We start from the raw sequence: 72,089 nt of genomic DNA on the forward strand, positions 1-72,089 counted from the left end.
AGACTTTTGGGACCTGTGGCTCCCACCTCGGAGTCATTTTAGCATTTTATATCCCAGCTCTCTTCTCCTTCCTCACACACAGGTTTGGTCACAATGTGCCCCCGCATTTCCACATTCTCATGGCCAACATGTACATTCTACTGCCCTCCATGCTAAACCCCATCATCTACGGGGTGAGGACCAAACAGATCCGGGACAGGCTGATCTGGCATGTTACTCATATTGAATAAAGTTTACTTCTGGTGCTCTGGCTCTCAGACCAAGCTCTGTGGAGATCCAATGGTTGACATGGTGCTGTGTTCTCTTTCCTGAATCAGTGACTATTGACATTAAATCCTTTCTTTACCTTACAGTGCTGTATCAACCTGACAGTCCGGGGAATCCATCGATGTACAACTCACAGGGTTCCCACATTTCTTATTGCCTGTAACTGGACACTTGAAGCCCCACACTTTGCCCCACCTCCTCCCCCGTTTGTCCTGCCCCTGTCACTCACTCCTCTCCTGCACTATCCCTATTACTCGCTGGATTGTCTCCATTCCCCTCTCTATCCCAGCTGCATCCTCTATGTGCGGGGCTGGAACGGGAGTTTCAGAAGCCTGATGAGGATCCTTCCTGCCTGTAGGACGCAGCCCCAGTTGAGCAGGGGCTGATATGAGTTAATGACACGGTTGTGCCCCCCTCACACACTCTGCTGTAACTGGACACTGCCAGATCCCCTTTTCGACTCGATGTTCCAACTGAAAATCAGGGGGAAGGGGTGGTTAGTGGTGTGGAACCCTAGCATCCTGGGGTGGAGGTGATGGGAGAGCAGGGTGGAGGGTTTAGAATGGATATTAGCGTGGGGCTGACGGAGTGGGTGGTCTGTGAATGGATATTAGCGTGGGGATGACGGAGTGGGTGGTCTGTGAATGGATATTAGCGTGGGGATGACGGAGTGGGTGGTCTGTGAATGGATATTAGCGTGGTGCTGATGGGGAAGAGGGGTCTGAGAATTGATATTATCCATGCAGGTGATAGGGGGTGGGACCTGTCTGGGAATGGATATTTGTGTGGGGTTGACGTGCGTCTGGTGTGTGTCTGGGAATGGATATTAGCATGGGACTGATGGGGGAGGACCTTGTACTGTGTAATGACATGGAGGACACACCTCTCTCTCCCCTAGCTCCTGGGGAGTTGGGTGAGGGGAAGTCCTTTTATCCCAACTAGAGAACAGCTTGTTAATCACTTCACATCATTTCTTATGATTTTCTTTTTCAGGGGGCTTTGTAGCCTGTTCAGTTAAAACGGACACAGCCCCTTTATATCGTTTTGCCTCCAATTGATACTTTTGTTTTTCCTGCATTTGTGCATTCATATCACATTCCAATTCCTGACAAGTCTGAGTTAATGCAACCATAGCTGGGAATTGGCTATATTTTGCATCAGAGAAGTTTGTAAATCTCTTTGCATCCCCTCATTTTGCAATCTCAGCTTCTGCAGCTCCTGTTGCAAATTTTCCTTTTCATCTTTCCAGATCTCATGCTCCTCTGCAAACTTATTCACGCCCTGTTTCATAATCCAAACAGCAGCATTTCTCATTTGTTCCTTTTTTAGGACTGAGAGTGCCACAAGTCTGATATTTTAATAATATGTCATTCAAACACCCTTCCCTGAACAGGACAGGAACAGCGTTTGGCAGCCGGAGAACAGAGCCCAGATCCTCACATGCCTATCTCAGTAAACACCCCTCCACCATAACCGGAGGGTTCTGGGCATCCCCTTCAGCCTTGGTACGATGACCCCTCACTGTCTGCATTTGCAAACCCCGAGCCACAAATAATAGGTCAGAACTGATTCAGCCCAATATTTACATTAGTTGCTCAACCCCAGTGATCCAGGATAGCAACCTCTTACCAAGAAGCCAGTCCAGAAACAGCATTCATTCAGTGGAAAAACCGATTCACATAGACATGACAGTAAACCGTCCTGTGCTATCAAATATTAACACTAGGGGGGTGCTACTACCCCTGAAATGGGTCTTGCATGGCTCCCAGTGGAGAGGATGACTGTCCGACCAGTGAAAACGTCCACAAGAATTATCCGCAATACACAGGATTTCATTGAGAAGGAATTACACAAGCGGTGATGGGTTATATCAAGCACATAACTCCTGTGTTAGACAAAGCTATATATGAAGAGCTTTACAGTCCCCTAAATGAGCCTCTGTTTCACAGAGATACGCAAGCAGTTCCTGTACGGGCCCCACTCAGTGCTGCTTGGCACACAGAGAAGGGGGTTGCCAATTTTATATACGGCTTCTTTTCTCTTTGTCTGTTCTTCTCAACCCTCTGGTCTGTCTCGGATGCCCTCGAGGCAAGGATTTGACTGTGTTGAGAACTGCTGGGCTCTGTGCTGAGGCAGAGAGGAATTGGAAAGAAAGAAAAAGTAAAAGAAGCACCTCTGTAAAATCAGGATGGAAGGTAATCATACAGGACAATCAGATTCAAACCACAGAGGATTTCCCTCTAGACCAAACTCTAAAGTTACAAAAAGAAATCCAGGAACACACCTTCTTCTCAGCACAGAGAAAATCACAAGCCAAAACAAAAATAAGGTAACGTATTCCCTTGCTGGTACTTAGCGATTCGAATGGAGTTGGATTGCTTGCTTCCTTGATCTGTGTCCAGCAAGCACTCGGAACAGACAGACCAAAACTTTTCCCCAACCCTGCCGCTCCCGGCTCTGCCCCCGGATTTGAAAGTATCTTGTCCCCTTATTGGTCCTTTGGGTCAGGTGCCAGACAGGTTACATGAGCTTCTTAACCCTTTACAGGTAAAAGGATTTTGGGCCTCTGGTCAGGAGGGAGTTTATAGTACTGTATACAGGAAGGTTGTTACCCTTCCCTTTATATTTAGGTCACCAGTAGTAAGGGACCTTCCAAAGGGAGATGAGAACTCCTGGGCTCTGTGCTGAGGCAGAGAGGAATTGGCTGTGTGACGTTGCACTCCATATGCTTTATGGAAATATACTTATGAATATGAATCGGACCTTAATGGCATATGCTTTCTGTGAAATGCCTCTTGTCATGTGTTATTGGAAAAGGTACAATCGACTGAATGCGTTCACCCTATTTGTATGCATGTATTATTTTTATGACTGAAGGTAGGAATATGAAGTATAAACTTGTATTACTGATGTAGTCACGCTAAGTGAGGGCCATGAATGGTATTTCAGGGAAACGATGGCTCCACTTAAGTCGAGCAATTGGCTGTGAATGGGTTTTGTCCTGTATGTTTGCGGGACACCTGCAAGCAGGAGGGGCAATGGGGGCTGTCAAGGTTCCTCCCCCACTCTGAACTCTAGGGTACAGATGTGGGGACCTGCATGAAAAACCTCCTAAGCTTATCTTTACCAGCTTAGGTCAAAACTTCCCCAAGGTACAAAATATTCCACCCGTTGTCCTTGGACTGGCCGCTACCACCACCAAACTAATACTGGTTACTGGGGAAGAGCTGTTTGGACGCGTCCTTCCCCCCAAAATACTTCCCAAAACCTTGCACCCCACTTCCTGGACAAGGTTTGGTAAAAAGCCTCACCAATTTGCCTAGGTGACTACAGACCCAGACCCTTGGATCTTAAGAACAATGAACAATCCTCCCAACACTTGCACCCCCCTTTCCTGGGAAATTTTGGATAAAAAGCCTCACCAATTTGCATAGGTGACCACAGACCCAAACCCTTGGATCTGAGAACAATGAAAAAGCATTCAGTTTTTTTACAAGAAGACTTTTAATAAAAAATAGAAGTAAATAGAAATAAAGAAATCCCCCCTGTAAAATCAGGATGGTAGATATCTTACAGGGTAATTAGATTCAAAAACATAGAGAACCCCTCTAGGCAAAACCTTAAGTTACAAAAAAGGTACACAGACAGAAATAGTTATTCTATTCAGCACAATTCTTTTCTCAGCCATTTAAAGAAATCATAATCTAACACATACCTAGCTAGATTACTTACTAAAAGTTCTAAGACTCCATTCCTGGTCTATCCCCGGCAAAGACCCAGCATACAGACAGACACAGACCCTTTGTTTCTCTCCCTCCTCCCAGCTTTTGAAAGTATCTTGTCTCCTCATTGGTCATTTTGGTCAGGTGCCAGCGAGGTTACCTTTAGCTTCTTAACCCTTTACAGGTGAGAGGAGCTTTCCCCTGGCCAGGAGGCATTTCAAAGGGATTTACCCTTCCCTTTATTTTAATGACAGGGGCCCTGCAAAGAGAGGTGGCTGATACTGGAATCCATCTTAAACCATGTACTTCTCCATCAGGAACTGGAAGAGGGTCAAACCGAAACAAAGGACTTCCACCTTTGGCTAAATCCATAACTATCCTCACTGTGTGCAGCATGTTTTATTGAAGGATCTTCAAAACACCTAGGAAAGAAAAGTTACTAAGAACATATCCCCATTACACAGATAGGCAAATTGAGGCACCAGGAGGCATAAATTTGCCGAGGTCACACAGAGATTGTGTGGAAGGAAAACGGATAGGACCCAGGAGGACAGATAGGACCCCGGAGTCCTGAGTTCCCTGCCGTAACCACAGTTTCTCGTCATGGCAGAGCCACGGTTTCCATCATGCAATTCAAACCAAATGCGGTGGGTGGGTGGGAGTGCACGAAGAAGATGACTGAGGCAGGGAAGGGGGGCTGATCACCAGTGCGAGGTTGGTATACTGGCTCTCCAGCCGCAATATCATTGGGATGTGGTGCAGTGAACAAGGGGTGCAATTTAAAAGGGAGAAGGGGCAAAAGCCCTTTGGGAGGTGACATGGGTGCATGGAGCAAGATGTAATCAAGGGGGTGGCAAGTTAAGGTTAGGGGAAAAGCAGGCCAGAGTGGGGAGGAAGAGCAGAAGAAGGAACTGCTGAGGTGAGGGCGGGACAGGCAAACTAACAAATACAAAAAGAAAAGGAGGACTTGTGGCACCTTAGAGACTAACCAATTTATTTGAGCATAAGCTTTCGTGAGCTACAGCTCACTTCATCGGATGCATACTGTGGAAATTGTAGAAGATCTTTTTATACACACAAAGCATGAATAAATACCTCCCCCCCACCCCACTCTCCTGCTGGTAATAGCTTATCTAAAGTGATCATTCTCCTTACAATGTGTATGATAATCAAGGTGGGCCATTTCCAGCACAAATCCAGGGTTTAACAAGAACATCTGGGGGAGGAGTGGGGTAGGAAAAAACAAGGGGAAATAGGTTACCTTGCATAATGACTTAGCCACTCCCAGTCTCTATTCAAGCCTAAGTTAGTTGTATCCAATTTGCAAATGAATTCCAATTCAACAGTTTCTCGCTGGAGTCTGGATTTGAAGTTTTTTTGTTGTAATATCACGACTTTCATGTCTGTAATCGCATGATCAGAGAGATTGAAGTGTTCTCCGACTGGTTTATGAACGTTATAAATCTTGACATCTGATTTGCGTCCATTTATTCTTTTACGTAGAGACTGTCCAGTTTGACCAATGTACATGGCAGAGGGGTGTTGCTGGCACATGATGGCGTAGATCACATTGGTGGATGTGCAGGTGAACGAGCCTCTGATAGTGTGGCTGATGTGATTAGGCCCTGTGATGGTGTCCCCTGAATAGATATGTGGGCACAGTTGGCAACGGGCTTTGTTGCAAGGATAGGTTCCTGGGTTAGTGGTTCTGTTGTGTGGTATGTGGTTGGTGGTGAGTATTTGCTTCAGGTTGGGGGGCTGTCTATAGGCAAGGACTGGCCTGTCTCCCAAGATTTGTGAGAGTGTTGGGTTATCCTTCAGGATAGGTTGTAGATCCTTGATGATGCATTGGAGAGGTTTTAGTTGGGGGCTGAAAGTGACGGCTAGTGGCGTTCTGTTATTTTCTTTGTTAGGCCTGTCCTGTAGAAGGTGACTTCTGGGAACTTTTCTGGCTCTGTCAATCAGTTTCTTCACTTCCGCAGGTGGGTATTGTAGTTGTAAGAACGCTTGATCCAGCTTCTGGAATCAGACGTCTCAGGTAATTATTATTTTTTGTGCTTTAACCAGTTTGAGGACTGTCTTGTCTTTGTGTCTATCCGTCTTCCCCGTGGTGTGTGTGTGAATCTGGGAGCCATCTCTGTCCGGAGACTGGCTGACCAAGGGGTCCCCGTCCCCACGGTCTGAATAAGTGGAATCTGCACAGCTGCAGCCACACCACACTTTGGGTATAACCCCTGGTGTGAAAGCAAGGGCAGTTGAGGCAGTAGCCTGTGGGCTCCTTTCTGTGTGTTGCACCGGGCACCGCTCTGCTGAGCCCGAATTTCCTTCTTGTGTGAGTGCTGTGTGAAGTCCTCCTGGATGGGTAATCAGAAGTCTAAGGTAGAACAGTTCCCTAAGGGAACTCCAGCTTATTTTGTGTATTTTAGGAGGGGTCCGGACTCTTGTAGGTTTCTTGAAAAATGGTCCAAATTAGCTCTAGAGAACCCCAAATTACAGTAGCCACTGTTAGGTTCTTGGGACAAGGATTGAGTGGACGCTTTAAAAAGCAAACTCGACCTCCCAAAAACCAAATTGGAGAGAGGAGAAGTAGACTGCTCCATGCAGTGGTGGGAAGAGGCAAATCGTAGATGGACTGAGTCAAAACTCACCTCTCTTAAAAATTCTATCAAAAAACTAACAGTTCAATTGGATGCAGTCCCTCCCACCACTAGTCCGAGCGCTCCCCTTTGCCCAGTCCTGTGCAATGATCCGGATCAAACCCGACCCCCACCATACTCCTGCGCAAATAAGAAATCAGAAAAGGAAAAATCTTACTCAGGAGCACGGTGACAGAAATCGCCCGGTGGCTTATTTTTCTGCAACCTTGGACCCTGTAGCCCAGGGTTTACCCCCTTGCCTACGCACTGTAGCTGCTGCAGTTCGCCCGGTCGGGGTGTCTGAGTCCCTTGTCCTCCGCTCTCCTCTCACTCTCATGGTTCCCCATTCTGTGGAAACTCTCCTTCTGCAACGCAACACGGCTCACCTCTCCTCTGCTCGCCTCACTAGGTATGAACTTTTGCTGCTTTCAGCCTCACATATCACTACTAAGCGCTGCTCCCGGTTAAACCCTGCTACCCTCCTTCCTTTACCTAGTGATGGTGAACCCCATGACTGCCTTGCAACTGTCTCCGCTATCACTGTCCCGCACCCCGACCTTTCAGATGTACCTCTCCCTAACTCTGACCTGGTATTATTCACTGATGGGTCCTGTTATAGAAATGACCAAGGCCACCTTCTTGCAGGATACGCTGTGGTCTCTCTCTCTGAGACCATAGAAGCTGCGCCCTTACCCTCTGTGACCACTGCCCAGGTGGCTGAACTGATTGCTCTAACCCGTGCCTGCTTTCTAGCTGAGGGGCTCTCTGCCACTATTTTTACTGATTCTCGGTATGCCTTTGGGGGTGTGCATGACTTTGGCACCCCCTGGCAGGCTCGAGGTTTTCTTACCTCTACTGGTACCCCTAACAAGAATGGCCCCCACATTGCCGCCCTCCTGTATGCAGTTTTACTACCGTCTGCCTTGGCAATTGTTAAGTGTACTGGCCACTCAGCGGCAGACACCGAGGTGGCAAAAGGTAATGCCCTTGCTGATGCTGCTGCAAAACATGCCGCCACTATAAAACCTTCACCAGAAGCGTTTCTTGGTCCCCTCTCTGTCTCTGTAACGCCACCATCCCTGTCTCATCTCGCTCAGCTTCAGGATTCTGCCCCAGAAACAGAGAAAGACTCCTGGAGTGCTTTGGGTTGCTCTTTGCATTCTGATTTCCTTTGGCGATCGCCCACTGGTACCTTTGTAGCCCCCCTCTCACTCTACCCGTCCCTAGCCACCCTGCTACATGGTGTTTCGCATGTCGGCAAGGAGGGGATGGTCTCTGCTATGAGGAAGGTGGGGTGGTGGGCTCCCCATTTCAGCTCCTATGCAACCCGCCACTGTGCCGCTTGTGTTACTTGTCAAAGCCACAATGTAGGCAAATCTGTAAAAGTAACACAAGGGTTCCGGGATTTGCCTCAAGCACCTTTCCTACACTGGCAACTTGATTTTGTACAAATGCCAAAATGTCAGAAATATTAATTCATTTTAGTTATAATATGTCTGTTTTCGGGTTGGATTGAAGCCTTTCCCTGTCGCAAAGCTGATTCATCATTGCAAAATGTCTGTTAAACCACATTACCCCTACCAAGGGAATTCCTGCCACTTTGTCTAGTGACTGGGGAACACATTTTACTGGAAAAATTGTTCAACATCTAAACCAGGTATTACATGTCACCCACCTGTTGCACTGCCCTTACCATCCACAGAGTGCAGGGGCAGTTGAAAAGCGAAATGGTGTGCTTAAAAATAAGCTGGCAAAAATCTGTAGTTCCACAGGGCTAAACTGGCCAGCTGCTTTACCACTGGCCCTTATGGAAATTCGGTCATCTCCATCCCAGAGACACAAACTGAGTCCATTTGAAATCATCATGGGACGTCCTATGGGAACAATGGCTACTATTACCCCAGCCCCAGACCTAAACCCAACTCACAGCACGCTCCTCCAATACTGCAAAGGGTTAATGCAAGCTGTGAGCTCCTTCCTTTGGCAGGTGCGAGCAGCTTGGCCGAGGGAACCCACCTCTGCTGCAATGTCACACCCCTGAGCCTGGTGATTGGGTCTGCCTGCAGCACCACCTTTGGAAGCCCGCCTTGGAACCCTGGTAGAAGGATCTGTACCAGGTACTGCTCACCACCCAGACAGCAGTGAAATTATCCGGCATCGCTGCATGGATCCACGCCTCACAGTGTAAGCCAGCGCCACCTCACGGGGACCAAGCACCTCTGCAAGACCACGCCGAACCAGCTTCAACCCCAGAAGACAAAGAGGAACAGCCTGCAACCCCTTACAATCTGCGCTCTCGTAACGGTTGCCAGAAGCAGAGGGTAAGCAGACAGCAGGACCCAACAAACAAGAAGCAGTAGTGAGCCTAGCGCCTGCTGCCTGGTGGACGTAAAACCGTGACTGCGGTTCCCTCGAAAGAGGTTGTCGGAACCAGAAAGGGTCCTGCTTCCAACATGTGTCCTTTGAGAAGCTTAATCCTCAGCTACTGTGTCCTGAGGGTCTGGGGAATCCAGAGTGACAGTGACAATTCTTTCATCCAACAACAGGTGCAGATAGCCCAGATCCTGAATATTTCTAATTGCTGGGTCTGCAGCCACATCCCAGCTCACTCACAAGCTAGTATCCCCACCATGGCAATCCCTGTGAATTCCTCAGAGCTTGCTGGAGAACCCTATCCACTTAAAAGGACATGGAAGGAAAATGACACTTGGGGGCTGGGAAAAACATGTGTTCCTAAACTTATAAGTGTGGTGAAAGGAAAGGGCCACTGGTGCTGGGTGTGTAATGGGACAGGGCTGAATGTAGGGAGGAGCAGCTGTCTCCAATACATCGTGTCCCATCGTGTATGGGACTATTCAAACAAGGTTGGAGAATGGTGAACCGGGTATGGAAAGATAAACTTCCTCTCAACCTGAGACCAAACCAAAGATTCAATCTCTTGCTCCCCCTACAGCCTCCCTGAGAAAAACAGCACCATCTACAAATGTCCTGTGAATGCTACCTCTTCTCCCAGTGAAAATCATCCTGTGCCCTTTGGGGGATACTATGCCTCCTTCATAAATTCTTACATGTCAAAGGGTTACAGTCAACCCTTCCCAGCTTTAATGGGACATCCCTGGGTTTGTGGGGAAAATGCTTACACTGTGTTACCAGCAAATTGGTCAGGTATCTGTTATCTTGCTCAGCTTTTCCCACAATTCCGGGTGCTTCAATCCCTCCCACGAAATCGCCTCCGTAATTTCAGGCAAAAAAGGAGGGACTTGCCAGATGCTAAATGGTATGTGGATAACACAAGCCCCCTAACTTGGGAAGAAGCTGTTGGTGTTTCTTTAGTCCCAGTAGGGGGGGTAATCCATCATGCAAAAAGGCTTTTAAGGTTACAAGCAGTGGTTGAGATCATGGCCAATGAAACAGGAGAGAGCTTAAAAGCTCTAGCCAAAGAAGCAGGAGCGGTCCGACAAGTGGCCCTCCAAAACCGTCGGGCATTAGATATAATACTGGCAGCCAAAGGAGGGACCTGTGCTCTAATTGGAACAGAATGCTGTGTTTACATACCTGATAATACTAATGAGGTAATAAATCGTGCTAGCCATCTGGAGCAAATTGCATACCTTCCCCACGAAGAACCAAGTTCCTTGTGGAAATAGATAAGTAACTTATTCAATTTCTCTAGTCTGGGAAATTGGTTGTTACAAGGAATCCTGACTATCCTATTTAGAATTCTAATAATCTTTGTGTGTTTTCAATTGATTTCTTGGTGTATCCAAAACTGCACAAGACACACCATCCATCAGGTTACCCCTAACCAGAGTGCTAATCTAATGTTGTTAAATGTCACCAGTGAAAGTAATGAAAAAGAACGATTGATGTATGGAATCCAGTAAATCATCAGTCATGGGCGTAGCCTTGACCAAAAGGGGGGATTGAGGAAGGATAACATTGTATAAGTATAACATTGTATAAGGGGGCATGCTGGATACATTGTATATGAGAGGGCATGCCAAAACATGTTACAAAGTATTTGAGGGAGCACACGTAGGGACAGTTAGCTTTTGAATGGAGAAGCAATTAAGATAGAGCCAGCACGTCTAAGAAGCAGGCATCAGAATGGAAGGTGTGAAGGGCAATTAGTTAAGTTAACTGGAAGCTCTTAAAGGAGTTTGTTAAGGGTTCAGGTAATTGAAGATACGTGACTGGTCTCAGGGATCTCGAAGGGTGGTGACTAAAATCTTTTTCTTCTTTTGTCTGTAACTTCTCTGTAACTTGTTCTCCAAAAAACTATATAAATTAAGAGACACAAGCCCCACTCGGGGGGCTCACTTCTAAATGTATTAGCAGAACAGCTTTGTTAATAAAACAGAGTGGTCTGATAAATTGTGAGTCTGAGTCAAACATTGACACTACAGCGCTAATAAACAATGGTCACATAAACACCACTCTATACCGGAAACCTACTGACCGCTATTCCTACCTACATGCCTCCAGCTTTCACCCTGACCACGCCACACGATCCATTGTCTACAGCCAAGCTCTGCGATACAACCGCATTTGCTCCAACCTCAGACAGAGACAAACACCTACAAGATCTCTATCAAACATACAATACCCACCTGCGGAAGTGAAGAAAAGAGATTGATAGAGCCAGAAGAGTTCCCAGAAGTCACCTACTACAGGACAGGCCTAACAAAGAAAATAACAGAACGCCACTAGCCGTCACCTTCAGCCCCCAACTAAAACCTCTCCAATGCATTATTAAGGATCTACAACCTATCCTGAAGGATAACCCAACACTCTCACAAATCTTGGGAGACAGGCCAGTACTTGCCTACAGACAGCCCGCCAACCTGAAGCAAATACTCACCAGCAACCACATACCACACAACAGAACCACTAACCCAGGAACCTATCCTTGCAACAAAGCCCGTTGCCAACTGTGTCCACATATCTATTCAGGGGACACCATCACAGGGCCTAATCACATCAGCCACACTATCAGAGGCTCGTTCACCTGCACATCCTCCAATGTGATATATGCCATCATGTGCCAGCAATGCCCCTCTGCCATGTACATTGGTCAAGCTGGACAGTCTCTACGTAAAAGAATAAATGGACACAAATCAGATGTCAAGAATTATAACATTCATAAACCAGTCGGAGAACACTTCAATCTCTCTGATCACGGGATTACAGACATGAAAGTTGTGATATTACAACAAAAAAACTTCAAATCCAGACTCCAGCGAGAAACTGTTGAATTGGAATTCATTTGCAAATTGGATACAACTAACTTAGGCTTGAATAGAGACTGGGAGTGGCTAAGTCATTATGCAAGGTAACCTATTTCCCCTCGTTTTTTCCTACCCCACTCCCCCCCCAGACGTTCTTGTTAAACCCTGAATTTGTGCTGGAAATGGCCCACCTTGATTATCATACACATTGTAAGGAGAATGATCACTTTAGATAAGCTATTACCAGCAGGAGAGTGAGGTGGGAGGAGGTATTGTTGCATTGTCTCTGTGTATATAATGTCTTCTGCAGTTTCCACAGTATGCATCCAATGAAGTGAGCGGTAGCTCATGAAAGCTTATGCTCAAATAAATTGGTTAGTCTCTAAGGTGCCACAAGTCCTCCTTTTCTTTTTGCAAATACAGATTAACACGGCTGTTACTCTGAAACCTAACAAACACAGAACTTCCAAGGGGGCCTGGGCAGGGGGGAATAAAATGGGGAACAAGGGTTGGGCAGGGTGGGCAGCAAGGGAAAGGGGGGCAAAGTGCTGCAGGCAGGTCAGTGGGCAAAGCATTTTGTATGGGGGGAGCCCACCAGCCAAATGCACCTGGGAGGGGGGCACTTGTACAACTCAGTCTTTGACAAGGATCTTGAGAAAGGTGAAGCAAGCAGCTGTATTGAGGGGTGACAAACAGGTTGACGTGGTGGTCGGTGGAGGGGGCAGAGACAGTGGTGGGGGGGTAGATGGGCTAGTGGGAGGACTCCACGCCACTCCCCCAGCTCCCCAAAAGGGGGATATCTACCACCACCACAGGAGCAAAGATGGAAAGTCACTCAGTCCAGCCAGAAACCCCCTCCACAGCGTCCCACACCAGTCCTCCTCTTCCTACTCCTTGACGACAGCAGCAGCAGCCTCCAGTGCAGCTGCAGTGAGCTCAGCTATCACCAAGGAGAGACCCCAGGGATGGTGCTGGGGTCCCTCACTTCCCTCGGGAGAGCAGGCAGGCAGGGGCCCCAGATAAGAGACGCAGCAGCCAGGAAGACCTCCAGCCAGCAGGGAGTCAAAGAAAACTGGCTAGCCATTGCAGTGAGGCCTTACTGAATTCCAGGATGCAGGCGGGCTCATCCTCCCCCAGCCTTGTAGGAGGAGCCATGAGATCCAAGATCCAGGTGAGTGCAGGGGACGAGAAAGCAAGAATAACTGGTTCTGGAGTGGAGCTCATAGGGTCCAAACTAGGGATCCAGAGGGGGACACTGAGGCCAGAACCCTTTTTAGCACCCACTCCTCCTCAAAGCTCCCTAGAAAACCAGTGGTCATCACCCATCCCTCCTGTGTCTGGATGCTTGAGACAAGGGAGGAGCAGATATATTTCCCACATTTGCAGAGCACCTCACTGTCCAGCATCCTCCTGAGGCTGTGGATTGTCATTTGGCCAGTGCCAGGAGGAGGCTGATGAGGAGGTCTTGTCACTCAATGGGGCCCTGGAAAAGGTGTGCATATAAGAAGAGGTGTGGGGGAAAGTGCAGCCAGAACCTCCACAGGTCTCCTTCACACAGAAAAAGGGCAAGCATTGGGGATTGGAGTGAACCATTCCAAGTACACAACCATGCTCACAGCTTCATGAAGGAACCACCAACCGATATCCCCAGCAGGCTGCGGGACCAGCATGGAGTCTAGGCTGGCCCACCAAGATTCCTCATCCTCCCCCGCTCTGCAGACCAAGGAGCCTGTGATTGTTGGCCATCCCCAGAAGCTGGGATGTCCAACCATCTTACTGCTCGGCCCTGAATTCAGTCCTGAGCTTGACTTTTTGCTGCCACTCCCTGACTGAGGAACTGGGGCTCATAAATGACTGTCTGCTGCTTGGCCCTCAACACAGGCCCAAAGCATAGACTCGTTGCTGCCCTGCCCCGATGGAGGGCTTGGACTCGTAACTGTTTGCTCCTGAAGGCAGTCTTGTCATGTGCTCAGTACTGATGGAGAGACCATGGAGAGAGCAGGGAAGCACAAGGACTCCTGTGTTCTGTCTGCCATTCTATGTGTGTCCTTGGCCAAGTCACATCTCCCTGTACCTCAGTTTAGCTATATGTAAAATGGGGATATGTTCATCGTGACTTTCCCTTGCAAGGTGTTTTGAAGATCCTCCAATGAAAGATGCTACATGGCATTATGACAGTTACTAATGAGAATGACTGATCTCTGATCCCTTAGCAACAGCCCCATGTGCCTGCAGAAAGTGTTTGTATCAACTCTCAATCATCTGTCTTCACATCTCTGTCTACTCCCTATCCATCCATCCTGGGCATTTACAGGGTATCAGACCCTATGGGGATCAAGTCATTATCCCTAATTTTCTTGCTAATCAACTATAATTTTTAAATATACACAACTACACAGAGTAGCCAATTATGCTGTGACTCAGCACAGAGCCCAAGAGTTCTCATCTCCCTTTGGGAAGGTCCCTTAATTACTGTTTACTCCGAAAACTGTATAAATAGCGCAGAAGTGCAGACAGGCTTGTCTCCACCCTCTTTGCACTCAGATGCTCTTTTCTCCATTAAAGGCTGAGTGAACCCAACTGGGATTGCACAGAGCTCCATTATAAACGGTGCACAGCTCTTTGTCGTCTGTCGGCGTGGGATGCTGCTGCAGCTGCTGGGGTGAGTGGGGTGTGGGACACGGTGACCTGAGGGGGATTCCCAGGGAAGATATTTCTCTCTCAGAATTCACAGGTACCCAGCAATTGGTGCTTGAGAAACCCCGTGCAACTTGGGTGTGATGGAAAAGAGAATAGGTCTGTTATCCTTTCTGCTTTGCACAGACATTAAACATTCCAGGGCCTTGCCACACGAGATGAGTTTCCTCCCATATCATGGGCCAAAATGTCCCTGTATGTTGTGCCCCTGAAGCTGATGGCCTCCAGCCCCAAGGAGGCTGCATTTCAGTGGCACAGTGGATCCTCAGTATTATTTATTCCAGAAGTTGCCTGATCTGTTCTGTCTGAACTTTTTTTTAAAAAAGGTTAAGCCAGAAGCAGATGCCCACCATGATACATTTCAGGCCAAACAGTTAATGTTCGGCAAACTTATAAGCAACTGAAAATGAGGATCTCTGATTCCACGTGTCAGACACCCTACACTCAAGGCGGTGCCACCAGCACCACCTACAATGCCCAATCCATTTGTGAAACCCATTCAGCGACACTGAAACGGTCATTGTAATTCAGTGTTCCCTTATACTTGTGTTATGAGACACAGTAAATATACATTCCTGATATATTTTATTTATGGATAGATTCATAGTGTTTAAAGATGGAAGGGACCATATGATCATCCATTCTGACCTCCTGAATAACACAGGTCATTAAATTTCACCCAGTTACCCATTTACTGAGATCCACAATTTGTGTTTGACAAAGGCCCTGTCTACACTAGAATTTCATATCATAAAATCACAGAGCCAAATGGTGAGAAGGGATCGCAAGGGTCGTGTAATCTAACCCTCTGCTAAAATTCAGTATTTGTTGCATGTAAACCATTCAGGACAGATGGCTATCCTGCCTCCTTTGGAAAACCTACAGAGAAGGAGCTTCTACAACCTCCCAAGGCATGTATTCCGGTGTCATAGAATCATAGAATCATAGAATATCAGGGTTGGAAGGGACCCCAGAAGGTCCTCTAGTCCAACCCCCTGCTCAAAGCAGGACCAATTCCCAGTTAAATCATCCCAGCCAGGGCTTTGTCAAGCCTGACCTTAAAAACCTCTAAGGAAGGAGATTCTACCACCTCCCTAGGTAACGCATTCCAGTGTTTCACCACCCTCTTAGTGAAAAAGTTTTTCCTAATATCCAATCTAAACCTCCCCCACTGCAACTTGAGACCATTACTCCTCGTTCTGTCATCTGCTACCATTGAGAACAGTCTAGAGCCATCCTCTTTGGAACCCCCTTTCAGGTAGTTGAAAGCAGCTATCAAATCCCCCCTCATTCTTCTCTTCTGCAGGCTAAACAATCCCAGCTCCCTCAGCCTCTCCTCATAACTCATGTGTTCCAGTCCCCTAATCATTTTTGTTGCCCTTCGCTGGACTCTCTCCAATTTATCCACATCCTTCTTGAAGTGTGGGGCCCAAAACTGGACACAGTACTCCGGATGAGGCCTCACCAATGTCGAATAGAGGGGAACGATCACGTCCCTCGATCTGCTCGCTATGCCCCTACATATACATCCCAAAATGCCATTGGCCTTCTTGGCAACAAGGGCACACTGCTGACTCATATCCAGCTTCTCATCCACTGTCACCCCTAGGTCCTTTTCCGCAGAACTGCTGCCTAGCCATTCGGTCCCTACTCTGTAGCTGTGCATTGGGTTCTTCCGTCCTAAGTGCAGGACCCTGCACTTATCCTTATTGAACCTCATCAGATTTCTTTTGGCCCAATCCTCCAATTTGTCTAGGTCTTTCTGTATCCTATCCCTCCCCTCCAGCGTATCTACCACTCCTCCCAGTTTAGTATCATCCGCAAATTTGCTGAGAGTGCAATCCACACCATCCTCCAGATCATTTATGAAGATATTGAACAAAACCGGCCCCAGGACCGACCCTTGGGGTACTCCACTTGATACCGGCTGCCAACTAGATATGGAGCCATTGATCACTACCCGTTGAGCCCGACAATCTAGCCAGCTTTCTACCCACCTTATAGTGCATTCATCCAGCCCATACTTCCTTAACTTGCTGACAAAAATACTGTGGGAGACCGTGTCAAAAGCTTTGTTAAAGTCAAGAAACAATACATCCACTGCTTTCCCTTCATCCACAGAACCAGTAATCTCACCATAAAAGGCGATTAGATTAGTCAGGCATGACCTTCCCTTGGTGAATCCATGCTGGCTGTTCCTGATCACTTTCCTCTCATGCAAGTGCTTCAGGATTGATTCTTTGAGGACCTGCTCCATGATTTTTCCAGGGACTGAAGTGAGGCTGACTGGCCTGTAGTTCCCAGGATCCTCCTTCTTCCCTTTTTTAAAGATTGGCACTACATTAGCCTTTTTCCAGTCATCCAGGACTTCCCCGCTTCGCCACAAGTTTTCAAAGATAATGGCCAATGGCTCTGCAATCACAGCCGCCAATTCCTTCAGCACTCTCGGATGCAACTCGTCCGGCCCCATGGACTTGTGCACGTCCAGCTTTTCTAAATAGTCCCTAACCACCTCTATCTCCACAGAGGGCTGGCCATCTACTCCCCATTTTGTGATGCCCAGCGCAGCAGTCTGGGAGCTGACCTTGTTAGTGAAAACAGAGGCAAAAAAAGCATTGAGTACATTAGCTTTTTCCACATCCTCTGTCACTAGGTTGCCTCCCTCATTCAGTAAGAGGCCCATACATTCCTTGGCTTTCTTCTTGTTGCCAACATACCTGAAGAAACCCTTCTTGTTACTCTTGACATCTCTGGCTCGCTGCAGCTCCAGGTGCGATTTGGCCCTCCTGATAACATTCCTACATGCCCGAGCAATATTTTTATACTCTTCCCTGGTCATATGTCCAACCTTCCACTTCTTGTAAGCTTCTTTTTTATTTTTAAGATCCGCTAGGATTTCACCATTAAGCCAAGCTGGTCGCCTGCCATATTTACTATTCTTTCGACTCATTGGGATGGTTTGTCCCTGTAACCTCAAGAGGGATTCCTTGAAATACAGCCAGCTCTCCTGGACTCCTTTCCCCTTCAAGTTAGTCCCCCAGGGGATCCTGGCCATCCGTTCCCTGAGGGAGTCGAAGTCTGCTTTCCTGAAGTCCAGGGTCCGTATCCTGCTGCTTACCTTTCTTCCCTGCATCAGGATCCTGAACTCAACCAACTCATGGTCACTGCCTCCCAGATTCCCATCCACTTTTGCTTCCCGCACTAATTCTACCCGGTTTGTGAGCAGCAGGTCAAGAAAAGCGCCCCCCTAGTTGGCTCCTCTAGCACTTGCACCAGGAAATTGTCCCCTACGCTTTCCAAAAACTTCCTGGATTGTCTATGCACCGCTGTATTGCTCTCCCAGCAGATATCAGGAAAATTAAAGTCACACATGAGAATCAGGGCATGCGATCTAGTAGCTTCCGTGAGCTGCCGGAAGAAAGCCTCATCTACCTCATCCCCCTGGTCCGGTGGTCTATAGCAGACTCCCACCACTACATCACTCTTGTTGCACACACTTCTAAACTTAATCCAGAGACACTCAGGTTTTTCTGCAGTTTTGTACCGGAGCTCTGAGCAGTCATACTGCTCCCTTACATACAGTGCTACTCCCCCACCTTTTCTGCCCTGCCTGTCCTTCCTGAACAGTTTATAACCATCCATGACAGTACTCCAGTCATGTGAGTTATCCCACCAAGTCTCTGTTATTCCGATCACGTCATAGTTCCTTGACATCACCAGGACCTCCAGTTCTCCCTGCTTGTTTCCAAGGCTTTGTGCATTTGTATATAAGCACTTGAGATAACCTGTTGATCGCCCCTCATTCCCAGTATGAGGCAGGAGCCCTCCCCTCACAGACATTCCTGCCTGAGCTTCCTCCCGGTATCCCGCTTTCCCACTTACCTCAGGGCTTTGGTCTCCTTCCCCCGGTGAACCTAGTTTAAAGCCCTCCTCACTAGGTTAGCCAGCCTGCTGGCAAAGATGCTCTTCCCTCTCTTCGTAAGATGGAGTCCGTCTCTGCCCAGCACTCCTCCTTCATGGAACACCATCCCATGGTCAAAGAAACCAAAGCCTTCTCTCCGACACCACCTGCGTAGCCATTCGTTGACTTCCACGATTCGACGCTCCCTACCTAGGCCTTTTCCTTCCACGGGGAGGATGGACGAGAACACCACTTGCGCCTCCAACTCCTTTATCCTTCTTCCAAGAGCCACATAGTCCGCAGTGATCCGCTCAAGGTCATTCTTGGCAGTATCATTGGTGCCCACGTGGAGAAGCAGGAAGGGGTAGCGATCCGAGGGCTTGATGAGTCTCGGCAGTCTCTCCGTCACATCGCGAATCTTAGCCCCTGGCAAGCAGTGGACTTCTCTGTTTTCCCGGTCAGGGCGGCAGATAGATGACTCAGTCCCCCGGAGGAGAGAGTCCCCGACCACCACCACCCGCCTTCTCCTCTTGGGAGTGGTGGTCGTGGAACTCCCAACCTCAGGACATAGCATCTCATGCCTTCCAACCAGCGGAGTCTCCTTCTGCTTTCTCGCCCCAGACATATCATCTGGTCCACTCTCTGCAACGGTACCTGTGGAGAGAACATGAAAGCGGTTAGTTACCTGTGTCTGTGTTACTGGAACCCGGACATTCCGCTTACCTCTTCTGGAGGTCACATGTTGCCAAGCTTCTTCACTGGCCTCTTGGCTCCTCTGTGCAACCTGCTCTATATCTGTAGAGCTTTGTGCCCCAAGTTGTGTCCTACTGTTCTCAGAGTTAGGAAGTTCCTCCTGATATTTAATCTAATTCTGCTGTGCTGTAGTTTGAACGCATTGCCCTCTGCAGGAAGAGAGAACAACTTTTCTCCTTTTTTATGGCAGCCTTTCAGGTATTACATAAGAAGATAAGAACATAAGAATGGCCATACGGGGTGAGAGCAAAGGTCCATCTAGCCCAGTATTCTGTCTTCTGACAGTGATCACTGCCAGGTGCCCGAGAGGGAATGAACCAAACAGGGAATCATCAAGTGATCCATACCCTGTCGCCCGTTCCCAGCTTCTGGAAAACGGAGGCTAGGGACACCATCATGGGTAATAGCCATTGATGGACCTATTTGAAGACTGCTATCATATCCATCCTTAACCTCCTATATTCCAAAATAAAACATACCAAGTTCCTTCAGCCTTTGCTTGTATGCCTTACATTCCGTCCCTTGGGTCATCTTTGTCACTCGCCTTTGGACCTTTTCTAGTTTCTCTACATCCTTCTTGTACATTGGTGACCAAAATTGGACACAGTATCCAGCTCAGGCCTCCAGTTGAGATCTAACCAGTGCCAAGTTGAGTTGTACTATCACCCACAATGACTTGCATGCTACGTCTCCACTAATGCAACCTAATATTGTATTTTCTTTTTTTGCAATAGCAAAAAAATCCACACCCATAAAAGATACAGTTATATCAGCCTAACCCCAGTGTAGACAGCATGAGGTTGATGGAAGAATTCTTCCATTGATCTAGCTACCACCTCTCAGGGAGATGAATTACCTGCACTGACGAGAGAACCCCTTCTGTCAGTGTAAGTAGTGTCTACACTGAAGTGCTTCAGCAGCCCCACTGTAGCAGTTTAAGTGTAGACAAGCCCTCAAGCAGATCTTCCAGAAAAGCATCAAACCAGGACCTGCAGACATGTGGAGTTGGAGAATCCACCATTTCCTTTTGCAGCATGTTCCAATGGTTAACCACCATTAGTGCTAAATATTTGGCCTTTATTTCCAACTGGAATTTGTCTGGCTTCAGCTTCCAGCCATTAGACCTTGATCTGCATTTTCTCCTAAATAACAGAGCCTGTTATTACCAACCGCTTTCTCCCCATGAAAATCTCCACTTGTCTTTTTGATAAGATAAATAGATGGAGCTCTTTATGTCTCTCCCTGTCTGACATTTTCTCCAAACTTCAATCTTTTTTGTGGCTCCTTTCTGAACCCTCTCCAATTTCTCAATAGCCTTTTTGAAGTGTGGATCCCAGGACTGGACACAGACGGTTTCACCAATGCCATGTGCAGAAGTAAAATCCTTCCCCTTCTCCAACTCACCACTCCCCTGTTTATGCATCTAAGGGTCGCATCATTCCCTTTGGCCACGGTATCACACTGGGAACACACGATGAGGTGGTTGTCCACAATAACCCCTACATGCTTTTCAGGGTCACATCTTTCAATAACATAGTACCCTAGTCTTTGGGTCGGGCCTGCGTACCTTGTTTCAAGAGGATAACTTTGCATTTGACTTTGTTAGAACCTTCCACTCACATTTTGAGTAAACAGGTGAATGGGAAACTCCCCAGAGCATGGAATCTCTAGCTTGGCTTTGTTTGCATTAATGCTATGTCTAGACTGGCTGAGATTTTCTGCTGAAAGGTTAGTGGAAGCTCTGGATGGCTTTGCAGAAATGGGTTTCCCCAATTGCGAAGGTGCATTAGAGGTTACACATATTCCAGTTTTGGCACTGGGCCATCTTGTGATTCATTTTTCTCCGTGGTGTTGCAGGAGCTCTTGGCCATTGTTGTGGGGTCACCACCGAGGATAGCATTCAAGTTCTTATAAAAATGGCAAGTCTCGGGATCATCATCAGAGGGACCATTTGCCTCCCCTGCCTTCTGGCCCATGTGCCTCAGCTCCTTCCCCTTTGCTCTGCACTGCGGTGTGTCCACATCACAGCTCTTTTCCCACAAGCTGCGTGAAATCTGCCCATAGGTATCAAACTTCCTGCAGCTGGAGTGCAGCTGGCACTACACAACCTCCTCTCCCAAAATACTTAGGAGATCCAGCAGCTCTGCAGTGGTCCAAGTGGGAGAGTGTTTCCTGGGTGGAGCAGCCATGGCCACCTGGGAAAACGTGATGTAAATTCTCCATACCGAGCAAACAGGAAGGGGAATTTCTAAATTCCTGGGCCTTTAAAGGAGGAGTTCAAACCTCTGACAAGAGTGGTCAGGATGGGCATTGTGGGACACCTTCCAAAGGCCTATTGCTTTGAAAAAATCAATTGCAAGTGTCTACACTGGCACGTCACTGACAAAACTTTTGTGTAAAAAGCCTTACAACTCTTGTCAAGGTAGTTTTACTGAGTCACTGAAACAGCTGAGTTCCGCCATCAAAAGTGGCTTTGCAGAGTGTCCTCCTCCACTGTTGCTGCCTTTTGGTGAAAAAAATTGGCAGTGTAGAAAAGGCCCAAGGAACAAGGATTGATAACCAGTATCCATACTCATGTTTCCAGCTGGTGTCTATTAAGGTTTCCCACACCATGATGTGTGGGAATTATTGTAGCACAGAGCACCATAAAATATGCAATTGACATTAGTGAGGTTATTTCTTCATAATTCTTATCTCTGAATAAGGAAAATGTCATTTTTCAATGTGTGAAGATCAGTCAGTTTGCTTCATCCATCAGAATATCCCCCAGTAGTGCATGTAGTGTCTCATATTAACACTGTCTCTCCATCCAGGCATTTGTAATGAGACCATCACCCTAGGCCTGGACACATAGAGGAAGCTGGGGGTACATACGGTATATGCAGAAGATATCGGTCTGCCTTCTTCCCTAATCCATGCCAGATTCCAACACAACTGACTTCACCAACCCCTCCACCTTCCTTCTGCTGGGCATTCCTGGCCTGGAGGCGGCCCACGTCTGGATCTCCATCCCTTTCTGCACCATGTATGCCATAGCCGTCATGGGGAACTTCACCATTCTATTCATTGTGAAAAGCGAGCCGAGCCTGCATGGACCCATGTACTATTTCCTCTGCATGCTAGCTGTCACCGACCTGGTCCTGTCTACGTCCATCCTTCCCAAAACCCTGAGCATCTTCTGGTTCAATTCGGGGGAAATAGATTTCAATGCCTGCCTCACCCAGCTGTACTTCATTTACTGCTTCTCATGGATGGAGTCTGGGATCTTTGTGGCCATGGCTTTCGATCGCTACGTGGCCATCTGCAATCCCTTGAGATATTCCACTATCCTGACAAACCCCGTGGTGGCCAAGATTGGCCTGGCCATGGTGCTGCGTGGTGGCATGCTCATACTGCCCTATCCCTTACTGGCGAGGCGGTGGCCATATTGCAAAACCAACATCATCCCCCACTCGTACTGTGAGCACATAGCCGTGGTGAAATTGGCCTGCGCAGACATCCGCATCAGCAGTTACTACAGCCTCTCTGTGGGATTCTTTTTTTTTGGTCTGGATGTCTTTTTTATCATCATGTCCTATATCCAGATCCTCAGAACCATCTTAAGCCTCCCCACAAAGGATGCCCGGCTCAAGACTTTTGGCACTTGCGGCTCGCACCTCTGTGTCATCTTAGCTTTTTACATCCCAACTCTCTTCTCTGCCCTCATGCACCGGTTTGGCCACAATGTGCCCCTGCATTTACACATTCTCACTGCCAACATGTACCTCCTTGTGCCCCCCATGCTAAACCCCATCATCTACGGGGTGAGGACTAAACAGATCCGGGACAGGCTGCTCCGGCTCATTACTCATAAAGGGGCCTAAAGTTTTCTCCTGGTGCTCTGGCTCTCTCACAAAGGAACGAGCAGAGCTGGCTGCTCACATGGTGCTGGGCCCTCTTCCCTGAATCACTGACTGCACAGTCAAAGTGACATTAATCCTTTCCTGGCCTTACTGTGCTGTTTCAGTGGGACAAACTGGGGCATCCGTCTACATAGAACTCATAAAATTAGAAAGGAGGAAACCCCATGATTTAAAGTAACAGGATCCGTTGGCCCTGCCCACTTCTTTCACCAAGGTCCCGCCCCTGTTGCTCACTCCTCTCCTCCCCTCTGCATATCACTCACTGGATCATTACCGCCTCACACCCACCTTGATGCATGTGCACTTCCAGGGGCTAGTTAGGCTCTTGAAATCTTATGTTTTTAACAGATAACTTAGCAATTAGCTGACAGGAATACAGTATCACATTCCTATATACAAGTAATACAATTAAATTAATAATCCACTCACTCAAGTCTCATACTAAGATGTTCTGACATCTTTTGGCTCTGGTTCGGTTTAAACATTTCATGTATCTCCTTACTTTGTTACTAACTCTGCAGAGAGAGATAGAGACCCCATCAGGCCTTCTGGGAGGGGAGTGGGGTCTGGGAGGGAAGTGGGGTACAGTGGGTTAAGGCAGGGGTGCAGACACATCTGGGGTCCATATAACATCAGATTGGCCATACTGGGTAAGATGAATGGTCTATCTAGCCCTGTATCCTAGCTCACAACAGCGCCCAATACCAGATGCTTCAGAGGGAATGAACAGAACTGGAAAATTCTGAGTGATCCATCCCCTATTGTCTCAGCTTCTGGCAAACAGAGGCCAGGGGCACACAGAACATGGCGTTGGCTTCCTGGCTAATAACTACTGATGGACCTATCTTTCATTCAGTTCTCTAGTTCTTATTGGAACCCTGTTATAGTTTTGACCTTCACAACATCTCCTGGAAAAGAGTTCTGTTAGGATATAGATATTCAGGCCTGTCTGTAAAGGCCTATACTCTAAGAATTTAGGTGTATTCTTATCACTTGGCTAGTGATAGAGGTATAAAAGAAAGAATCAAAACCACTGTCTGCCAGTGTAAGGGCCTTCTCTCACTGTGACAGTTTGTGGCCCTGTGCTTAGGCTCAGGCCTTTGGCTAAGCAGCAGAGGCAGCCATAAGCTGGGAAGCGACCGGTCACCTCCTCACATTCCAAACTAGTCACATTGAAATAAGGTGCTATTGGGCTGTCAGGCACTATCAGGACAGGATTGTATTCCTATCACCTCCAGAGAAAGGGAAGTGCCTAGAAAATGTAAAAGGAAACGTAGTTTGATAGCATCCTGTCTGGCAAGAACTCACTTATCAATAGCTGGAATGTGAAATCCTCACTTCTGTATTGTTTTGTCATTATAGTTCCCACTTTGCTGTTGTTTGTCTGTATAATCTCTGTCTGGTTCTGTGATTGTTCCTGTCTGCTGTATAATTAATTTTGCTGGGTGTAAACTAATTGAGGTGGTGGGATATAATTGGTTACATAATCATGTTACAATATGTTAGGATTGTTTAGTTAAATTTCAGGAAAATGATTGGTTAAGGTATAGCTAAGCAGAACTCAAGTTTTACTATATAATCTGTAGTCAATGAGGAAGTGACTGGGTGTGGGTGGGGGTGGGCATGTGGGTGTGTGAGATGGGAACAGGGAATGGGGGTAAGAAAACTGGAATCATGTTTTGCTAAAGGGGGAAATGGGAACAGGGAATGGGAGTAAGGAAGATGGAATCATGTTTGGCTAAGGGTAGGAATGGGATCAGGGACACAGGTGAAAGGCTCTGTGGTGTCAGAGCTGGGAAGGAGGATACTAAGGAAGGAAACTGGAATCATGCTTGCTGGAAGTTCACCCCAATAAACATCAAATTGTTTCACCTTTGGACTTCGGGTATTGTTGCTCTCTGTTCATGCGAGAAGGACCAGGGAAGTAAGTGGGTGAAGGAATAAGCCCCCTAACAAGTTCCACAGGTCAACTGTGAAGAAATACTTCCTTTGTTTGCTTTAAATCTGCTGCCTATTAATTCATTTGGCTGACCCCTAGTTCTTGTGTTAGTTGAAGGAATAAATAACACTTCCTAACTGAACTTTTCCAAACCATTCATGGTTTTATTTACACTCTCATGTCCCCCCTTAGTCATCTCTTTTCAAAACCAAAAAGTCCCAGTCATTTTAATCTCTCCTCAGACGGAATATCAATTTGGGTCTATTGGCCAGCAGTTGCATAGACCTTTCTGATGCGGTGTCATAACTAATAACTCATGTTTGATGAGATGAATCATCTGTATCCTTATATCTTTTGGCTTTTCCTCTACTCTTTGCTCACACTGCTTGTGCTAGAGGTACTGAAGGGAAGCTGCACCCTGAGAGTGGGCCTGGAAACCCAGAGCCAGAGACAGGGCCTCAGCATGGCTCCTAATCAGGAAATCATAAAAACACGCAGGGATCCAGCACGTGGAACCCAAACAAAGTCACTCGTTGGGCTTCCAGCAGCTGGAGCTTGAGCAGGGTTGTGACAGCAAACCTTGAGCTGCTACAGGGATGCTCGGGGACTGCGACGGGAAGGGGCATGGGGCTGGGCAGGGAGGTGTTCGAGAAAGAGGGCAAATAATATGAACTCACACTGAATAAAATGTTATACGGTGTGAGATGAATTTATCTGGGGTTCAGGCTCCCAGAAAGGCTGTATACTGAGTGCTGGGGCAAGTCCCTTTGAACAGAGAAGCCCCAGGGCTGAGTGAATCTCGGTACCTGTGTTCTGCAGCGGGGTGTGGACCTAACTCTGGGTCTGTGCTGGATGAGACCTGGAGGGCCTGGCTCAAGAAGAAGACAGAGGTGAGGGTGCCCATTCTGGCAGAGGGGTTATTCTCAGTGGTATCCCAACACATCCAGTGACAGTCTCAAGATGCTCTCTGTGACCAAACCTGTCACAGTATTGACAAAAGAGTGCTCCTTGTTTACCCTCTCATCAATGATTCCCTCAAGGTCCTAGAGTGATGTTCTTTGACAGGGTTCATCTTTCCCCAGCTCACTGAATGTATGTTTACTACATTTTTTTTTTGCTTTGCAAGCTGGCATATTACCTGACAAAGGTCGGTATTAGGACATACATGCAGAATAGAGCCAGCCAGTGAATTTCCACATCAATTGCCTGATGCTAAGAGAACGTGTTCCCAGAAGCCTCGAGCAAATTCAGACATGTCAAGCGATACCAACTTCAGGCTCACTGCATTCATTCATAACAACTCTAGTAATTCATAATAATTCAGCACCATACCAGCAGAAGCCATGCCCCTCAACTCTACTGGGCATGCTTCAAAAACACGAGGATAAAAGGGAGCAGCTCAGCTTAATTTGGGGCTGATTGCCAGGGTGAAAGGACATAGGCCAGTGGCTCCAGCCAAGGCTCAAGCGAAGCTTGACACTGGGGGAATCGGAGACACATCGACCCAGGCAGATGCTAAGGCAATCACAGAGGCCTTGCAGAGTTGCCAGAAACAGCCCAAACTGGAGAGCACAGACCCACCCTGGATGCCCAGACAACGGCAGCAGGAACTGCAGCAGGAAGCAGCCCAGGGGGATTAGATAGTGGCTTAGTAAGAGAACTGGACTTTTGAGTCAGTGTGTTTCAGCCAGAACTCCTCCACTGACCCGCCGGCATACGCTCCAGCCACTACCAGGGCCCTGGGCTGGGGTCCAATGGAGAAGGAGGGCTGAGACTCCCCTACCCGGGCTGCCAACCCTGTTTTTTTTACATGGTGGCCCCCTTCCTGACTGACACCACTGAAAGAAATATTGTGGCACCCCCCATATTTAAGATGGTGATTGATTATGAGGCGTTTTTTACAAAGTATATTATGTAATATATCAATGGAACTGGTATGATTTGCTGAATATCATGACCCTATGTGTATGCATGTATCATTTTTGTACCTAAAGTTATGAACATTTAGCTTATGTACCAGTATTTCAAATGTGATTTCTCCTGGGTAACACCCACAAGGTAATTTACATCCAGTCTAAGCTGCACATTGTGGATGAACCATTCAAGGTTATGGCCCATTAAGAAACAAAATAGGCCAAAGATGATCCCCATCTGATGGACGTTCCTGTGAACATTCTAGCCAGGATGTTCATGAATTATCAAAGAATACAAGGGTATGTGACCAGTTCACCTTGTGTCTGTACTTTTCCACTAACTGTGCTGAGGGCTTTTGCTTGGAAAAATGAGGTTCCCTTCACATGATAAAAGCTATGACAAGTGGAAGAGACGTCATCACTTGGTCTCACTCCCCCTACATGTCAACACCTTTAAACACCAAAGGAACAAAGGACTAAACTGATTGTGCCTTCCCACAGCCTCACAATGTGAGAGGGGGGCACAGATTGACAGACAAGAGGGCTCAGTGGTTGGTTGCACCCTGGGGAAGTCTGTCACACCCACCAATGACTAAATCCTTCTAGACCATTTCCCTCTTATCATGCGCTCAATTACTGACAGAGAGACCGTGATGATGACAGGGAAGTCAGGACTCTTTGGTTCTGTCTGTCATTCTCTCAGTGACCTTGGCCAAGTCATGTGTCCCTTTGCCTCTGTTTTCCTATCTGCATATCGGGGATATGTTCATGGTGACTTTCCTTTCCGAAGAGTTCTGAAGATCCTTAAATGAAAGGTGCTGCACAACATGATGACAGTGACTGATGAGAATTACTGATCTCTGATCACTTAGCATAAGGCCCGTGTGCCTGCAGATTTATGGGATATCAGACCCTATGGAGACATAGACATTGTCCCTCGTTTTCTTACTAATCTACTATAATTGTTCAATATACACAAATACACAGAGCAGATGTTTCCTCTCTGACTCAGCACAGAGCCCAAGAGCTCTCATCTCCCTTTGGGAAGGTCCCTTATTTACTGTTTATAAAGAAGTGCAGTCATGGAAAGAGAGAGATTGGTAAGGGTATCTCTGGTCTCTGGCCTGTTTTCATTCAGATGCCACTTCTCCCCTAGAGGCTGAGCAAATCCCCTGGGGTTACACAGAGCCATATTATAAACAGTGCAGATGCCTGTGTCTTCTCTTCTTGTCTGATGTTGTTGCAGATCCTGGGGTGAGAAAGGTGTGGGACACGGCTACCTGAGGGGGATTCCCAGGAAAGACACTTCCATCTCAGGATCCACAGGTACTGCATCTCTTGATGAGGAGCTCACCAGCTCGACAAACCTAATGGAATGTGTGTGTGGTGGGATGGAGTGTTAGTCTGTGGTCCTTTCTGCTGTGCACACCCATGAAACATCTCAAAGACCTTGCTAAGGGTGATGAATTTCCTCCAGTACCACAGGACAAAATATCACTTTTTGCTGTGGCTCCCCAGCTGGTTGATGGCCTCTGCTCCAAGGCAGCTGCAGAGTGGATCCTTCAGGATGAAAGGTGTTAGTAGATGTATAAGATAAGCTGAAATTCTGAGGCCATGGGCCATAGTTTACTCAGACCCCACTGAGACAAAACTGACCTTGGAGTAAGAACTGACTAAAGACCTCAGGAGCCCGCCATGTGTGAATGCAAAAACACTGTCACCACCTCCTCTTGCATCTCAGGGCCCTGGCTGTTGATGGGGGAGGGGGTCTGTTAGCTGACTTTTATCTGCTGCAAAGTGCTAGGGCTCCTCACCGAAGAATAATAACAATTTTTCAACATGTCCCAGACATGTTCTAGAATGCTACAACTTCTACAATGTTAGAAGTCTAAATAATAAAATGGGTGAACTAGAGTGCCTCATATTAAATGAGGATATTGACATCATAGTCATCACAGAATCTGAGTGGAATGAAGATAATCATTGGGATACAGTAATACCAGGGTACAAAATATATCAAAAGCAGAGAAGAGGTCATGCTGGTCGGGGAGTGAGATTACATGTGAAGAAAAACATAGAATCAAATGAAGTAAAAATCATAAATGAATCAAACTGTATCATAGAATCTATATGGATGGAAATTCCATGCTCTAATTATAAGAATGTGGGGGTAGGCATATATTACTGACCACCTGATCAGGATGGTGATCGTAAAGGTGAAATGCTGAGGGATATTACAGAGGATATTGAAATTTTAAAAAAAATCAATAATAATGGGGATTTCAATTATCCCCATATTGACTGGGTTCATCTCACCTCAGGAGGGGATGCAGTTGACACCATAAATGACAGCTTCTGTAACAGATGACTGGGGGATATTATATTTGATGCCAATTTTTAAAAAGGGCTCCAGAGGTGATCCGGGCAATTACAGGCCTGTAAGCCTGACTTCAGTAGCGAGCAAACTGGTTGAAACTATAATAAAGAAGAATATTGTCAGACATATAGAGGAACATAATTTGTTGAGGAAGATACAACACGGTTTTGGGAAAGGGAAATCATGCTTACCAATCAAGTAGAATTCTTTGAGGTGTGCAACAAACATGTGGACCAATGGGATCCAGTGGATATAGTCTACTTAGATTTTCAGAAAGCCTTTGACAAGGTCCCTCATCAAAGGCTCTTAATATAGAATGATGGGATCTATATTAGCTGTTACCACTCAAGTAGGAGAGCTCGGAGTCATTGTGAATAGTTCTCTAAAAACATCTACTGAATTTGCAGAGGCAATCAAAAAAGCAAACAGAATGCTGGGAATAATTAAGAATGGGATAGATAATAGGACTGAAAATACCATCTTCCCTCTGTATAAATCCATGGTACGCCCACTTCTTGAATACTGAGTGCAGATGTGATTGCTCCATCTCAAAAAAGTTGTATTGGAATTGGAAAAGGTTCAGTAAAGGACAAAAAAAATGAATTGGGGTATGGAACGGATTCTGAATGAGGAGAGATTAATAAGACTGGGACTTTTCAGCTTGGAAAAGTGATGGCTAAGGGGAGATGTGATTGAGGTCCATAAAATCATGACTGGTGTAGAGAATGTAGATATGGAAGTGTTGTTTACTCCTTCTCATAACACAAGAACTAGGGGTTACCACATGAAAATAATAAGCAGTGGTGTCATAAATATAAAGGGAAGGGTAAACCCCTTTGAAATCCCTCCTGGCCAGGGGAAAGCTCCTCTCACCTGTAAAGGGTTAAGAAGCTAAAGGTAACCTCGCTGGCACCTGACCAAAATGACCAATGAGGAGACAAGATACTTTCAAAAGCTGGGAGGAGGGAGAGAAACAAAGGGTCTGTGTCTGTCTGTAGTCATCTTGGCCAGGGACAGAACAGGAATGGAGTCTTAGAACTTTTAGTAAGTAATCTAGCTAGGTATGTGTTAGATTATGATTTCTTTAAATGGCTGAGAAAAGAATTGTGCTGAATAGAATAACTATTTCTGTCTGTGTATCTTTTTTTGTAACTTAAGGTTTTGCCTAGAGGGGTTCTCTATGTTTTTGAATCTAATTACCCTGTAAGATATCTACCATCCTGATTTTACAGGGGGGATTTCTTTATTTCTATTTACTTCTATTTTTTATTAAAAGTCTTCTTGTAAAACACTGAATGCTTTTTCATTGTTCTCAGATCCAAGGGTTTGGGTCTGTGGTCACCTATGCAAATTGGTGAGGCTTTTTATCCAACATTTCCCAGGAAAGGGGGGGTGCAAGTGTTGGGAGGATTGTTCATTGTTCTTGAGATCCAAGGGTCTGGGTCTGTGGTCACCTATGCAAATTGGTGAGGCTTTTTATCCAACATTTCCCAGGAAAGGGGGGGTGCAAGTGTTGGGAGGATTGTTCATTGTTCTTGAGATCCAAGGGTCTGGATCTGTAGTCACCTAAGCAAATTGGTGAGGCTTTTTACCAAACCTTGTCCAGGAAGTGGGGTGCAAGGTTTTGGGAAGTATTTTGGGGGGAAGGACGCGTCCAAACAGCTCTTCCCCAGTAACCAGTATTAGTTTGGTGGTGGTAGCGGCCAGTCCAAGGTGTAATATTTTGTACCTTGGGGAAGTTTTGACCTAAGCTGGTAAAGATAAGCTTAGGAAGTTTTTCATGCAGGTCCCCACATCTGTACCCTAGAGTTCAGAGTGGGGGAGGAACCGTGACAAGTGGGTTTAAAACAAATAAAAGAAAGTATTTATTCACAGAACGCACAGTCAGCTTGTGGACCTTCTTGCCAGAGGATGTTGTGAAGGCCAAGACCATAACAGCGTTCAAAAAGAACTCATTAATTTCATGGAGGATAGGTCCATCAAAGGCTGTTAGCCCGGATGGGCTGAGAGGGTAACGCTCGCCTCTGTTTGCCAGAGTCTGGGAATGGGGGACAGGGGATGAATCACTTAGAGATTGCCTGTTTTGTTCATTCCCTCCGGGATACCTGGCACTGGCCACTGTCATAAGGCAGGATACAGAGCTAGATGGACCTTTGGTCTGACCCTGTATGGCCATTCTTATGACTTATGTTCCCTTATTCATGTGTTGTGAGAAAGAGTAAATATAAATTCCTGATCTACATTCTTCATTGATAGATTCATAGGGTTTAAAGTCAAAGGGGACCATTAGATCATCCAGTCTGACCTTCTGTATAACACAGACCATTACATTTTACCCAATTACCCTTGTATTAAGCTCCTTGACTTGTGTTTGCCTAAGGCCTGGTCGAAACTAGGAGTTTACATCACAGAATCATAGAGCCACGGGGTGAGAAGGGACCTCAAGGGTCAGCTAGCCTGATTCCCTGCCAAGAGACAGGACTTGTTGTATCTAACCAGGTGGCTATCCACCCTCCTTTGGAAAACCTCCAGTGAAAGAGCTTTCATTATTTTCTGAGGCACCCCTTCCATTGTCCTACTGTGCTTAAAGTTCGGAGTTTTGACCTGAGAGTTAATCTAAATCTGCTCTGTTGTAGTTTGAACTCATTGCCTCTTGTCATGTGCTCTGTATTTGAGGAGCGTTATCACGTACCCTCTTAACCTCCTTTTCTCCAAAGTAAACCGAACCAGTTCCTTTGGCCTTTGTTGATATGACTTGCATTCCATCCTTTTGATCATCTTTTTTCACTCTCCTCTGGATCGTCTCCACTTTCTTCACATCTTTCTATATAGCAGTGAAGAAAATTGGACACGGTGTTCCTTCTGAGACATAGCCAGCACCGAGTAGACTGGTAGTATCACACACCCATCACTTGCTCTCTATGCCTCTCCTAATACAACAAACCATAGAATCATAGAATATCAGGGTTGGAAGGGACCTCAGGAGGTCATCTAGTCCAGCCCCCTGCTCAAAGCAGGACCAATCCCCAAGTAAATCATCCCAGCCAGGGCTTTGTCAAGCCTGACCTTAAAAACCTCAAAGGAAGGAGATTCTACCACCTCCCTAGGCAACGAATTCCAGTGAATGCATTCACCACCCTCCGAATGAAAAAAGTTTTTCCTAATATCCAACCTAAACCTCCCCCACTTCAACTTGAGACCATTATGCCTCATTCTGTCATCTCCTACCATTGAGACAGTCTAGATCCATCTTCTTTGGAACCCCCTCAGGTAGTTGAAAGCAGCTATCAAATCCCCCCTCATTCTTCTCTTCCGCAGACTAAACAATCCCAGTTCCCTCATCCTCTCCTCAGAAGTCATGTGTTCCAGTCCCCTCATCATTTTTGTTGCCCTCCGCTGGACGCTTTCCAAATTTTCTCACATCCTTCTTGTACTGTGGGGACCAAAACTGGACACCGTACTCCAGATGAGGCCTCACCAATGTTGAATAGAGGGAAATGATCACGTCTTATGATCTGCTGGCAATGCCCCTTCTTATAGAGTCCAAAATGCCATTGGCCTTCTTGGCAACAAGGGCACATTCTTGACTCATATCCAGCTTCTCATCCACTGTAAGCCCTAGGTCCTTTTCTGCAGAACTGCTGCCGAGCCATTCGCCCCCTAGTCTGTAGCATTGCATGGGATTCTTCCATCCTAAGTGCAGGACTCTGCCTTTGTCCTTGTTGAACCTGATCAGATTTCTTTTGGCCCAATCCTCCAATTTGTCTAGGTCCCTCTGTATCCTATCCCAACACTCCAGTGTATCTACCTCTTCTCCCAGTTTCGTGTCAAATATTGCATTTGCCTTTTTTTTTTTTTGGCAACAGTAAATACAACCACACCCTTGAGAGATGTAACTGTGTCATCCTCACCCTGGAGTAGACAGCATCAATCTTGCTACCACCTCTAGGGGAGGTTTATTACCTACACTGGTGGGTGAACCACTGTCATCGGTGTAAGTACTGTCTGCACTGAAGTGTTATGGCCAGGCTGCTGTAGCTGTTTAAGTGGTTCTGGAGATATGGGTAGTTGGAAAATTTACCTCTTCCCTTTGCTGTTTGTTCCAATCGTTAATCATTCTTAGTGCTAAATATTTGGCCCCCAAACTGGAATTTCTCTGCCTTCACATTCCAGCCATTAGGCCTTGTGCTGCCTTTCTCTGGTAGATTACATACACCATTGTGCAGAACGTTTATTCACCAATGCCATGTAGTAATTTTTTATTTGCTCTCAGATCATTGATGAAAATATTGAATAGCTTCGGGCCTAGAACTGATCCCGGCAGAACACCAATCTGAGCACCCCCATTCGCTGGCAATGGCCCGTTGACATCTGCTTTCTGAGATCTATCAGTTAGCCAGTGTTTAGTCCATTTAAAGTATGCTTTACTGATGTTGTAGAGTGTTCATTTTTTATCTGAAGGTTTTCCCATGAAATGAAATGCCTCAGATACCCTTGATCAACTAAACAAATACTCTCACTAAAGAATGAAATTGGGTTTGTTTGACAAAACCTGTTTACCAAAATGTTGTTGATGATCATTAATTATATTCCTCGACATTTTTGTAATGAATCACATACCAGCTTCTCCATTGTTTCCTCACCTTGTGAAAAATTTTAAACGTTTCCTTTTTTTTAATAATTTACTGTTAACAGAGAACGGTCAGGAATTTGCTTTGGTGTTTTGCTGTGCTGCCGCCTGCCTCTGTACTTCTGGATCCGAATGAGACGTGTGGCTGATCTATCCCTTAGCAATTGCCTGATTGCATACATCTGGTTCTGAATCGGATATGTGGTTGATCTGCCAGTTGCTAACTCTGGCGTTCGTAACTCTAAGGTTCGACTGTCAATGCTGTTTAACCCCCTTGTTGCCGGCACACAGTGCCAGAGGAGAACAACAGCAGGGGGGGGTTCATTACCCGGTGTGCTTCACTTAATAATTACAATGGGGTTGAGAAGCAGAAAAGTTTATTTGCAGCTGCAAACAAGGTACAGGGAGAATAGAATCTTAAATCCTGCACACCAGAGCAGGTCATTACGCACACTTTTATATGCCTTAATGCTACAGCACTACACATTAGCCAATTTAAACTTTGCACAAATACTCTGCCTTTCTTATATGGGTTACAACAATGTTTATTTCCTGCAACCTTTAACAAGCATTCCTAGCAACTTAAACAACCAGCACATTCTGTCTGGCCTTGTAGCTGTCTCTCCTGTTATCTTTAACTTGGCGTCAGCAAACCTTACACTATAAGCCATTATCTGCGGCTGCAACATTGTTTTAAGAGCAAAAGAGCTTACTCCAACCAGTCAGGCCTGAATTGTATTAAGGGGGGTTGAGAAGAAGCCCTTAGGTCTTCAGCAGGGAGACTTCCTCGACCCTTCTGGCCTTCTATCTCCTCAACTTAACTAGTGGCCATGCCCTGGGGTCTCCAGCACCCTCCTTGACAGCTAATGGACTGGAAAGTTTTTCATTGGCTCATGTGATATACTGCTTCTTTCCAACTGCAGAACAAAAGTATTTCTTGAACACATCCACTTTTTCTGTACAATTAACAAGTTTCCTTTCTACCTTTCGGAACGGTCAGCTAAACCTTTTCTAGAAATTCTTTTCTTCTTAATACACTTAATAACTACCTTTTTTATTATCCTGAGCCTGCCAAGCATGGATTTTTCCAGTTTCCTTCCTCAGTGTCCCCCTTCCCAGCTCTGAGACCATAGAGCCTTACACCTATGTCCCTGTTCCCATTCCTGCCCTTAATGAAACATGATTCCAATTTCCTTACCGGCATTCCCTATTCCCATTTCCCCCACCCAAACCCCCACTCACCTCCTGATTGACTGCAGACTATATAGTAACACTTGAGTTCTGCTTAGCTATACCTTAACCAATCATTTTCCTGAAATTTAACTAACCAATCCTAACATATTGTAACATGATTATGTAACCAATTATATCCCACCACCTTAATTAGTTTTCATCCAGCAAAATTAATTATACAGCAGACAGGAACAATCACAGAACCTGACAGAGATTATATAGACAAACAATAGCAAAGTGGGAACAACCCAATAGCACCTTCTTTCAGTGTGACTAGTTTGGAATGTGAGGAGGTGACCGGTCGCCTCCCAGCTTATGGCTGCCTCTGCTGCTTAGCCAAAGGCCTTAGCCTAAGAACAGGGCCTCAGACTGTCACAGTAAGAGAAGGCCCTTACACCGGCAGACAGTGATTTTGATTCTTTCTTTTATACCTCTAGAACTAGCCAAGTGATAAGAATACACCAAAATTCTTCGAGTACAGGCCTTTACCAACAGGCCTGAATATCTATATCCTAACAGCCACTACTGCGAATGAGCAAGCAGGTGAATGGGGAAGTCCAGACAGCTTGGACTCACTAGCTTGGCTTCCAGTGAATTAAGGAACAATGACGGATAATCAGTATCTGCACACATGTTTCCTCCTCGTGCCTATTAAGGTGTCCCACATCATGGCATGTAGGAATTATTGACCCGTGGAGCACGGTCAAGTATGGAATGGTGTTATTTGAGCCAGTTATTCAGAATTCATTTATTTGAATAAAGAAAATGCCATTTTCCAGTGGGTGAAAAGTGATCGATTTGATTCACCCGTGAGAACAGTCTCCGGTTGTGCATGTTTTGTCTCATAATGGCATTGTCTCTCCTTCCAGGCATTTCTCATGTGACCACCACCCTAGACTCTGCGCACATACAGCAAGTCGAGGCAATTTACAGTAGATGCAGGCGACACTGTTCTGCCTCAAAGTTGGAGACCTTCTCTCCTACTCCATGTCACATTCCAACACAACCGACTTCTCCAGCCCCTCCACCTTCATCCTGCTGGGCATTCCTGGCCTGGAGGCAGCCCATGTCTGGATCTCCATCCCTTTCTGTGTCATGTACACCGTCACCCTCTTGGGGAACTTCACCATCCTGTTTATCGTGAAGACAGAGCCGAGGCTCCATGAGCCCATGTTCTATTTCCTCTGCATGCTGGCCGTCACCGACCTGGTCCTGTCTACATCCATCGTGCCCAAAATGCTGAGCATCTTCTGGTTCAATTCCAGGGAGATCGATTTTAGTTTGTGCCTCACCCAGCTCTACTTCATTCACTGCTGTATAGCGATGGAGTCTGGAATTGTCGTGGCCATGGCTTTGGATCGTTATGTGGCCATCTGTGATCCACTGAGACATTCCACCACTCTGACCAACCACTCTGTGGCTAAGATCAGCCTGGCCGTGGTGCTGCGTGGCAGCATTCTTGCCCTGCCCTTTCCTTTCCTGGCGAGGCAGTGGCCATATTGTAGAACCAACATCATCTCCCACACTTACTGTGAGCACATAGCTGTGGTGAACCTGGCCTGCGCTGACATCCGCATCAGTAGTTACTACGGCCTCTCTGTGGCATTCTTGGTGATTGGTCTGGATGTGTCTTTTATCACTGTGTCCTATATCCAGATCCTCAGGGCCATCTTCAGCCTCCCCACAAAGGACGCCCGGATCAAGACTTTTGGGACCTGTGGCTCCCACCTCTGTGTCATTTTAGCGTTTTATATCCCAGGTCTTTTCTCCTTCCTCACACACAGGTTTGGCCATAATGTGCCCCCGCATTTCCACATTCTCATGGCCAACATATATATTCTACTGCCCTCTATGCTAAACCCCATCATCTACGGGGTGAGGACCAAACAGGTCCGGGACAGGCTGCTCTGGCACATTACTCATATTGAATAAAGTTTACTTTTGGTGCTCTGGCTCTCAGACCAAGCTCTGTGGAGATCTGATGGTTGACAGAATGCTGTGTTCTCTTCCCTGAATCAGTGACTAGAGACATTAAATCCTTCCTTTACCTTATAGTGCTATATCAACCTGACAGTCTGGGGAATCCATCGATGTACATCTCACAGGGTTCCCACATTTCTTATTGCTGGTAACTGGACACCTGAGGCCCCACACTTTGCCCCACCTCCTCCCCCGTTTGTCCTGCCCCTGTCACTCACTCCTCTCCTCCACTATCCCTATTACTCGCTGGATTGTCTCCATCCCCCTCTCTACCGCAGCTGCATCCTCTATGTGCGGGGCTGGAACCGGAGTTTCAGAAGCCTGATGAGGATCCTTCCTGCCTATAGGATGCAGCCCCAGTTGAGCAGGGGCTGATGTGAGTTAATGACATGGTTGTGCACCCCCACACACTCTGCTGTAACTGGACACTGCCAGATCCCCTTTTCGACTCGATGTCCCAGCTGAAAATCAGGATGAAGGGGTGGTTCGTGGTGTGGAACCCTAGCATCCTTCGGTGGAAGTGATGGGAGAGCAGGGTGGAGGGTTTAGAATGGATATTAACGTTGGGCTGACGGAGTGGGTGGTCTGTGAATGGATATTAGCATGGGACTGATGGGGGAGGACCTTGGACTGTGTAATGACATGGAGGACACACCTCTCTCTCCCCTAGATCCTGGGGAGTCGGGTGGGGAGAAGTCCTTTTATCCCAACTTGATAGCAGCTTATTAATCACTTCACAGCATTTCTTATGATTTTCTTTTTCAGGGGGCTTTGTAGCCTGTTCAGTTAAAACAGACACAGCCACTTTATATCGTTTTGTCTCCAATTGATACTTTTGTTTTTCCTGCATTTGTGCATTCATATCACATTCCAATTCCTGACAAGTCTGAGTTAACGCAACCATAGCTGGGCATTGGCTATATTTTGCATCAGAGAAGTTTGTAAATCTCTTTGCATCCCCTCATTTTGCAAACTCAGCTTCTGCAGCTCCTGTTGCAAATTTTCCTTCTCATCTTTCCAGATCTCATGCTCCTCTGCAAACTTATTCACAGCCTGATACATAATCCAAACAGCAGCATTTCTCATTTATTCCTTTTTTAGGAGTGGGAGTGCCACAAGTCTGATATTTTAATAATATGTCATTCAAACACCCTTCCCTGAACAAGACAGGAACAGCGTTTGGCAGCCGGAGAACAGAGCCCAGATCCTCACATGCCTATCTCAGTAAACACCCCTCCACCATAACCGGAGGGTTTTGGGCATCCCCTTCAGCCTCGGTACGATGACCCCTCACTGTCTGCATTTGCAAACCTCGAGCCACAAATAATAGGTCAGAACTGATTCAGCCCAATATTTACATTAGTTGGTCAACACCAGTGATCCAGGATAGCAACCTCTTACCAAGAAGCCAGTCCAGAAACAGCATTCATTCAGTGGAAAAACCGATTCACATAGACATGACAGTAAACCGTCCTCTGCTATCAAATATTAACACTAGGGGGCGCTACTACCCCTGAAATGGGTCTTGCATGGCTCCCAGTGGAGATGATGACTGTCCGACCAGTGAAAACGTCCACAAGAATTATCCGCAATACACAGGATTTCATTGAGAAGGAATTACACAAGCGGTGATGGGTTATATCAAGCACATAACTCCTGTGTTAGACAAAGCTATACATGAAGAGCTTTACAGTCCCCTAAATGAGCCTTTGTTTCACAGAGATACGCAAGCAGTTCCTGTACGGGCCCCACTCAGTGCTGCTTGGCACGCAGAGAAGGGGGTTGCCAATTTTAAATAAGGCTTCTTTTCTCTTTGTCTGTTCTTCTCAGCCCTCTGGTCTGTCTCGGATGTCCTCGAGGCAAGGATTTGTCAGCATTGAGAACTGCTGGGCTCTGTGCTGAGGCAGAGAGGAATTGGAAAGAAAGAAAAAGTAAAAGAAACACCTCTGTAAAATCAGGATGGAAGATAATTGTACAGGACAATCAGATTCAAACCACAGAGGATTTCCCTCTAGGCCAAACTCTAAAGTTACAAAAAGAAATCCAGGAACACACCTTCCTCTCAGCACAGAGAAAATCACAAGCCAAAACAAAAATAAGCTAACGTATTCCCTTGCTAGTACTTAGCGATTCGAATGGAGTTGGATTGCTTGCTTCCTTGATCTGTGTCCAGCAAGCACTCGGAACAGACAGACCAAAACCTTCCCCCCGCCTTGCCGCTCCCGGCTCTGCCCCCAGATTTGAAAGTATCTTGTCCCCTTATTGGTCCTTTGGGTCAGGTGCCAGACAGGTTACCGGAGCTTCTTAACCCTTTACAGGTAAAAGGATTTTGGGCCTCTGGCCAGGAGGGAGTTTATAGTACTGTATACAGGAAGGTTGTTACCCTTCCCTTTATATTTAGGTCACCAGTAGTAAGGGACCTTCCAAAGGGAGATGAGAACTCCTGGGCTCTGTGCTGAGGCAGAGAGGAATTGGCTGTGTGACGTTGCACTCCATATGCTTTATGGAAATATACTTATGAATATGAATCTGACCTTAATGGCATATGCTTTCTGTGAAATGCCTCTTGTCATGTGTTATTGGAAAAGGTACAATCGACTGAATGTATTCATCCTATTTGTATGCATGTATCATTTTTATGACTGAAGGTAGGAATATGAAGGATAAACTTGTATTACTGATGTAGTCACACTAAGTGAGGGCCATGAATGGTATTTCAGGGAAATGATGGCTCCATTTAAGTCAAGCAATTGGCTGTGAATCGGTTTTGTCCTGTATGTTTGTGGGACACCTGCAAGCAGGAGGGGCAATGGGGGCCCTGCAAAGAGAGGTGGCTGATACTGGAATCCATCTTAAACCATGTACTTCTCCATCAGGAACTGGAAGAGGGTCAAACCGAAACAAAGGACTTCCACCTTTGGCTAAATCCGTAACTATCCTCACTGTGTGCAGCATGTTTTATTGAAGGATCTTCAAAACACCTAGGAAAGAAAAGTTACTAAGAACATATCCCCATTACACAGATAGGCAAATTGAGGCACCAGGAGGCATAAATTTGCTGAGGTCACACAGAGATTGTGTGGAAGGAAAATGGATAGGACCCAGGAGGACAGATAGGACCCCGGAGTCCTGAGTTCCCTGCCGTAACCACAGTTTCTCGTCATGGCAGAGCCACGGTTTCCATCATGCAATTCAAACCAAATGCGGTGGGTGGGTGGGAGTGCACGAAGAAGATGACTGAGGCAGGGAAGGGGGGCTGATCACCAGTGCGAGGTTGGTATACTGGCTCTCCAGCCGCAATATCATTGGGATGGGGTGCAGTGAACAAGGGGTGCAATTTAAAAGGGAGAAGGGGCAAAAGCCCTTCGGGAGGTGACATGGGTGCATAGAGCAAGACGTAATCAAGGGGGTGGCAAGTTAAGTTTAGGGGAAAAGCAGGCCAGGGTGGGGAGGAACAGCAGAAGAAGGAACTGCTGAGGTGAGGGCGGGACAGGCAAACTAACAAATACAAAAAGAAAAGGAGGACTTGTGGCACCTTAGAGACGAACCAATTTATTTGAGCATGAGCTTTTGTGAGCTACAGCTCACTTCATCGGATGCATACTGTGGAAATTGTAGAAGATCTTTTTATACACACAAAGCATGAATAAATACCTCCCCCCACCCCACTCTCCTGCTGGTAATAGCTTATCTAAAGTGATATTTCTCCTTACAATGTGTATGATAATCAAGTTGGGCCATTTCCAGCACAAATCCAGGTTTTTTCACCCCCCCTTCCAAAAACCTCACACACAAACTCACTCTCCTGCTGGTAATAGCTCATCCAAAGTGACCACTCTCCCTACCATGTGTATGATAATCAAGGTGGGCCATTTCCAGCACAAATCCAAGTTTAACCAGAACGTCTGAGGGGGACAAGGGGGTAGCAAAAAAAAAAGGGGAAATAGGTTGCCTTTCATAATGTCTTAGCCACTCCCAGTCTCTATTTAACCCTAAATTAATAGTATCCAATTTGCAAATGAATTCCAATTCAGCAGTTTCTTGCTGGAGTCTGGATTTGAAGTTTTTTTGTTGTAAGATTGCGACCTTCATGTCTGACATTGCGTGACCAGAGAGATTGAAGTGTTCTCTGACTGGTTTATGAATGTTATAATTCTTGACATCTGATTTATGTCCATTTATTCTTTTACGTAGAGACTGTCCAGTTTGACCAATGTACATGGCTGAGGGGCGTTGCTGGCACATGATGGCATATATCACATTGGTGGATGTGCAGGTGAACGAGCCTCTGATAGTGTGGCTGATGTTATTAGGCCCTGTGACGGTGTCCCCTGAATAGATATGTGGGCACAGCTGGCAACGGGCTTTGTTGCAAGGATAGGTTCCTGGGTTAGTGGTTCTGTTGTGTGGTATGTGATTGCTGGTGAGCATTTGCTTCAGGTTGGGGGGCTGTCTGTAAACTCCACGCCACTCCCCCAGCTCCCCAAAAGGGGGATATCTACCACCACCACAGGAGCAAAGATGGAAAGTCACTCAGTCCAGCCAGAAACCCCCTCCACAGCGTCCCACACCAGTCCTCCTCTTCCTACTCCTTGACGACAGCAGCAGCAGCCTCCAGTGCAGCTGCAGTGAGCTCAGCTATCACCAAGGAGAGACCCCAGGGATGGTGCTGGGGTCCCTCACTTCCCTCGGGAGAGCAGGCAGGCAGGGGCCCCAGATAAGAGCAGCAGCAGCCAGGAAGACCTCCAGCCAGCAGGGTGTCACAGAAAACTGGCTAGCCATTGCAGTGAGGCCTTACTGAATTCCAGGATGCAGGCGGGCTCATCCTCCCCCAGCCTTGTAGGAGGAGCCACGAGATCCAAGATCCAGGTGAGTGCAGGGGACGAGAAAGCAAGAATAACTGGTTCTGGAGTGGAGCTCATAGGGTCCAAACTAGGGATCCAGAGGGGGACACTGAGGCCAGAACCCTTTTTAGCACCCACTCCTCCTCAAAGCTCCCTAGAAAACCAGTGGTCATCACCCAGCTCTCCTGTGTCTGGATGCTTGAGACAAGGGAGGAGCAGATATATTTCCCACATTTGCAGAGCACCTCACTGTCCAGCATCCTCCTGAGGCTGTGGATTGTCATTTGGCCAGTGCCAGGAGGAGGCTGATGAGGAGGTCTTGTCACTCAATGGGGCTCTGGAAAAGGTGTGCATATAAGAAGAGGTGTGGGGAAAAGTGCAGCCAGAACCTCCACAGGTCTCCTTCACACAGAAAAAGGGCAAGCATTGGGGATTGGAGTGAACCATTCGAAGTACACACCCATGCTCACAGCTTCATGAATAACCACCAACCGATATCCCCGGCAGGCTGCGGGACCAGCGTGGAGTCTAGGCTGGCCCACCAAGATTCCTCATCCTCCCCCGCTCTGCAGACCAAGGAGCCTGTGATTGTTGGCCATCCCCAGAAGCTGGGATGTCCAACCATCTTACTGCTCGGCCCTGAATTCAGTCCTGAGCTTGACTTTTTGCTGCCCCTCCCTGACTGAGGAACTGGGGCTCATAACTGACTGTCTGCTGCTTGGCCCTCAACACAGGCCCAAAGCATAGACTCTTTGCTGCCCTGCCCCGATGGAGGGCTTGGAGTCGTAACTGTTTGCTCCTGAAGGCAGTCTTGTCATGGGCTCAGTTCTGATGGAGAGACCATGGAGACAGCAGGGAAGCACAAGGACTCCTGTGTTCTGTCTGCCATTCTATGTGTGTCCTTGGCCAAGTCACATCTCCCTGTACCTCAGTTTAGCTATATGTAAAATGGGGATATGTTCATCGTGACTTTCCCTTGCAAGGTGTTTTGAAGATCCTCCAATGAAAGATGCTACATGGCATTATGACAGTTACTAATGAGAATGACTGATCTCTGATCCCTTAGCGACAGCCCCATGTGCCTGCAGAGAGTGTTTGTATCAACTCTCAGTCATCTGTCTTCACATCTCTGTCGACTCCCTATCCATCCGTCCTGGGCATTTACAGGGTATCAGACCCTACGGAGATCAAGTCATTATCCCTAATTTTCTTGATAATCAACTATAATTTTTAAATATACACAACTACACAGAGTAGCCAATTATGCTGTGACTCAGCACAGAGCCCAAGAGTTCTCATCTCCCTTTGGGAAGTTCCCTTAATTACTGTTTACTCCGAAAACTGTATAAATAGAGCAGAAGTGCAGACAGGCTTGTCTCCACCCTCTTTGCACTCAGATGCTCTTTTCTCCATTAAAGGCTGAGTGAACCCAACTGGGATTGCACAGAGCTCCATTATAAACGGTGCACAGCTCTGTGTCGTCTGTCGGCGTGGGATGCTGCTGCAGCTGCTGGGGTGAGTGGGGTGTGGGTCACGGTGACCTGAGGGGGATTCCCAGGGAAGACATTTCTCTCTCAGAATTCACAGGTACCCAGCAATTGGTGTTTGAGAAACCCCGTGCAACTTAGGTGTGATGGAAAAGAGAATAGGTCTGTTATCCTTTCTGCTTTGCACAGACATTAAACATTCCAGGGCCTTGCCACAGGAGATGAGTTTCTTCCCATATCATGGGCCAAAATGTCCCTGTATGTTGTGCCCCTGAAGCTGATGGCCTCCAGCCCCAAGGGGGCTGCATTTCAGTGGCACAGTGGATCCTCAGGATTAAAGGTATTAGTAGATGTACAATACAAAGGCCAAATTCTGATGCTGTGGCCCATACGTTGGCCAGTCCCTACTGAGGAAAAAAATCTCCTTGGAGAAAGAACAGAGTAAAGACCTCAGGAGGCAGCTGTGTGTTAATGCAAAGAGAATCTCACCTCCTCCTATTGCATTTCAGGTCTTTGGCTGTTAACAGGGTGGCTGTTACCTGACTTATATACTGGAAAACATGGAGGTCCTCGGGCTTCTAACTAGAATAATTATAAAAAAATGTCAACGTAGAGAAGACATCTTCTCTCCTAGCTTTATTCCAGAAGTTGCCTGATTTGTTCTGTCTGAACTTTTTTTCAAAAAAGGTTAAGCCAGAAGCAGATGCCCACCATGATACATTTCAGGCCAAACAGTTAATGTTCGGCAAACTTATAAGCAACTGAATATGAGGATCTCTGATTCCACGTGTCAGACACCCTACACTCAAGGCGGTGCCACCAGCACCACCTACAATGCCCAATCCATTTGTGAAACCCATTCAGCGACACTGAAACGGTCACTGTAATTCAATGTTCCCTTATACTTGTGTTAGGAGACACAGTAAATATACATTCCTGATATATTTTATTTATGGATAGATTCATAGTGTTTAAAGATGGAAGGGACCATCTGAACATCCATTCTGACCTCCTGAATAACACAGGTCATTAAATTTCACCCAGTTACCCATTTACTGAGATCCACAATTTGTGTTTGACAAAGGCCCTGTCTACACTAGAATTTCATATCATAGAATCATAGAGCCAAATGGTGAGAAGGGATCGCAAGGGTCGTGTAGTCTAACCCTCTGCTAAAATTCAGGATTTGTTGCATGTAAACCATTCAGGACAGATGGCTATCCTGCCTCCTTTGGAAAACCTACAGAGAAGGAGCTTCTACAACTTCCCAAAGCATGTATTCCGGTGTCCTACTGTTCTCAGAGTTAGGAAGTTCCTCCTGATATTTAATCTAATTCTGCTGTGCTGTAGTTTGAACTCATTGCCCTCTGCAGGAAGAGAGAACAACTTTTCTCCTTCTTTTTTATGGCAGCCTTTCAAGTATTACATGAGAATATAAGAACATAAGAATGGCCATACGGGGTGAGAGCAAAGGTCCATCTAGCCCAGTATTCTGTCTTCTGACAGTGATCACTGCCAGATGCCCCAGAGGGAATGAACCGAACAGGGAATCATCAAGTGATCCATACCCTGTCACCCGTTCCCAGCTTCTGGAAAACAGAGGCTCAGGACACCATCATGGGTAATAGCCATTGATGGACCTATTTGAAGACTGCTATCATATCCATCCTTAACCTCCTATATTCCAAAATAAAACATACCAAGTTCCTTCAGCCTTTGCTTGTATGCCTTACATTCCGTCCCTTGGATCATCTTTGTCACTCTCCTTTGGACCTTTTCCAGTGTCTCTACATCCTTCTTGTACATTGGTGACCAAAATTGGACACAGTATCCAGCTCAGGCCTCCAGCTGAGATCTAACCAGTGCCAAGTTGAGTTGTACTATCACCCACAATGACTTGCATGCTACGTCTCCACTAATGCAACCTAATATTGTATTTTCTTTTTTTGCAATAGTAAAAAAATCCACACCCATAAAAGATACAGTTATATCAGCCGAACCCCAGTGTAGACAGCATGAGGTTGACGGAAGAATTCTTCCATTGATCTAGCTACCACCTCTCAGGGAGATGAATTACCTGCACTGACGAGAGAACCCCTTCTGTCAGTGTAAGTAGTGTCTACACTGAAGTGCTTCAGCAGCCCCACTGTAGCAGTTTAAGTATAGACAAGCCCTCAAGCAGATCTTCCTGAAAAGCATCAAACCTGGACCTGCAGACATGTGGAGTTGGAGAATCCACCATTTCCTTTTGCAGCATGTTCCAATGGTTAACCACCATTAGTGCTAAATATTTGGCCTTTCTTTCCAACTGGAATTTGTCTGGCTTCAGCTTCCAGCCATTAGACCTTGATCTGTATTTTCTCCTAAATTTCAGAGCCTGTTATTACCAACGGCTTTCTCCCCATGAAAATCTCCACTTGTCTTTTTGATTAGACGAATAGATGAAGCTCTTTATGTCTCTCACTGTCTGATATTTTCTCCAAACTTCAATCTTTTTTGTGGCTCCTTTCTGAACCCTCTCCAATTTCTCAACATCCTTTTTGAAGTGTGGATCCCAGGACTGGACACAGACGGTTTCACCAATGCCATGTACAGAAGTAAAATCCTTCCTCTTCTCCAACTCACCACTCCCCTGTTTATGCATCTAAGGGTCGCATCATTCCCTTTGGCCACGGTATCACACTGGGAACACACGATGAGGTGGTTGTCCACAATAACCACTACATCCTTATCAGGGTCACATCTTTCAATAACATAGTACCCTAGTCTTTGGGTCGGGCCTGCGTACCTTGTTCTGAGATGATAACTTTGCATTTGACTTTGTTAGAACCTTCCACTCACATTTTGAGTAAACAGGTTAATGGGAAACTCCCCAGAGCATGGAATCTCTAGCTTGGCTTTGTTTGCATTAAGGCTATGTCTAGACTGGCTGAGATTTTCTGCTGAAAGTTTAGTGGAATGTTCATGAAGTTCTGGATGGCTTTGCAGAAATGGGTTTCCCTAATTGCGAAGGTGCATTAGAGGTTACACATATTCCAGTTTTGTCACTGGGCCATCTTCTGATTCATTCTTCTCCATGCTTTTGCAGGAGCTCATGGATCATTGACACACACATTTTCTTGGGAAATGGAGGTACCAGGAGAGGGCTGAATTTTGGAGCTGAGCGTAAGTCCAGCTGTCATTTGAAAAGCTGTCTGCGGGGGTGGAGTGTAGGGGAAAGCGTGAAATCCCAGAAATGGGAAATGGATGTGCGGGTACAGTCTGGGGAGGGCATGGGAAAGAGCTCTGAATGTAGTGAAGGGGAAGGCAGACATGGGCCTGCTCAGTCTGGAGGGTTACGAGGGACTGCAGCATGTCTGTTTGCTGCTCCAAAACTTTTATCCACCTCTCTATTGCATCGCTAGTATATGCTTCGTTTTCTATCATTTTCTTTTTGTCGCTTTCCCTCCACTGCCTGCATTCTGTCCTGTCTGCATCAGAGTAATGCAGCACCTCCCGGAACAAATCTCTCTTGCTCCAACTTGAGCACATTCTTATCCGACAGAGATGCTCAGCCGGAGTGGAGGGGGGTGCCTCCTTTCAAGGACATATCTGGTGAATCACAAGTAACAATAAACAGAAGCATTATTGTTAAGTACACGTACCGTATTGAAATGCTACATTAAAATACACCGCTGGTAACACACCAATCACTTTTTGGTTGACCCTTCACAAGCACACATGCCGGTGAACAGTGCAACCATACAGACTAGAACGGCTGCTACTCTGAAAACTGCAACCATGGTGAGTGTACCCTGGGGTGGGGGACATTGTGCGGAGGAGAAAAACAATAGGAAAGGGGTCGCGGGAAACTCATGGCGGACAGTAATCCAAAGTTTCCCCTCCCTTTTCCACAGGCAGTGGTCATTGTGGCAGATATGTCTCGAGTGCAGGTAAGCAAGGAGGCATCTACTACATGCTTGCAGCTTCTGCCCCAGTCTTTATACCGCTCGCCTGTGTGGCTCTTTGGTACTTGCCCAGGTAATTGCAGAATGGGGCGGGAAAGTGTCCCTCAATGGGGGAAGGAACAAAGCAGCTCTACCAAGGAATCTCTCACAGAGAACTGCAGAGTTCCTGCAGAAAAGTTTTCTAGAGATCTCTGTGGAGAATTCCAGTGAAATTTTGGTGTGCATCAATACAATGTTCCACGTAGTGCTTAGCTGCATGGAGAAATTCCTAGAACACAGAAACACAGCTAGCTTTGTGCATTTCTCTTCCCTCAACCCAACTCTGCACTTCACTAAGCAAAACCACTTACCAGAGGTCTCCTCTCCTGCTTCTGGCTTGACTTACTGTGACTGCCGAGACGGGTTGGACACCTCCAGAGTGGAGAACAGCTCCTGACTGGACAGAGCACCAGGCGACTTTGGCATGGCCTCCACTTCTCCTTCTGCCTCCACCTCTTTATCAATGACTTCCTCCTCTGGGTTAGCTTCAGTTTCTGTCAGCTGCAGCCCGCCGCAGTATCCACATGGGTCATGGCCATTGTTGTGGGGTCACCACCAAGGATAGCATTCAAGCTCTTATAAAAATGGCAAGTCTCGGGATCAGCATCAGAGGGACCATTTGCCTCCCCTGCCTTCTGGCCCATGTGCCTCAGCTCCTTCCCCTTGCTCTGCACTGTGGTGTGTCCTGATCACAGCTCTTTCCCCACAAGCTGCTTGAAATCTGCCCATAGGTATCAAACTTCCTGCAGCTGGAGTGCAGCTGGCACTGCACAACCTCCTCTCCCAAAATACTTAGGAGATCCAGCAGCTCTGCAGTGGTCCAAGTGGGAGAGCTTTTCCTGGGTGGAGCAGCCATGGCCACCTGGGAAAATGTGATGTAAATTCTCGATGCTGAGCAAACAGGAAGGGGAATTTCTAAATTCCTGGGCCTTTAAAGGAGGAGTTCAAACCTCTGACAAGAGTGGTCAGGATGGGCATTGTGGGACACCTTCCAAAGGCCTATTGCTTTGAAAAAATCAATTGCAAGTGTCTACACTGGCATGTCACTGACAAAACTTTTATGTAAAAAGCCTTCCAACTCTTCTCAAGGTAGTTGTATTGTGTCACTGAAACTGCCAACTTCCGCCATCAAAAGTGGCTTTGCAGAGTGTCCTCCTCCACTGTTGCTGCCTTTTGGTGAAAAAACTTGGCAGTGTAGAAAAGGCCCAAGGAATAAGGATTGATAACCAGTATCCACACTCATGTTTCCGGCTAGTGTCTATTAAGTTTTCCCACACCATGATGTGTGGGAATTATTGTAGCACAGAGCACCATAAAATATGCAATTGGCATTAGTGGGGTTATTTCTTCATAATTCTTATCTCTGAATAAGGAAAATGTCATTTTTCAATGTGTGAAGATCAGTCAGTTTGCTTCATCCATCAGAATATCCCCCAGTAGTGCATGTAGAGTCTCATATTAACACTGTCTCTCCATCCAGGCATTTGTAATGAGACCATCACCCTAGGCCTGGACACATACAGGAAGTTGGGGGAACATACGGTATATGCAGTAGATATCGGTCTGCCTTCTCCCCTACTCCATGCCAGATTCCAACACAACTGACTTCACCAACCCCTCCACCTTCCTCCTGCTGGGCATTCCTGGCCTGGAGGCGGCCCACGTCTGGATCTCCATCCCCTTCTTTGCCATGTATGCCATAGCCGTCTTGGGGAACTTCACCATTCTATTCATTGTGAAAAGCGAGCCGAGCCTGCATGGACCCATGTACTATTTCCTCTGCATGCTAGCTGTCACCGACCTGGTCCTGTCTACGTCCATCCTTCCCAAAACCCTGAGCATCTTCTGGTTCAATTCGGGGGAAATAGATTTCAATGCCTGCCTCACCCAGCTGTACTTCATTTACTGCTTCTCATGGATGGAGTCTGGGATCTTTGTGGCCATGGCTTTCGATCGCTACGTGGCCATCTGCAATCCCCTGAGATATTCCACTATCCTGACAAACCCCGTGGTGGCCAAGATTGGCCTGGCCGTGGTGCTGCGTGGTGGCATGCTCATACTGCCCTATCCCTTACTGGCGAGGCGGTGGCCATATTGCAAAACCAACATCATCCCCCACTCGTACTGTGAGCACATAGCCGTGGTAAAATTGGCATGCGCAGACATCCGCATCAGCAGTTACTACAGCCTCTCTATGGGATTCTTTTTTTTTGGTCTGGATGTTTTTTTAACATCATGTCCTATATCCAGATACTCAGGGCCATCTTAAGCCTCCCCACAAAGGACACCCGGCTCAAGACTTTTGGGACTTGCGGCTCGCACCTCTGTGTCATCTTAGACTTTTACATCCCAACTCTCTTCTCCGCCCTCATGCACCGGTTTGGACACAATGTGCCCCTTCATTTACACATTCTCATTGCCAACATGTACCTCCTTGTGCCCCCCATGCTAAACCCCATCATCTACGGGGTGAGGACTAAACAGATCCGGGACAGGCTGCTCCGGCTCATTACTCATAAAGGGGCCTAAAGTTTTCTCCTGGTGCTCTGGCTCTCTCACTAAGCAACGAGCAGAGCTGGCTGCTCACATGGTGCTGGGCCCTCTTCCCGGAATCACTGACTGCACAGTCAAAGTGACATTAATCCTTTCCTGGCCTTACTGTGCTGTTTCAGTGGGACAAACTGGGGCATCTGTCTACATAGAACTCATTAACTCATGGGGTTTCCTCCTTTCTAATTTTAAGTAACAGGATCCCGGTGGCCATGCCCACTTCTTTCACCAAGGTCCCGCCCCTGTTGCTAACTCCTCTCCTCCCCTCTGCATATCACTCACTGGATCATTACCGCCTCACACCCACCTTGATGCATGTGCACTTCCAGGGGCTAGTTAGGCTCTTGAAATCTTATGTTTTTAACAGATAACTTAGCAACTAGCTGACAGGAATACAGTATCACATTCCTATATACAAGTAATACAATTAAATTAATAATCCACTCACTCAGGTCTCATACTAAGATGTTCTTACATCTTTTGGCTCTGGTTCGGTTTAAACATTTCATGTATCTCCTTACTTTGTTACTAACTCTGCAGAGAGAGAGAGAGACCCCATCAGGCCTTCTGGGAGGGGAGTGGGGTCTGGGAGGGAAGTGGGGTACAGTGGGTTAAGGCGGGGGGGCAGACACATCTGGGGTCCATATAACATCAGATTGGCCATACTGGGTAAGATGAATGGTCTATCTAGGCCTGTATCCTAGCTCACAACAGTGCCCAATACCAGGTGCTTCAGAGGGAATGAACAGAACTGGAAAATTCTGAGTGATCTATCCCCTATTGTCTCAGCTTCTGGGAAACAGAGGCCAGGGGCACACAGAACATGGCGTTGTCTTCCTGGCTAATAACTATTGATGGACCTATCTTTCATTCAGTTCTCTAGTTCTTATTGGAACCCTGTTATAGTTTTGACCTTCACAACATCTCCTGGAAAAGAGTTCCACCAACTGTGAAGAAATACTTCCTTTGTTTGCTTTAAATCTGCTGCCTATTAATTCATTTGGCTGACCCCTAGTTCTTGTGTTAGTTGAAGGAGTAAATAACATTTCCTGACTGAACTTTTCCAAACCATTCATGGTTTTATTTACACTCTCATGTCCCCCCTTAGTCGTCTCTTTTCAAAACCAAAAAGTCCCAGTCATTTTAATCTCTCCTCAGACGGAATATCAATTTGGGTCTATTGGCCAGCAGTTGCATAGACCTTTCTGATGCGGTGTCATAACTAATAACTCATGTTTGATGAGATGAATCATCTGTATCCTTATATCTTTTGGCTTTTCCTCTACTCTTTGCTCACACTGCTTGTGCTAGAGGTACTGAAGGGAAGCTGCACCCTGAGAGTGGGCCTGGAAACCCAGAGCCAGAGACAGGGCCTCAGCATGGCTCCTAATCAGGAAATCATAAAAATACGCAGGGATCCAGCATTTGGAACCCAAACAAAGTCACCCGTTGGGCTTCCAGCAGCTGGAGCTTGAGCAGGGTTGTGACAGCAAACCTTGAGCTGCTACAGGGATGCTCGGGGACTGCGAGTAGAAGGGGCATGGGGCTGGGCAGGGAGGTGTCCACAAGATGTTCTCCTCACCCAAATGTGGCTCCTCTGCCCTCAGTGTTTCCCTGAGTGTTCTCATTCCTGGACTGATCCAGCCAGGCTCCCCGAAGGAAATGTTTCTTGAATCAGGCAGTGTTGGCTTGGGGTCAAAGAGAGGGTTTGTCTCTCCATTGGAAACTTTGCCACAGAATGGAAGAGGCAGGAAATCCGTGTTCTATTGGATCTCATATCAAGTCTCTCTCTCTCTCTCTCTCTGTGCATTTTCTTCCATCGCTCCCTTTCCTTTGTAACTCCACCCACTCACACACCTCCTTCTCTCTTCCACTTCTAATGTGCATCCCACTTTAGGTGCCAGTTATAAATGCTGAAGGCACTATTCCCAAAACTTAGTGGCAATTGCACTGTGAATTGCTGCACCTGAGAGCTCATCCGGCTAGGCCAAAAGCAGTGTGCCTTAGTCTTTGTATTAATCCCAGTAAAACTAATTCCCTGCCCATTACTATCATAGAATCATAGAACATCAGGGTTGGAGGGGACCTCAGGAGGTAGGAATGTGAGTGGGAGATGAGGAAGGCTGAGGAACTCCAGGCTGACACCTTCAATGCTCATGGTCCCGTAGTAGCTGCTCCGTACGAAGGGGCAGCACAAGATCAGGACTGAGGTTATTCGAAGCCAGCAACTGTCCCCATCAGCCCTGTGTAGGTTTTGGCAGCTTTCTTACTGGTGACAAATTATTAGAGTGAAAGACCAGCAAATTCTGAATTGGGCATACCAAGGACGTCCTCTACATGGCCAGCGATCAAGTGGGCAAGAAAAGTTTTGGTGGCAGGAAAGGCTGCCACTGCACAAATATACATCCAGATGCTGCCATTAATATAAAGGGAAGGGTAACAACCCTTTATGTAGCCAGTAACATAAAATCCCTCCTGGCCAGATGTTCCCTCTCTGGAGAGGGAGAGAGACCACGCAGGTAAACCATCTTCTGAAATGATACCTGAAATGTGTACCCTGACTTAGGGGGTACTGATAATTTAATTTATGAATTTTATTTTTTTTATTTTAGTTAATTAATTATATTAATAATAACTAATTATTAATATTAATTAGTATGCTTATTGGCTCACCAATCTGTTTGATCAGAAGATAAAAGTTTGCCTAGTTCCCTTGAAACTTAGAAAGTTTAAGAAGACCAGATACATCCTACTAATCATAGTAGTCATCATTGATAGATAGAAGTGATAGAGAAAGATAGATTAGAAATAGAAAAAGTAAGAATAGAAATGGACTACTCTATCGAGGTGGGTCACCTCTTTTATAGTAGAAGGTGATGGAAATCCTTCCTCCTCTGCCCAAATTTCATTCCTCACCCACAAAATGTTAGAGTATGCTTACTCCGTGAGCTAGTATGTTTGTGCATATTGAGGACAGGTATATACGCTGTGACAAAGCTCTGTCCTTGTCTCTGTGGGTACCACGTTACCCTCCACTGTGACCCTCCACGTAGCCCTTCTCTCTCTAGAGGCAAGGCTCACAGCCTACTGAGCCATTTTCATCATAAGCCAGCAAGGGAGATGAGGAGATGCAACCCTCCCTTGCACAATTTCTATTGTCTCCCACTCTCACTGATTAATCAGGGAAGGGAGGGGTGAGCCCGGGCCCACCCTCTACTCCAGTTCCAGCCCAGGGACCCTAAAGCTATCAGCTATGGTAGCTGACTTTTTGGAAATAGAACATGTACAATTCCCTGGGCCACTTCCCTACAGCAGCCCCCACTCAATATCTCCTTCACCGTTATCTCAGGGCCTCCTTCCTTGTGCCTCATATGGATTTGTACTACTTAGTTCCTCCAACAGCACGGCTTCCTCCTACAGCTCCTGACACTTGCGCCTCACTGACTAACTGGGAGGCTTTCAACTCGTTCCATCCAGCCCTTGATCGGCTTCAGGTGTCCCAATCAACCTAGCTATCTCCATTGCTTTCTAGAAGGATCTTAATTGGCCCCCCGTGTCTTGATTCACCTGGAGCAACTGCCATTTGGTTACCATGGTACCAGGGATTTGTTTAGCCTGGGGCTAACATACCTGTTCCTCACTACTTTAATACAGCACTTGCCCCGTCACAATGCACATAAGTTTCCTAGTGGTGTACGTGTTAAGTATGTGGGTACAAGATTGAAAAAAAATGTCATTCTCTATTGTCTATTCGTCTAGATAAAAGGTCATAGGCATATGCATGGAGAATTATTTATTTCATGAAGAAGATATAGATCAACTTTACTTTTCTGGGTAAAAGGTCTTAATATCGATATGCTAACTTTGCCTTAGATTAACATGCAGGGTATGGCCTGAAGGTCTCTTGCATTACAGCAAAACTTATTTTAATATAAATCTATACACCTATTACAATACATCAAATACTTAAATTCTAAGAAAAGATATAGATATAGATATGCAAGCAAGCAGGTTAGTCCTGTAGGCTATGAATGATACTTTTCAGTTACAGAAACTGTGAGCAAAGGCAACGAAATGTGTTAGATTATCTTCTGTTTTAGCTCGTGAATTTTCCCTATGCTAAGAGGTAATTTCATGCCTGTTCTGTAACTGGAAAGCAAAGTCAGAGGGGAATCCTCTGTGTTTTAAATCTTTTTATTTACGCTGTACAGTTACCTTCCATCCTGATTTTACAAGTGTGATTCTTTTACTTTTTTTTTTTAATAAAATACTTCTTTTAAGAATCTAATTGATTTTCAGTGTCCTAAAAACCCAGTGGTTTGTTCTGTGCTCACTTTGTAGCCATTGGGTTAGTATAGTATTCTCAAGCCTCCCCCACCCCACCAGAAAAGGAGGTGAAGGAGCTTGGGGGAATATTTTGTGGAAAGAGGGACTCCAAGTGGCCCTTTTTCCTGGATTTTTTGTCTCAATCACTTGGTGGTGGTGGCAGCAATACCATCCAAGGACAAGGGAAGGATTTGTGCCTTGGGGAAGTTTTAACCTAAGCGGGAAGAAATAAGCTTAGCGGGTCTTTCATGCAGATCCCCACATCTATACCCCAGAGTTCAGAGTGGGGAGAGAATCCTGACAGACCCCTTTAATCACCTTCCCAGAGATCGATCCGGGCTGCGCTTGGTTTGCAAGGCGGCTACATTCCTTTGGGATTTGCCATGAATATGATGATTATGTTGAGGGGGAGGGATAGCTCAGTAGTTTGAGCATTGGCCTGTTAAACCCAGGGTTGTGAGTTCTATCCTTGAGGGGGCCATTTAGGGATCTGGGGCAAAAATTGGGGATTGGTCCTGCTTTGAGCAGGGGGTTGGACTAGATGACCTCCTGAGGTCCCTTCCAACCCTGATATTCTATGATTCTATGATGACTGATGGGATGAATGGCCCCCCAGAAACCATGGCAAAAAGTCCGTTGATCCAGTAATGTGTGTGAGGCTGACGTCTGACAAACAGAAAGCACAGTTGATACTTGCTGATGAAGAAAAGTAAGGGACATTTTCAGTGGGTCACCTATTTTGTGTGTGATGATGTCACCCGGCACACTCGCCCCGCACTGGATGAGGAAGGATTAACCCTACATTGTGGGCTGAGGAAGCAGTTGATATGGGCAGAATATTCATCAGTACAAGTGAGAATTCGGATTCAATTTACCTGGTGCTCAGGAGCGTATCTGAGAAAGAATTACACAAGCCGTTTAAGGTTATATAATGCATGTCTCCTTAGTGAGCCTCAATTCCCCAAGCATAAACCCCCAGTAAGTATGTTGGCCTTACACACTATCCTGATTGGCAAACAAAGTGGTCATAACTACCGATTCTAAATGAAGACCTCTTCTCTTCACTTCTCTTCTCAGCCGTCAGGTCTATTGAAGATCCCCCGAGGCAAGGCCTTGGCTGCATAGACACCCTCTGGTTTAAAGTCCTACAAGGATCCCATGAAGCAGAAGCTTTCCTACTCTGTCACATTTCTCAGAAACATGCCCTATGTGCGTTTCATTACTAATTTTCTCCTAATTGATATTCTGGAAGGGAGTTGGAGAGGAGGGACCTGTGACGGTACATTCCATATGCTTTATGAAAATATGCTTATACATATGAATATGACATAACTGGAATACACTTTATGCTAATTACCCCTTGTAAGGTATCATTATAAAGCATGTAAACTGCTGAATGTGTTTATCCTATTTGTATGCATGTAACATTTCTATGACTGAAGTTAGAAATATAAGGTATACACTTGAATAACTTATGTAATTATGAAAAGCAAGGGCCATTAAGGATACTTCAGAAACTTGATGACTCTTAAGCAAGAAAACAGAAGCTGTGAATGGCTCTGTTTTCATGTAGCCTTCCTGTGGACGTGTGGCCAGCCCATACAGTATAGAGACATGGATATCTCAGAGACATGTGATCAGGCCACCTGGTCCTGGAACCATCTTTAAACATCTACTTTCCCATGAGGAGATGGGCTGGGGAGGGGGGAGAAACTGGGAGAAAGGATGCCTGCCTTTGGCCAATCTATATCCAGGTGGGGATCAGGAGAAGGAAGACTGCCAGTCATGAGAAAACCCCTGCTTACCACCTAAGACATCTGCTGGAACTAACAAAGACTGAAGCAGGGGGAAGGATTGGGCCCAGACTTGGAATGAGTCTAATCTATAAAAGACGTTTATTGGAACATCTTTGAGAATGAGATATTACATATAACCAGTTTCTTAATGGATTAAGCTTAACCTTACATGTTTGTTTTATTTTGCATAGTGACTTACTTTGTTCTGTATGTAATCTGTTCTGATCACTTAAATCCTACTTTTTATACTTCATAAAATCACTTTTGTTTATTAATAAACCCAGTGTAAGAAATTGTAACCTTTACATACCTCTGTTTACTTCCAGAAAGAGGGCAAATAATATGAACTCACACTGAATAAAATGTTATACGGTGTGAGATGAATTTATCTGGGGTTCAGGCTCCCAGAAAGGCTGTATACTGAGTGCTGGGGCAAGTCCCTTTGAACTGAGAAGCCCCATGGCTGAGTGAATCTCGGTACCTGTGTTCTGCAGCGGGGAGTGGACCTAACTCTGGTTCTGTGCTGGATGAGACCTGGAGGGTCTGGCTCAAGAAGAAGACAGAGGTGAGGGTGCCCATTCTGGCAGAGGGGTCATTCTCAGTGGTATCCCAACACATCCAGTGACAGTCTCCAGATGGTCTCTGTGACCAAACCCATCCTAGTATTGACAAAAGAGTGCTCCTTGTTTACCCTCTCATCAATGATTTCTTCAAGGTCCTAGAGTGATGTTCTTTGACAGGATTCATCTTTCCCCAGGTCATCTTTCCCCAGCTCACTGAACGTATATTTACTACTTTTTTTTTTTTTTTTGCTTTGCATATTTCCTGACAAAGGTCGGTATTAGGACATACACACAGAATAGAGTCAGCCAGTGAATTTCCATATCAATTGCCTGATGCTAAGAGAACCTGCTCCCAGAAGCCTCGAGCAAATTCAGACATGTCAAGTGATACCAACATCAGGCTCACTGCATTCATTCATAACAACTCTAGTAATTCATAATAATTCAGCACCATACCAGCAGAAGCCATGCCCCTCAACTCTACTGGGCATGCTTCAAAAACACGAGGATAAAAGGGAGCAGCTCAGCTTAATTTGGGGCTGACTGCCAGGGTGGAAGGACATAGGCCAGTGGCTCCAGCCAAGGCTCAAGCGAAGCTTGACACTGGGGGAATCGGAGACACATCAACCCAGGCAGATGCTAAGGCAATCACAGAGGCCTCGCAGAGTTGCCAGAAACAGCCCAAACTGGAGAGCACAGTTCCACCCTGGACGCCCAGACAACGGCAGCAGGAACTGCAGCAGGAAGCAGCCCAGGGGGATTAGATAGTGGCTTAGTAAGAGAACTGGACTTTTGAGTCAGTGTGTTTCAGCCAGAACTCCCCCACTGACTCGCCGGCATACGCTCCAGCCACTACCAGGGCCCTGGGCTGGGGTCCAATGGAGAAGGAGGGCTGAGACTCCCCTACCCGGGCTGCCAACCCTGGTTTTTTTACATGGTGGCCCCCTTCCTGACTGACACCACTGTGCCACAAAGCCTTACCGCCCTTCTAATGGGGGCAAATTTACTGACTGTGGCCACTAAACCGTACTGCCCTGCTAAGAGGGGAAAATCTATAGACTTTGGTCACTAGTCCTTATAGCTGTGCTGACAGGGGAGAATTTACTGACTGTGGCCACTAGTCCTCATTTCCTTAGTGACTTCTTTCAATTTACCGATGGTAGCCACCGGGCCCTACAGCCCTACTTACAGCAGTTAATTTATAGACTGTAGCCATGGGGCCTTACTGCGTGTTGACCTGGGCTAATCTATTGCCTCTGGCCATTGGGACACGCTACCCAGGTATTAAGGGCAAACACAGTGACTTTAATCTATGGAGTGCGGCCATTGGGCTGCATTGCCCAGCTATGAAGGGTAAGTACAATGACTTTGACCATTAGGCCTTATTACCCAGCTAATAAGGATGAGTCTATTGACTCGGGCCTGTGGGCAAGACTCAGACATGGGTTACATATGCCCCCAACCACTATATCCTGAGAGAGATGGGGCGCACTCACCCCGTACTGGAGGGGGTGTTCCCCAACCCTCTCACACGTGGAGGTGAATGTGGGCAGCGGCTCAGGCCTGAGGAGAGGCCTAAACCCAGCAGATTGGAGGAGGGTATGGTTCTCCCCTCAATCGCCTTTGCGTGCTAATGACCTGAAATTAGCGGATACCACCATGGATTTGGATAGTCTTGAAATGGCTCCGAGAAAGCCAGTAGCAGTAAGCTGCACAGCAAGAACAGCAATACAAACAGCCACAGGTGTCTGCCCATTAACACGCCGTGATGCGGGAGTCGGCTACTCAGCAGCAGGTGCTCGTCCAACAAATAGCAGCATTCCACCAGCCAGCAGGGCCTTTGGTTAATTCTCTACAGGACCTCAACCCAGGATATTTACTGCCTGTCCTCCCACTAAGACTCATGAAGATGGGGCATGGAGATGTTCCCGAAGCCTTTCTTCTGACATTTGAATGGGTGGCCACTACTGCCCGATAGCCAGTGGGATAGTGGGCCACGCTTCTAGCCCCTTACTTACATAAAGGGGGCCTTGGGCACACGGCCTCCGCATTAGTCAGGGGCTAACATTCCTTCAGTCAATTAACGGTGTGTGTGACTCTGTGTGCCCCAAAGAAATATTGTGGCACCCCCCATATTTAAGATGGTGATTGATTATGAGGCGTTTTTTACAAAGTATATTATGTAATATATCAATGGAACTGGTATGATTTGCTGAATATCATGACCCTATGTGTATGCATGTATCATTTTTGTACCTAAAGTTATGAACATTTAGCTTATGTACCAGTATTTCAAATGTGTTTTCTCCTGGGTAACACCCACAAGGTAATTTACATCCAGTCTAAGCTGCACATGGTCGATGAACCATTCAAGGTTATGGCCCATTAAGAAACAAAATAGGCCAAAGATGATCCCCATCTGATGGACGTTCCTGTGAACATTCTAGCCAGGATGTTCATGAATTATCAAAGAATACAAGGGTATGTGACCAGTTCACCTTGTGCCTGTACTTTTCCACTAACTGTGCTGAGGGCTTTTGCTTGGAAAAATGAGGTTCCCTTCACATGATAAAAGCTATGACAAGTGGAAGAGACGTCATCACTTGGTCTCACTCCCCCTACATGTCAACACCTTTAAACACCAAAGGAACAAAGGACTGAACTGATTGTGCCTTCCCACAGCCTCACAATGTGAGAGGGGGGCACAGATTGACATACAAGAGGGCTCAGTGGTTGGTTGCACCCTGGGGAAGTCTGTCACACCCACCAATGACTAAATCCTTCTAGACCATTTCCCTCTTATCATGCGCTCAATTACTGACAGAGAGACCGTGATGATGACAGGGAAGTCAGGACTCTTTGGTTCTGTCTGTCATTCTCTCAGTGACCTTGGCCAAGTCATGTGTCCCTTTGCCTCTGTTTTCCTATCTGCATATCGGGGATATGTTCATGGTGACTTTCCTTTCCGAAGAGTTCTGAAGATCCTTAAATGAAAGGTGCTGCACAACATGATGACAGTGACTGATGAGAATTACTGATCTCTGATCACTTAGCATAAGGCCCGTGTGCCTGCAGATTTATGGGATATCAGACCCTATGGAGACATAGACATTGTCCCTCGTTTTCTTACTAATCTACTATAATTGTTCAATATACACAAATACACAGAGCAGATGTTTCCTCTCTGACTCAGCACAGAGCCCAAGAGCTCTCATCTCCCTTTGGGAAGGCCCCTTATTTACTGTTTATACAGAAGTGCAGTCATGGAAAGAGAGAGATTGGTAAGAGTATCTCTGGTCTCTGGCCTGTTTTCATTCAGATGCCACTTCTCCCCTAGAGGCTGAGCAAATCCCCTGGGGTTACACAGAGCCATATTATAAACAGTGCAGATGCCTGTGTCTTCTCTTCTTGTCTGATGTTGTTGCAGATCCTGGGGTGAGAAAGGTGTGGGACATGGCTACCTGAGGGGGATTCCCAGGAAAGACACTTCCATCTCAGGATCCACAGGTACTGCATCTCTTGACGAGGAGCTCACCAGCTCGACAAACCTAATGTAATGTGTGTGTGGAGGGATGGAGTGTTAGTCTGTGGTCCTTTCTGCTGTGCACACCCATGAAACATCTCAAAGACCTTGCTAAGGGTGATGAATTTCCTCCAGTACCACAGGACAAAATATCACTTTTTGCTGTGGCTCCCCAGCTGGTTGATGGCCTCTGCTCCAAGGCAGCTGCAGAGTGGATCCTTCAGGATGAAAGGTGTTAGTAGATGTATAAGACAAGCTGAAATTCTGAGGCCATGGGCCATAGTTTACTCAGACCCCACTGAGACAAAACTGACCTTGGAGTAAGAACTGACTAAAGACCTCAGGAGCCCGCCATGTGTGAATGCAAAGACACTGTCACCGCCTCCTCTTGCATCTCAGGGCCCTGGCTTTTGATGAGGGAGGGGGTCTGTTAGCTGACTTTTATCTGCTGGAAAGTGCTAGGGCTCCTCACCGAAGAATAATAACAATTTTTCAACATGTCCCAGACATGTTCTAGAATGCTACAACTTCTACAATGTTAGAAGTCTAAATAATAAAATGGATGAACGAGAGTGCCTCATATTAAATGAGGATATTGACATCATAGTCATCACAGAAACTGAGTGGAATGAAGATAATCATTGGGATACAGTAATACCAGGGCACAAAATATATCAAAAGGAGAGAAGAGGTCATGCTGGTCGGGGAGTGAGATTACATGTGAAGAAAAACATAGAATCAAATGAAGTAAAAATCATAAATGAATCAAACTGTATCATAGAATCTATATGGATGGAAATTCCATGCTCTAATTATAAGAATATGGGGGTAGGCATATATTACTGACCACCTGATCACGATGGTGATAGTGAAGTTTAAATGCTGAGGGATATTAGAGAGGATATTGAATTTTTTTTCAAAAATCAATAATAATGGGGGATTTCAATTATCCCCATATTGACTGGGTTCAGCTCACCTCAGGATGGGATGCAGTTGACACCATAAATGACAGCTTCTGTAACAGATGACTGGGGGATATTATATTTGATGCCAATTTTTAAAAAGGGCTCCAGAGGTGATCCGGGCAATTACAGGCCTGTATGCCTGACTTCGGTAGTGGGCAAACTGGTTGAAACCATAATAAAGAAGAACATTGTCAGACATATAGATGAACATAATTTGTTGAGGAAGATTCAACATGGTTTTGGGAAAGGGAAATCATGCTTACCAATCAAGTGGAATTCTTTGAGGTGTGCAACAAACATGTGGATCCAGTGGATATAGTCTACTTAGATTTTCAGAAAGCCTTTGACAAGGTCCCTCACTAAAGGCTCTTAATATAGAATGATGGGATCTATATTAGCTGTTACCACTCAAGAAGGAGAGCTCGGAGTCATTGTGAATAGTTCTCTAAAAACATCTACTCAATTTGCAGAGGCAATCAAAAAAGCAAACAGAATGCTGGGAATAATTAAGACTGGGATAGATAATAGGACTGATAATACCATCTTCCCTCTCCATGGTACCCCCACTTCTTGAATACTGAGTGCAGATGTGATTGCTCCATCTCAAAAAAGTTGTATTGGAATTGGAAAAGGTTCAGTAAAGGACAAAAAAAAATGAATTGGGGTATGGAATGGATTCTGAATGAGGAGAGATTAATAAGACTGGGACTTTTCAGCTTGGAAAAGTGATAGCTAAGGGGAGATGTGATTGAGGTCCATAAAATCATGACTGGTGTAGAGAATGTAGATATGGAAGCGTTGTTTACTCCTTCTCATAACACAAGAACTAGGGGTCACCACATGAAAATAATAAGCAGTGGGTTTAAAACAAATAAAAGAAAGTATTTATTCACAGAACGCACAGTCAGCTTGTGGACCTTCTTGCCAGAGGATGTTGTGAAGGCCAAGACCATAACAGCGTTCAAAAAGAACTCATTAATTTCATGGAGGATAGGTCCAAAAAAGGCTGTTAGCCCGGATGGGCTGAGAGGGTAACGCTCGCCTCTGTTTGCCAGAGGCTGGGATTGGGGGACAGGGGATGAATCACTTGGAGATTGCCTGTTCTGTTCATTCCCTCTGGGATACCTGGCACTGGCCACTGTCAGAAGGCAGGATACAGGGCTAGATGGACCTTTGGTCTGACCCTGTATGGCCATTCTTATGTCCTTATGTTCCCTTATTCATGTGTTGTGAGAAAGAGTAAATATAAATGCCTGATCTACATTCTTCATTGATAGATTCATAGGGTTTAAAGTCAAAGGGGACCATTAGATCATCCAGTCTGACCTCCTGTATAACACAGACCATTACATTTTACCCAGTTACCCTTGTATTAAGTTTCTTGACCTGTGTTTGCCTAAGGCCTGGTCGAAACTAGGAGTTTACATCACAGAATCATAGAGCCACGGGGTGAGAAGGGACCTCAAGTGTCAGCTAGCCTGATTCCCTGCCAAGAGTCAGGACTTGTTGTATCTAACCAGGTGGCTATCCTCCCTCCTTTGGAAAACCTCCAGTGAAAGAGCTTTCATTATTTTCTGAGGCACCCCTTCCATTGTCCTACTGTGCTTAAAGTTCGGAGTTTTGACCTGAGAGTTAATCTAAATCTGCTCTGTTGTAGTTTGAACTCATTGCCTCTTGTCATGTGCTCTGTATTTGAGGAGCGTTATCACGTCCCCTCTTAATCTCCTTTTCTCCAAAGTAAACCGAACCAGTTCCTTTGGCCTTTGTTGATATGACTTGCATTCCATCCTTTTGATCATCTTTTTTCACTCTCCTCTGGATCGTCTCCACTTTCTTCACATCTTTCTATATAGCAGTGAAGAAAATTGGACACGGTGTTCCTTCTGAGACATAGCCAGCACCGAGTAGACTGGTAGTATCACACACCCATCACTTGCTCTCTATGCCTCTCCTAATACAACAAACCATAGAATCATAGAATATCAGGGTTGGAAGGGACCTCAGGAGGTCATCTAGTCCAACCCCCTGCTCAAAGCAGGACCAATCCCCAAGTAAATCATCCCAGCCAGGGCTTTGTCAAGCCTGACCTTAAAAACCTCAAAGGAAGGAGATTCTACCACCTCTCTAGGCAACACATTCCAGTGAACGCATTCACCACCCTCCGAATGAAAAAGTTTTTCCTAATATCCAACCTAAACCTCCCCCACTGCAACTTGAGACCATTACGCCTCGTTCTGTCATCTGCTACCACTGAGACAGTCTAGATCCATCCTCTTTGGAACCTCCTTCAGGTAGTTGAAAGCAGCTATCAAATCCCCCCTCATTCTTCTCTTCCACAGACTAAACAATCCCAGTTCCCTCATCCTCTCCTCAGAAGTCATGTGTTCCAGTCCCCTCATCATTTTTGTTGCCCTCCGCTGGACGCTTTCCAATTTTTCTTACATCCTTCTTGTTGTGTGGGGCCCAAAACTGGACACCGTACTCCAGATGAGGCATCACCAATGTTGAATAGAGGGAAATGATCACGTCTTATGATCTGCTGGCAATGCCCCTTCTTATAGAGTCCAAAATGCCATTGGCCTTCTTGGCAACAAGGGCACACTCTTGACTCATATCCAGCTTCTCATCCACTGTAACCCCTAGGTCCTTTTCTGCAGAACTGCTGCCTAGCCATTCGGTCCCTAGTCTGTAGCGGTCCATGGGATTCTTCCATCCTTAGTGCAGGACTCTGCATTTGTCCTTGTTGAACCTGATTAGATTTCTTTTGGCCCAATCCTCTAATTTGTCTAGGTCCCTCTGTATCCTATCCCTCCAGCGTATCTACCTCTCCTCCCAGTTTGGTGTCGAACATTGGATTTGCCTTTTTTTTTTTTTGGCAACAGTAATTACATCCACACCCTTGAGAGATGTAGCTGTGTCATCCTCACCCTGGAGTAGACAGCATCAATCTTGCTACCAACTCTAGGGGAGGTTTATTACCTACACTGGTGGATGAACCACTGTCATCGGTGTAAGTACTGTCTGCACTGAAGTGTTATGGCCAGGCTGCTGTAGCTGTTTAAGTGGTTCTGGAGATATGGGTAGTTGGAAAATTTACCTCTTCCCTTTGCAGTTTGTTCCAATTGTTAATCATTCTTAGTGCTAAATATTTGGCCCCCACACTGGAATTTCTCTGGCTTCACATTCCAGCCATTAGGCCTTGTGCTGCTTTTCTCTGGTAGATTACATACACCATTGTGCAGAACGTTTTTTCACCAATGCCATGTAGTAATTTTCTATTTGCTCTCAGATCATTGATGAAAATATTGAATAGCTTCGGGCCTAGAACTGATCGCGGCAGAACACCAATCTGAGCACCCCCATTCGCTGGCAATGGCCCGTTGACATCTGCCTTCTGAGATCTGTCAGTTAGCCAGTGTTTAGTCCATTTAAAGTATGCTTTACTGATGTTGTAGAGTGTTCATTTTTTATCTGAAGGTTTTCCCATGAAATGAAATGCCTCAGATACCCTTGATCAACTAAACAAATACTCTCACTAAAGAATGAAATTGGGTTTGTTTGACAAAACCTGTTTACCAAAACGTTGTTGATTGTCATTAATTATATTCCTCGACATTTTTGTAATGAATCACATACCAGCTTCTCCATTGTTTCCTCACCTTGTGAAAAATTTTTAAACTTTTCCTTTTTTTTAATAGTTTACTGTTAACAGAGAACGGTCAGGAATTTGACTGCAGACCATATAGTAACACTTAAGTTCTGCTTAGCTGTACCTTAACCAATCATTTTCCTGAAATTTAACTAACCAATCCTAACATATTGTAACATGATTATGTAACCAATTATATCCCACCACCTTATTTAGTTTTCACCCAGCAAAATTAATTATACAGCAGAAAGAAACAATCACAGAACCAGACAGAGATTATACAGACAAACAATAGCAAAGTGGGAACTCTAATGACAAAACAATACAGAAGTGAGGATTTCAAATCCTAGCTATGGATAAGTGAGTTCTTGCCAGACAGGATGCTATCAAACTAAGTTTCCTTTTACATTTTCTAGGCACTTCTCTTTCTCCGGAGGCAACAGACACTCTCAGGACAGGATTGTATCCTAACAGCCCAATAGCACCTTATTTCAATGTGACTAGTTTGGAATGTGAGGAGGTGACCGGTCGCCTCCCAGCTTATGGCTGCCTCTGCTGCTTAGCCAAAGGCCTTAGCCTAAGAACAGGGCCTCAGACTGTCACAGTAAGAGAAGGCCCTTACACCGGCAGACAGTGATTTTGATTCTTTCTTTTATACCTCTAGAACTAGCCAAGTTATAAGAATACACCTAAATTCTTCGAGTACAGGCCTTTACCAACAGGCCTGAATATCTATATCCGAACAGCCACTACTGCGAATGAGCAAGCAGGTGAATGGGGAAGTCCAGACAGCATGGACTCACTAGCTTGGCTTCCACTGAATGAAGGAACAATGACGGATAACCAGTATCCGCACACACGTTTCCTCCTCGTGCCTATTAAGGTGTCCCACATCATGGCGTGTAGGAATTATAGACCCATGGAGCACCGTCAAGTATGGAATGGTGTTATCTGAGTCAGTTATTCAGAATTCATTTATTTGAATAAAGAAAATGCCATTTTCCAGTGTGTGAAAAGTGATCAATTTGATTCACCCGTGAGAACAGTCTCCGGTTGTGCATGTTTCGTCTCATAATGGCATTGTCTCTCCTTCCAGGCATTTCTCATGTGACCACCACCCTAGACTCTGCGCACATACAGCAAGTCGAGGCAATTTACAGTAGATGCAGGCGACACCGTTCTTCCTCAAAGTTGAAGACCTTCTCTCCTACTCCATGTCAGATTCCAACACAACCGACTTCTCCAGCCCCTCCACCTTCATCCTGCTGGGCATTCCTGGCCTGGAGGCAGCCCACGTCTGGATCTCCATCCCCTTCTTTGTCATGTACACCGTCACCCTCTTGGGGAACTTCACCATCCTGTTTATCGTGAAGACAGAGCCAAGGCTCCATGAGCCCATGTACTATTTCCTCTGCATGCTGTCCGTCACCGACCTGGTCCTGTCTGCATCCACCGTGCCCAAAATTCTGAGCATCTTCTGGTTCAATTCCAGGGAGATCGATTTTAGTTTGTGCCTCACCCAGCTCTACTTCATTCACTGCTGTATAGTGATGGAGTCTGGAATCATCGTGGCCATGGCTTTGGATCGTTACGTGGCCATCTGTGATCCGCTGAGACATTCCACCACTCTGACCAACCGCTTTGTGGCCAAGATCGGCCTGGCCGTGGTGCTGCGTGGCAGCATTCTTGCCCTGCCCTTTTCTTTCCTGGCGAGGCAGTGGCCATATTGTAGAACCAACATCATCTCCCACACTTACTGTGAGCACATAGCCGTGGTGAAGCTGGCCTGCGCTGACATACGCATCAGTAGTTATTACGGCCTCTCTGTGGCATTCTTGGTGATTGGTCTGGATGTGTCTTTTATCACTGTGTCCTACATCCAGATCCTCAGGGCCATCTTCAGCCTCCCCAAAAAGGACGCCCGGCTCAAGACCTTTGGGACCTGTGGCTCCCACCTCGGTGTCATTTTAGTGTTTTATATCCCAGGTCTCTTCTCCTTCCTCACACACAGGTTTGGTCACAATGTGCCCCCGCATTTCCACATTCTCATGGCCAACATGTACATTCTACTGCCCTCCATGCTAAACCCCATCATCTACGGGGTGAGGACCAAACAGGTCCGGGACAGGCTGATCTGGCACGTTACTCATATTGAATAAAGTTTACTTCTGGTGCTCTGGCTCTCAGACCAAGCTCTGTGGAGATCTCATGGTTGACATGGTGCTCGGTTCTCTTCCCTGAATCAGTGACTGGAGACATAAAATCCTTTCTTTACCTTACAGTGCTGTGTCAACCTGACAGTCTAGGGACTCCATCGATGTACAACTCACAAGGTTACCACATTTCTTTTTGCCGGTAACTGGACACCTGAGGCCCCACACTTTGACCCACCTCTTCCCCCATTTGTCCTGCCCCTATCAGTCACTCCTCTCCTCCACTATCCCTATTACTCGCTGGATTGTCTCCATCCCCCTCTCTACCCCAGCTGCATCCTCTATGTGCCGGGGATGGAACCAGAGTTTCAGAAGCCTGATGAGGATCCTTCCTGCTTGTAGGATGCAGCCCCAGTTGAGCAGGGGCTGATGTGAGTTAATGACAGGGTTGTGCCCCCCCACACACACTCTGCTGTAACTGGACACTGCCAGATCCCCTTTTCGACTCGATGTTCCAACTGAAAATCAGGGGGAAGGGGTGATTAGTGGTGTGGAACCCTAGCATCCTGGGGTGGAGGTGATGGGAGAGCAGGGTGGAGGGTTTAGAATGGATATTAGCGTGGGGATGACGGAGTGGGTGGTCTGTGAATGGATATTAGCGTGGTGCTGATGGGGAAGAGGGGTCTGAGAATTGATATTATCCATGCAGGTGATAGGGGGTGGGACCTGTCTGGGAATGGATATTTGTGTGGGGTTGACGTGCATCTGGTGTGTGTCTGGGAATGGATATTAGTGTGGGACTGATGGGGAGCAGGTGGTCTGGGAATGGATATTAGCATGGGACTGATGGGGGAGGACCTTGGACTGTGTAATGACATGGAGGACACACCTCTCTCTCCCCTAGCTCCTGGGGAGTTGGGTGAGGGGAAGTCCTTTTATCCCAACTCGAGAACAGCTTGTTAATCACTTCACATCATTTCTTATGATTTTCTTTTTCAGGGGGCTTTGTAGCCTGTTCAGTTAAAACGGACACAGCCCCTTTATATCGTTTTGCCTCCAATTGATACTTTTGTTTTTTCTGCATTTGTGCATTCATATCACATTCCAATTCCTCACAAGTCTGAGTTAACGCAACCACAGCTGGGCATTGGCTATATTTTGCATCAGAGAAGTTTGTAAATCTCTTTGCATCCCCTCATTTTGCAATCTCAGCGTCTGCAGCTCCTGTTGCAAATTTTCCTTCTCATCTTTCCAGATTTCATGCTCCTCTGCAAACTTATTCACAGCCTGATACATAATCCAAACAGCAGCATTTCTCATTTGTTCCTTTTTTAGGAGTGGGAGTGCAAAAGTCTGATATTTTAATAATATGTCATTCAAATACCCTTCCCTGAACAAGACAGGAACAGCGTTTGGCAGCCAGAGAACAGAGCCCAGATCCTCACATGCCTATCTCAGTAAACACCCCTCCACCATAACCGGAGCGTTCTGGGCATCCCCTTCAGCCTCGGTATGATGACCCCCACTGTCTGCATTTGCAAACCTCGAGCCATAAATAATTGGTCACAACTGATTCAGCACAATATGTAAATTAGTTGGTCAACACCAGTGATCCAGGATAGCAACCTCTTACCAAGAAGCCAGTCCAGAAACAGCATTCATTCAGTGGAAAAACCTATTCACATAGACATGACAGTAAACCGTCCTCTGCTATCAAATATTAACACTAGGGGGCACTACTACCCCTGAAATGGGTCTTGCATGGCTCCCAGTGGAGAGGATGACTCTCCGACCAGTGAAAACGTCCACAAGAATTATCCGCAATACACAGGATTTCACTGAGAAGGAATTACACAAGCGGTGATGGGTTATATCAAGCACATAACTCCTGTGTTAGACAAAGCTATATATGAAGAGCTTTACAGTCCCCTAAATGAGCCTCTGTTTCACAGAGATATGCTAGCAGTTCCTGTGCGGGCCCCACTCAGTGCTGCTTGGCATGCAGAGAAGGGGGTTGCCAATTTTATATACGGCTTCTTTTCTCTTTGTCTGTTCTTCTCAGCCCTCTGGTCTGTCTCGGATGCCCTCGAGGCAAGGATTTGACTGTGTTGAGAACTGCTGGGCTCTGTGCTGAGGCAGAGAGGAATTGGAAAGAAAGAAAAAGTAAAAGAAGCACCTCTGTAAAATCAGGATGGAAGGTAATCATACAGGACAATCAGATTCAAACCACAGAGGATTTCCCTCTAGGCCAAACTCTAAAGTTACAAAAAGAAATCCAGGAATACACCTTCCTCTCAGCACAGAGAAAATCACAAGCCAAAACAAAAATAAGCTAACGTATTCCGTTGCTAGTACTTAGCGATTCTAATGGAGTCGGATTGCTTGCTTCCTTGATCTGTGTCCAGCAAGCACTCGGAAAAGACAGACCAAAACCTTCCCCCCCGCTCCACTCCCGGCTCCGCCCCCAGATTTGAAAGTATCTTGTCCCCTTATTGGTCCTTTGGGTCAGGTGCCAGCCAGGTTACCTGAGCTTCTTAACCCTTTACAGGTAAAAGGATTTTGGGCCTCTGGCCAGGAGGGAGTTTATAGTACTGTATACAGGAAGGTTGTTACCCTTCCCTTTATATTTAGGTCACCAGTAGTAAGGGACCTTCCAAAGGGAGATGAGAACTCCTGGGCTCTGTGCTGAGGCAGAGAGGAATTGGCTGTGTGACGTTGCACTCCATATGCTTTATGGAAATATACTTATGAATATGAATCTGACCTTAATGGCATATGCTTTCTGTGAAATGCCTCTTGTCATGTGTTATTGGAAAAGGTACAATCGACTGAATGCGTTCATCCTATTTGTATGCATGTATCATTTTTATGACTGAAGGTAGGAATATGAAGTATTAACTTGTATTACTGATGTAGTCACACTAAGTGAGGGCCATGAATGGTATTTCAGGGAAATGATGGCTCCATTTAAGTCGAGCAATTGGCTGTGAATGGGTTTTGTCCTGTATGTTTGCGGGACACCTGCAAGCAGGAGGGGCAATGGGGGCCCTGCGAAGAGAGGTGGCCAAGTCAGCTGATAATGGAATCCATCTTAAACCATGTACTTCTCCATCAGGAACTGGGAGAGAGTCAAACCGAAACAAAGGACTTCCACCTTTGGCTAAATATGAAACTATCCTCACAGTCTGCAGCATGTTTTATTGAAGGATCTTCAAAACACCTAGGAAAGAAAAGTCACTATGAACATGTCCCCATTACACAGATAGGCAAATTGAGGCACCAGGAGGCATAAATTTGTCGAGGTCACACAGAGATTGTGTGGAAGGAAAACATATAGGACTCAGGAGGACAGATAGGACCCCGGAGTCCTGACTTCCCTGCCGTAACCACAGTTTCTCGTCACACCAGAGCCACGGTTTCCATCATGCAATTCAAACCGAATGCGGCGGGTGGGTGGGAGTGCATGAAGAAGATGACTGAGGCAGGGAAGGGGGGTTGATCACCTGTGCGAGGTTGGTATACTGGCTCTCCAGCCGCAATATCATTGGGATGGGGTGCAGTGAACAAGGGTTGAAATTTAAAAGGGAGAAGGGGCACAAGCCCTTCGGGAGGTGACATGGGTGCATGGAGCAAGACGTAATCAAGGGGGTGGCAAGTTAAGTTTAGGGGAAAAGCAGGCCAGGGTGGGGAGGAACAGCAGAAGTAGGAACTGCTGAGGTGAGGGCGGGACAGGCAAACTAACAATCACAAAAAGAAAAGGAGTACTTGTGGCACCTTAGAGACTAACCAATTTATTTGAGCATAAGCTTTCATGAGCTGCAGCTCACTTCATCCGATACATACTGTGGAAAGTGTAGAAGATCTTTTTATACACACAAAGCATGAATAAATACCTCCCCCCACCCCACTCTCCTGCTGGTAATAGCTTATCTAAAGTGATCACTCTCCTTACAATGTGTATGATAATCAAGTTGGGCCATTTCCAGCACAAATCTAGGGTTTAACAAGAACGTCTGGGGGGGGAGTGGGGTAGGAAAAAACAAGGGGAAATAGGTTACCTTGCATAATGACTTAACCACTCCCAGTCTCTATTCAAGCCTAAGTTAATTGTCAGGGCCAGGATGGTGTTATCAGGAAGATCACCGATGGATTGTAGTTTCCTCATGAAGTCAGTAGTGTCTCGAAGGTAGCTGGGAGTGCTGGTAGCGTAGGGCCTGAGGAGGGAGTCTACCTTTTACAACACACACTTTGCTTCTCTACAAAAGAAAAAGGACACTAAACTTTCTAAACTACTACATGCCACAAGGGGCCACAGCGATGGTTCCCTCAACCCACCCAGCAATATTGTTAACCTATCCAACTATACTCTCAGCCCAGCAGAAGCAGCTGTCCTATCTCAGGGCCTCTCCTTCTGCCCCTCCACCCCCACGAACATGATACAGTTCTGTGGTGACCTAGAATCCTATTTTCAACGTCTCCAACTCAAGGAATATTTCCAACATACCTCTGAACAACATACTAATCCACAGAGACCTCCCTACCAACACTACAAAAAGAAGGATTCTAGGTGGACTCCTCCTGAAGGTCGAAACAGCAGACTGGACTTCTACATAGAGTGCTTCCGCCGACGTGCACGGGCTGAAATTGTGGAAAAGCAGCATCACTTGCCCCATAACCTTAGCCGTGCGGAACACAATGCCATGCACAGACTCAGAAACAACTCTGACATCATAATCAAAAAGGCTGACAAAGGAGGTGCTGTTGTCATCATGAATAGGTCGGAATATGAACAAGAGGCTGCTCGGCAGCTCTCCAACACCACTTTCTACAAGCCATTACCCTCTGATCCCACTGAGAGTTACCAAAAGAAACTACAGCAATTACTCAAGAAGCTCCCTGAAAAAGCACAAGATCAAATCCGCACAGACACACCCCTGGAACCCCGACCTGGGATATTCTATCTACTACCCAAGATCCATAAACCTGGAAATCCTGGGCGCCCCATCATCTCAGGCATTGGCACCCTGACAGCAGGATTGTCTGGCTATGTAGACTCCCTCCTCAGGCCC

General features: G+C 46.3%; 3 protein-coding genes and 2 pseudogenes across 3 annotated transcripts in view; all 5 read left to right on the forward strand.

Annotated features, from left to right (window-relative positions):
- LOC140913123 (olfactory receptor 52E8) overlaps nucleotides 1-230 on the forward strand; it is a 945-nt gene extending 715 nt beyond the window's left edge. Inside the window, exon 1 of the mRNA XM_073348938.1 lies at nucleotides 1-230. This exon is cut by the window's left edge and continues 715 nt beyond it. Within this exon, the coding sequence (XP_073205039.1) occupies nucleotides 1-230 (230 nt within the window).
- A 21,853-nt stretch (nucleotides 231-22,083) lies between these two features.
- LOC144930755 (olfactory receptor 52M1-like) lies at nucleotides 22,084-23,067 on the forward strand (annotated as a pseudogene).
- Nucleotides 23,068-36,185: 13,118 nt separating this feature from the next.
- On the forward strand, nucleotides 36,186-37,130 carry LOC140913197 (olfactory receptor 52E4). The gene has a single exon (XM_073349212.2). It carries the CDS (start codon nucleotides 36,186-36,188, stop codon nucleotides 37,128-37,130), a length of 945 nt encoding a protein of 314 aa, XP_073205313.2.
- An 11,911-nt stretch (nucleotides 37,131-49,041) lies between these two features.
- On the forward strand, nucleotides 49,042-50,024 carry LOC140913249 (olfactory receptor 52M1-like; annotated as a pseudogene).
- Nucleotides 50,025-66,081: 16,057 nt separating this feature from the next.
- On the forward strand, nucleotides 66,082-67,026 carry LOC144930764 (olfactory receptor 52E8-like). Its single transcript, XM_078853942.1, has one exon. The coding sequence runs from the start codon at nucleotides 66,082-66,084 to the stop codon at nucleotides 67,024-67,026; it is 945 nt and encodes a 314-aa protein (XP_078710068.1).
- The last annotated feature ends 5,063 nt before the right edge of the window (nucleotides 67,027-72,089 follow it).

This window comes from Lepidochelys kempii, chromosome 1 (genome assembly GCF_965140285.1).
Source record: "Lepidochelys kempii isolate rLepKem1 chromosome 1, rLepKem1.hap1, whole genome shotgun sequence".
In the NCBI taxonomy this organism is placed as follows: Eukaryota; Metazoa; Chordata; order Testudines; family Cheloniidae; genus Lepidochelys; species Lepidochelys kempii.

Coding starts and splice junctions, on each gene's coding strand:
- LOC140913197 (XM_073349212.2), top strand. CDS start 36,186: ATGTCACATTCCAACACAACCGACTTCTCCAGCCCCTCCACCTTCATC.
- LOC144930764 (XM_078853942.1), top strand. CDS start 66,082: ATGTCAGATTCCAACACAACCGACTTCTCCAGCCCCTCCACCTTCATC.